At 38.3% G+C, this 72,089-nt stretch overlaps 1 protein-coding gene across 2 annotated transcripts; it reads right to left on the bottom strand.

Annotated features, from left to right (window-relative positions):
- Positions 1–13,798: 13,798 nt before the first annotated feature.
- Positions 13,799–59,087, bottom strand: Atl2 (atlastin GTPase 2). Of its 2 annotated transcripts, XM_042675421.1 has the most exons (14): positions 58,873–59,006; positions 35,944–36,188; positions 29,750–29,884; positions 29,380–29,484; positions 26,676–26,726; positions 26,339–26,395; positions 25,586–25,678; positions 23,060–23,198; positions 21,945–22,072; positions 20,331–20,387; positions 18,538–18,609; positions 17,450–17,881; positions 15,605–15,619; positions 15,035–15,509 (listed from the first exon to the last, which is right to left on the bottom strand). In XM_042675421.1, the coding sequence occupies exons 1-14, from the start codon at positions 58,988–58,990 to the stop codon at positions 15,402–15,404; spliced, it is 1,755 nt and encodes a 584-aa protein (XP_042531355.1). In that variant the 5' UTR covers positions 58,991–59,006; the 3' UTR covers positions 15,035–15,401. The 2 variants fall into 2 exon arrangements, with proteins under 2 accessions (XP_042531354.1, XP_042531355.1); XM_042675420.1 differs by lacking the exons at positions 15,035–15,509; positions 15,605–15,619 and adding an exon at positions 13,799–15,021 and having other exon boundaries at positions 58,873–59,087.
- Positions 59,088–72,089: the final 13,002 nt, after the last annotated feature.

Raw genomic sequence — 72,089 nt, 5'->3', positions numbered from 1 at the left:
CTACTCTGAACTCCTCCAACCCAAAGTAATCATGTGATTTAATTAAATTTTATTGGTTATGGGTTATAAATAAGGACTGACATTACAGCTTAAATCTTACATTGCAGAAACACAGTGTATATCTCCATCTCCATCACCATCTCATTCTTACCTATGTTACCTATGTTCCCCATACAATGTTGTACTCTCTTATAAGTTTTTTGTTCCTTTTTTTTTTCCTGAGTAGGGGGTCCTGAACTCGAGAACTGGAGAGCCTCTTATCTCAGCCTCTTGGACGCTGCAATCTTTTTTTTTTTTAATGCTGATCCTGGGGCTTGAAATCAGTGCCTGGGCAATATCCCCGAGCTTTTGTGCTAAAGGCTAGCAATCTACCACTTGAGCCACAGCTCCATTTCCAGAGTATCTCAGACTTTTCCTGCCAAGGCTGGCTTTGAACCATGATCCTCAGCTCTCAGTCTCCTAATTAGCTAGGATTATAGATGTGAGCCACTAGCACCCAGTTTGGATCATCCTTTTATATGTGTATTTTTTTTACCTCTCTTATAAGATCCATTAGTATTTTGTGAGTTTTGTTTCTATCAAAAACAGGATTCATTGTTATTCCTATTTTTTCTCTTATTTACAGAAAAGCTATTGGCTTTAATGTTTCTTATTTATAGCCACCTTACCAAATTCTCTTCATTACTTACTTAATACACTAAATTCTAAACATAACTAAGCTTTTTGCAAAAGAGCTCATTACTTCTCCAATATTTTTACACATTTTTCCTATTGGATTATTTAAAATTTTATCATCTATTACAGTTTTTTCTTTTAATCTGTTTTTAGTAAATATATCTGTTAATATAGTAAACTTTGCTAATCAACGTCCAGATTTTTAAATTATATTTACAACCCAAAGTAAACTTAATTTTTATCCTCCTTTCAGACTTTCCTATTGGATTTTTACTAACTTTTGTTTAGAATGTTGGCTTCTATATTTGTAAATAGGATTGTCTCATTTTCACCCCACTCCCATTTTTATCATATTTTAGTTATTATGCTTGCTTCATAAAATGAATGGGGAGCTGTTTCCACCTTATTCTACAGATGGAATAGTTGAAATAATCATCCAGTTTAGTTACATGGATACTGGACCGAAATCCTGGGCCAGAGACAAAAGAAGAAGAAAATTACTTCATTACAGCAACAGCAGTATTTTCACAACCGGTTCCCCCTTGGCTGGCTCCCACGGGACAATGTGAAGAAGGCCTGCTCACCTGCACACACAGAGGTGTGCTTTAAAGTGAAGGACATGCTTAGCAATCTGATCATTTTAAATGGACATGAGGCATACCTGCCCTTTGCACCTGAAGGAAACGTCTTCCAACGCTGTAAGCAAATCTTCCATTTAGTTGGAAAGGCAATACTATCTTCCAAGGTTGTCTTCTAACCAGTGTCTTTGTAAAGGTATACCAAAACAAGAACAGTGAGCAATTCACTTGTAGGTACACCAAAAGGTGAGAGGCACACTGAGAAGTATTTGCCATCAGGTCTCAAGTAAATAGGACAAAATATTTTAGAAGCTATTAATTCTTAGGCAGTAGACATATGAATGCCATTACACTGCTTTCTGCCTTTTTCTGTATTTTTAAAATATTTCTCCCACAGCCCTCCTAAAAACCAAGAAACAAAATACAAGGACTGACCCAGGTCTCACCAAAAATATAAGACATATACCAGAGACTTTTCTTTTCCTGTCCTTTCAAATATTGTTGATTCCATTCTGGTGGCCATAACAATATCCCCCCCCCCCTCACACATGCAAGCATACATCTATTCTCTCTGCATTTCTGAAAATTTCTTCTTATTTATTCTCAAACGCTGAGAAGAGGGACTACTGTTGCTCAAATAGGAATGACATTAGCTAATGAGAATGATTGCTTCTTTACCCACTCTCTCAGCAACAATGAAAATGTGGCTGAATACAATTTCAGATTTATAAAAAAAAAAGTCCATTTGGTAGTCTACTTTTTGAGAGGAATGAGAGAATTCCTTTATTTAGACAGTGCCTCCTCCAAGATTCTAGAAAAATATTTACTCTGAAAGATTAAATGAGCCTATATTTCCCCCAGATTTGATACCAAGTGTACCTAATGTTAAATAAGCCATGATCATGAGTGGAAAACCAGATTCTACTTTCTTCCAACTGAAGTCACAATTTTACAAATTGCTACGTGGGGAATGCTAAGCTACCAGAAATGATTTTTGTAAGGTGGACTTCATCTGCCCCCTGCTGTACTTTGGGTATATGACAGGACTTCCTACTTGAGCATCAGGCTATCAACTATTTGGCCTCCATGTCTCCATGGCAAGCAAATAAAGCCTATGGCAAAAGAACTGGGCATCTGGTTCATTATTGTGTCTCTGGCATATATATAGTATCTGGAATATAGCAGAAACTTACCAAATATGTTGCAGAATAAACACACAACTAAAGATGTGCTTACATGTATTATTATTTACCATCAAAAAATGTAAAATTGCATTTTGTTGAAAAGAACTTGATGCCAAGGGGAAAGCAATGTCATTTAGGCAGAATTTCAAACTTGGTCCCTCTAATAATTATTTAAATTAGAATATTAAAGATCGAAGTAAGTTATCTAATTATGACTGACAAAAACAATTCTTTGAGAGCCTAGAATTTAAAAGCCACAAGCTAAAATAAAACCATAAATTATCTCCAAGATGGCAGAAGTTGCCAGTGGCTGGTGGCTCACACCTATAATTCTAGCTACTCAGGAGACTGAGATAAGATGATCATGGTTCAAAACTGGCCTGAGCAGACAAATCTGAAAGACTCTTATCTCCAACTAACCAGTAAAAAAGTCAGAAGAAGAGATATGGCTCAAGTGGTAGAGTATTAGCCTTGAGCAAAAAAGCTAAGGGAGAATATGTAAGGCCCTGAGTTCAAGCCCCAGTAATAGTGCATCACACACACACTCCAGAGGGCAGAAGTTGTTGAGACTATACAAAGTTCTCTGTGTCATCTTCCATCCCTTTCTCCCTGCTGCTGCCAGCTTTTCAATGATTACCCATCTGTTTCATAAGGACTAATGAAGACAGCGATGAAATAAATCAATCTATCTATAGCTGAAATTTCAGCATTTCATATTCTTACAAACCTATACCACAAAAGCTGGGCTGAAGAGCGGACATGATACACTGTGCAGAACAATTCTTAAAAAAAAAAAAAGCAAATATATGCCTGGCTTCAACAACAGAGACGATGAACCTTGAGAACATAGATATGAATTGAATCAGTAGGGGGTGGGAGAGATAAGGTATTTCAGACCAGAGAAAGTGATTGTTTAGATATAGGCTGAGCATGTCCCTTTAAACACTCAAGAGCAGAAATTAACCTTGCTTATGGTATAATGAAGTTGATCCCATCTTTGTAAGAGCTAACTTTTTAAGCCAGGCCCCCATGGCTCACGCCTGTAATCCTAGCTACTCAGCAGGCTGAGATCTGAAGATCACAGTTCAAAGCCACCCCAGGCAGAAAAGTCCGTGAGACTCTTATTTCCAATTAACCACTAGAAAACCAGAAGTGGTGCTGTGGCTAAAGTGTTAGAGGGAGGGAGTTCAAGCCCCATGACTGGGGGGGGGGGGGAGGGGGGAGAGCTAACATTTTTTTTAAATGCCTATTTTTTTAAATTGGAAAAGTGTCTGATTTGCCTGTTATTTTTACAATAACATCCATTTACCCCATGAAGCCAACACCTCCATCAAAACTTGCAGGGAACACTTACATATGAAAACAACCCCAGATTTCAATTTTTACATATTTGTCTGAACAGTTTTCAGATACTGCAGATACTAGATCTGCATCACACTAGATTCAGCTAAAATTTTGACAGAAATTCCCTTAGCAGTGGTTCTAAATACAATTAAGTAAGCAAATTGGAAGTTCTAATTGTTGGCTCATTTGTATCCTGAAATCTGGACTCCTTGGTCTCAAGAAAACCATCTGGAGATGCCAGAAATTCCTCAGAAATTCCATGGCTGGAAGATCAACCTGTCCACACTAACAACTGACTCTGAGCCTCCAGTTTGGTGCAGAGACCCAAAAAGACCAGTTTATCATCTGAGTAGACAATTGCATCCATCATAGAAAATCATTGTTTTGTCTTCACTGGGACACATATTTCTTCTAGCTGTGAATTTGCTTTCCTTGTATGCCATCAGTTGGACATGCTAAACACTTCAATCATAGGCATATTTCACCCAAAGGGGCTTTTTCTGAAGGAAGCCAATTTGTAACAAAACAAAGAAGGCAATAAACTTGTGCTTATTGGGATTTATGGAAAGGGTAGGGAAAGTTTTCACTGTGATGCAGGTAATGTTACAAAATGGTGGTTTGGACTGATGAAATTTCCAGCACCAATGCTTTGTGGACCTGAGTATAGTCCTCCAAAACAGGATGCATGCTGTGTAAGGGAGAGTTGCACTGTGCTGAGCAGCGAACAGCATCAGCTCACTCCATGAACAGCCCTTGAATTTTTTCATTTCATTGTGCTGCAGCAGCCTCCTCTCTCCTCTCCTCCATATCCTATTTCATTTTTTTCTGTAGCACTTTTTACAATCTAACAAATGATATAATTTGCTTTATTACATTTTTATTGTCTGACTTTCTTGCAAAGGTTTTTTTCTCTTTTGCTCATTGATATTTCCCTCGTTTATTGGGTAATTAAAAATCCAATAAATGCACGTGGAATACAGTGATTAAATAACTAGTACTTCTATAATTGCTGTAATTCTCCTTATCTCCTAAACAACAACGTTCCTGCCCCTTCTGCACGGCACCATACATATGGGTACTATAATAATACATGATAGAATAACCAACCAGAAGCTGGGCACTGGTGGCTCATACCTGTAATCCCAGCTACTTGGGAGCCTGAGATCTGAGGATTGAGGTTCGAAGCCAGTCCAGGCAGGAAAGGCTGTGAGATTCATCTCCAGTTAACCACCAGATAAGCCAGAAGGGGAGCTGTGGCTCAAGAGCATTAGCCTTGAGTGAAAAAGCTCAGGGACAATGCCCAGGCCCTGAATTCAAGCCCCATGACCAAAACAATCATCAATGAATAAATAACCAAGTAGAGATAAAAACTTGACATTAACTCAATGTAACAGCTGTTTGTAGACACCTAGACTAGCCAACTTACCTTGGCATTTATTTTCTTCTCCAAAGGTCTTTACTTTACTCAGTTTTTTCCACTATTTACTCACAGTCATTAAAAGACTGGTGGAATTCACTTAATATATGGCTAGTACCTTTTAAGCACTGGAGTTATATGCCAAATACTTTTAGTAAAGTTGATATAAGACTTTTCTTTTCCAATATTAATTAAACTCACCTACTTACATCCCAAAGTCCTTTCAAGTTTGTAGCATAAAGACATTTACATGACCAATTGCTGTGCCATAGATACATGAAATTATTTTATTCGAAAGACCCTATAGTCTAAATCCATTTAAAAGCAGTGTTACAGTTCCAAAAACTCAAGTAGTTAATAATGACTGTATTAAGTTCATTGTGCCAGGAACTGTTTTAAGAGCTAAAAATATGACAGTGAATAAAGAGAACTCTGCCTGTTAGTAGACAGCATATAAATATAGGAAGACATATAATAATCTTACAAATGAGTAAGGTAATATTAAGCACTGATAAAATGTAAGGTGAGGGCTGATTTAACTAAATTGATTGTGAGTGGCTGATCTGAATTATGAGAAGAAAGAACATTCCCAGTTGAAAAAACATTGGCCATAGAAACTAATTTTGTCTGAGGTTGAAATCTGTTTTATATAATGTGAGTACAGCTACCCTGTTTTAGAGAGCTCTTTTCATCCTTTATCCAAAGCCAATGTTTGTCAGTGTTTTTCTCAAATACAACAAATGGTCAGGTCAAGCTTCTGAGTTCAGCCTTCCATTCTCTGTTTTGTTAGAAAACTGAAACAGTGGAAGATAGTTATTTCCTGACATTTTATTATTTTGTGGTATATGCTTCTCTTTTAATCATTTGTTCATCTATACCCTTACTTGCTAGTCTACTTGTATTTGCTGTATATCCCTGGTTACCTTCTGTTGCAGTGTTCCTTTAACACTAGGTTAGTGTACACTAACCTAGGCTGACAGTTACTTTCTTTCAGAGTTTGGAATATATCATTCTAGACTTTCCTTGCTTTTAGAATTTGGTTGGAAATTCTTCAGCTATTACGACAGGCTTCCCTTTACATGTGATTTCTTTCTCTCTTGCAGCTTTTAATATTCTTCCTTTGTTCTATATTGTTTTAACTATAATATGTCTAGGAGTATTTCTTTTCTGATTCTTATCAGTTTGTTCTAGATGGCCTTCTTTTCTCAAGATTGGCAGTTTTCTGCTAGCCTTTAGCCTGTATCTACACTCTATCTTCTATACCCATGATTCCTTGCTTTGGTCTTTTAATGATGTTCCAGAGTTCTTGCATGTTCTCCATTTGTATTTTCTTAGTATTTTTTCTTTTGTGATCCAATTCCTTACTTTCAATCTGTGGCACTCTATTTAAAACTTCTCATTACATTAGGAAGGCTTTCAAATGAATTAATTATGATTATTGAGTTGTTTTGTTTTGGTCGGTCATGGGGCTTGAACTTGAGCCTGGGCACTGTTGCTGAGCTCTTCAGCTCAAGGCGAGCGCTCTACCACTTCAGCCAAAATTTTCTGGTGGTTTATTGGAGATAAGTGTTTCATGGACTTTCCTGCCCAGGCTGGCCTTTGAACCCCGATCCTCAGATCTCAGCTTCCTGAGTAGTTAGGATTACAGGTGTGAGCCACCAGCGCCCGGCTTTATTGAGCTATTGCCAGTATTTTCTTTCAGTATTTCTATATGCTTATTGAATTTTCTTTCATATCCTGTATAACCTTATTTTAATTAGCTGTTTACTTGTACCCACTTTGATTTCATTAAGGTGATTATACATTCCATCTTTAATTGATCATTCTTATTCTTTTGAATTCATTATTTCAAATTTCATCAGTTTCACTATCATTCAGGTCTCGTGGGATTGACTCTTTGAGAAGACATGTTGCTGTTTTGTTTTGTTTTCCATTTTCTTGTGTTTCTATGTTGGGAGTTGGACACCTGAGGCCAAGTCATTGCTTGAGAATCACCTATATTCAGCTGAAAGTCTTACTGTTCAGGTAGGTATAGGGGTTGGGTTGAGATGTTAATTTCTAACTAATGGACTAGGGGATAGGACTCAGTGACCAAGCCTTCATTCAGTGCTCAAGGCACCAGGTCTAATCCCCAGCACTGAAACAAACTAGCTGGAACCTCTTGGCTGTGCACTTCCAGATTTCCCAGCTTTATATATTGGGAGCCACTGTTGCCAACAGAGTGTTTTGCAGCTCCTGGTAGAGGAAGCCTGAGACTTGCTCTAAACACCCCCAGGTTTGTTTTCCCAGAGACAGTAACCTTCCAAGCCTTAGGATGACCTCTTCAACAGAGTGGAAGGAAGTGAACAGTGCTGAAGGCTTGGAGAGGACTGAAAGCCTTCACTCTTCCTGCTCATCTCAAAGTTTACAGACCCTGCCCAGCAATTCACTTCTCCTTGCAGAGAAGACAGCTCTGATCCAGCAGTCAACGTATACTGCCAGAAAGGCAAGCCCTGGAGACAGAGTCTTAGCTAGTATCTTTACATCTTGCTGTCCCCCTTTCCTTATGCCGGTCAGTCACTCCTGGTCAGGGAGGATAGTGGGAAGGGCTTTTAATTCTGAGATAAATTGTTAAATTATTCAGAATCCTGTTTTCCAATGTGGGAGTTGTTCTGTGGCTTGTTGGTGCTGAGGTTGGAACTCTGCACATCAGAGTAGCTACACAATGTTCAACCATTTGGGCCGCCACCCCAGCCCTTTGGGCTTCAGTTGTTCAGATTCTCGTTTTGTCCTGGGCCCACATCAGACCACAATATAATCTCTGCCTCCTGAGTGGCTAGGATTACAAACAAGCCACTATGTCTGGCCACTATACTTGGCTTTTTAGACATAGAATCTAACATTTTTGCCTATTTTGGCCTTGAACCATGATCCTACTTGCCTAGAATAGTTCTAGGATTTTACGCGTGTAAAGGGATTTGAGACCAAATATCTGAGGCTTGCTAATATAAATGTCTGACTTTGCTACTATTAAAGGCTCAGATTACTCTGTGTACTTGTTTCAAACAAGTCTGGTGGACTATTGGCCTCCTCTTCCTTTAATTCATTAATCCTGCTCTATTGGATTCCTCATTGAGGAGTTGAATATTTGATAGATGTTCATTATATATTTATAAGATAAACATTTTAACCTTAATGATTACACCTTCATAGGAGGCTTAATTTCTACTGATTTATAAAATTTACCCAAGGTTCTTTTCTCTGCACTCAAAAGCTGATGAAAGAATACAAAACATTATGAAGTCTCATACCATTCCTAAAAGACTGCAAACACCAGTTTGCCTATTAGTTTGTTCCTTAAGAAAAGTATTTGAAAGGTGAGAACTAGACCAAAGCTTGTGAATAATTATAAAAGAAAGTTTAAGGTTAAGAATGGATCTGAACTATGGAATATGGATCAGTATTGTGGGATATAATATTCACTTTAATACAGAAGGAAATATTTTCAACCTATTGATTACACCTGTCCTCCCCAATACAAACTCCACCTCTCTCCAGGAGAAGCAATATAATTTCAGCTCCACACAGAAAGCTTCTATAGTCAGCAGAATATAAAAATAGCAGGAAAAAATCCATAATTCTGCTATTAGAAAACACTCCTACCCAGTCAGGGCAGGAAAATCCCTGAGACTCTTATTCCAATAAACTACCAAAAAAACCTTAAGTGGAGCTATAGCTCAAGTATTAAACATTAGCCTTGAGCAAAAGGAGCTCAAAGACAAAGAAGCTCAGAGCCAGTACCCAAACCCTGAGTTCAAAACCTGGAATCAGCCGGGCGCTGGTGGTTCACGCTTGTAATCCTAGCTACTCAGGAGGCTGAGATCTGAGGATCGCGGTTCAAAGCCAGCCCGGGCAGGAGAGACCGTGAGACTATCTCCAATAACCACCAGAAAACCGGAAGTGGCACTGTAGCTCAAGTGGTAGAGCGCTTGCCGTGAGCTGAGGAGCTGAGGGACAGCGCCCAGGCCCAGAGTTCAAGCCCCACGACCGAAAAAAAAAAAAAAAAAAAAAAAAAACCTGGAATCAGCAAGACAGATAGATAGATAGATAGATAGATAGATAGATAGATAGATAGATAGATAGATAGATATAGATACATATATATGTATATATGTACTCTCGGAATTTACCATGTATACAAATATTTAATATACAAAAGACTAAAAAATGCTTAAAGTGTACCTTAATGAAAAATACTAATATTTGCTTTCTTCTGGGACAAAATAGTCATGACCATCACCCTCCAAAACTCATTATGTTTCTCTTTAGAAAGGAGTATATACTGTTAAAAATAGGTATATAACTTAGTAGCTACAATTTTAAGAGAATCAACCCTATACAAAAGTCTTAAGGGAATATATTCCAGAATTTTTACACTTTCTTATATCCTCTTAAGATCTCAGGAAGGTATTATTCTCTTTGTAAAGCCAAAGACCCTGAGGTTCAACTTTCACAGTACTGGTTGTTTTAATGTACTCCACCTTTTCCTAGAACTGAAGTTTAAGTATTCTTCCAGCTCTAAATTAGACAACTTTTAAGTAGTCTTCATGTTTTAAAATTAGGATGTCTAGATTATGCCTTTTTTTTTGGTCGTGGGGGCTGAACTCTGGGCCTGGGCACTGTCCCTCAGCCCTTCAGCTCAAGGCTAGCGCCCTGCCTCTTGAGCCACAGCGTCACTTCCGGATTTTTCTGCTTATGTGATGCTGAGGAATCAAACCGAGGGCCTCATACATGTGAGCAAGCGCTCTACCACTGAGACACCGTCCCAGCCCACTATGCCATTTGCTGCCAGTGGCTAGACTTGTTACCTTTAGACTGACTCTGGTTTAATAATTACCATATAAACTTGTCAGGGTTTTTTGTTTTTGTTTTTACAATTTTTTTTTTTTGGTCATGGGGCCTGAACACTGGGTTTGGAAACTGTCCCTCAGCTCTACAGCTCAAGGCTAACACTCTACCGCTTGAGCCACTGCACCACTTCTGGCTTTTTCGGCTTATGTGGTGCTAAAGAATTGAACCCAGGGGCTCATGCATACAAAGCAAGCACTCTACCACTGAGCTACCTTCCCGCCCCAATTTTTACAATTCTTAAAAGTGCTGGGAATGTAGTTCAGTGGGAGAGTGCCTGCCTAGCATGCACAGGGCACTGGGTTTGATCCCCAACACCACACCCTTAATAAATGACAGAAAAAAGAAAAAACTTGTGAATAAGCTTCAGGAAGTAATTGGGAGTCAGCAGATCAAGTAGATGCAGGCTTACCACAAGCAAAACTGGCACACAATTTTCTCTTCTTGTACCTGATTACTAAAAGCACCTTTCACATTTTACTTGATTCTCTCACCAATCCTGTGGTCAGAGGAAAATAGTCATAAAAAGCAAACTGTCAATGATCCAAAGTCTGTTTTTCCCTCCTCAAACTCCAACCACCAATCAGGTGTGGCAGGTGTGGCAGGTATGGTGGTATGCATTTGTAGTCCTAGCTACTTATGAGGCTGAGGTAGGAGGACCACTGTTACTACCCTGAGCAACACAGTGGCATTCCACCTCAAAGTTTAGGAAACTCATCTTCCATTGAAAGAATAATTTGATTATTAAATACTTAATTACCTAGGAAAGCATTCATGTTGTATGCAAAGTATAGGACAATTCTTTCATGCAAAATAAAAAATAAGAGCATATTTTTGCATATATAATTTCTACAAGCACAGAAAAAGTTTCAATTAAGCACATACTGAACTAAATATTTACCTCTGAAGCACGCAATCAAATGACAAGGCTTTTGACTTCTTGATTAAATGTTTTGGTTGTTTTTTGGGTTTTTTTCTGAGACAGGGTCTTACTACACAGCCCAGGAATGCTCCAGCTTCCGCCTTTATAATACTGGGACTACAAGCATGTGCCATGATGCCCCACTGACTCCTATTTTTTGAAGTGGTAATATTATGGGTAATTTTTGCTTTGCTTCAGTATTAGCAAAATCTGTTCGTTTTAATGTTTTTCAGAATGCCAAACTGTCTGCATCTTGATGTACAGATGGTCTGTCTGCAGCTTCGTATTTACGCAAGCTTCCAGAGGTGTGTACTTGAGCCCTACATTTGCAGTCTGAGATATCTAGACTTTTTTCTTAATGTTTCATACAACCCATGCTGGCCTCAAACTTAAGATCACAGGTATAAACCACTTTTTTATGTCCAGCTGAGATTCTTATTTTGATTTCTTCTTGTATAAGACTGTCTTTAGTATGAAAAGTAGAAATAAATATGTAGAATTATTTGAGCTAGAGACTGCAGTACTTCCATTCCCTAAGCTTTCTTATATCTTTAGGTACTTTTGACCTGGTCCACTGCGATCACTGGCTGTAAAGAGACAAACTACGAAAACAAACTATGCAACTATGAACTCTTGCGACTAAGAAAACTGAACAAGAAAACCCGTTTAAAATTTGTTCAAGGCAAGGGAGGAAGGAGGGAAAAGAGGAAGGTAGAGTGATACAAAAGGATGAGACTGATTTTAACATATTGGAAACGTGTAAATTGAACAATGAAATCCCCACCTTAACAATTTGAGCTAACAGTAACAAATGCAAAGGGCAAATAAACAAACAGATAACGTCCAACTTCATAAAGCTAAAAGCACATACAAGTTGTACTTCGGTGCAGTAATGGTGAGCACTTCTCAGGCGTACACTCCAGCAAAAGGCTAAGCTGAAAGAGAAGTTCCTAAGATTCAGTAGAATAAATACAGAAGCTGACAACTCTGTGCTTTGAGAGGCATAATTTGGTTTTGTGTGGCCAGCAGCCAACAAACTAAAAAACTCTCCAGTGTCAAGTTTTCTCTATGGCAGGAGCTCTAGATAGAAACCAGGCAAGACAGTCATTTGATTTGTAAACTCTGGGCAAAAAAGATGGCTGCCGGAACATAGCCGCCAGCTCTCCAATATGATTTCATCACCCCCACCAACTAAACAAGAATGAATGTATCTGTCCAGATACTTAGGTGTGCACACTAATTCTGGTCCAGTTAGCTGAGAGATTCAGGCCAGGAGTTTTCAGGCTGAAGGCTAAACATGTACAACACATATGCAAACTATACACTAATAATGGTTATTATCTAGCTACAGGACTAAAACAACTACTTCTTGAAGTCTCTACACAGCTCAATTCTTTAAGTAAAACAAAACTCAACACAGTTTGAAAACACAGCGTTCAAAGGTGAAACATTGACACTGAGTATGTGGCTCAAGTGGCAGATCACCTACTTAGCAAGCACAAGTTCAACCCTAGTACAGAAAAAAAAATGAAATTTTGTTAATTTTACAACTAGAGTATTTTCACTGAAGCCAACAATGAGTAGCAATCTACCTTAGTGAGCAATGAAAAATATTTTGTATACTCAACAGCAGGATCACATAATAATTGCCCCTTGCACTGAAAAGTACATTATTTGTGTCTTAATTAAGTAGGAGCATTTTCACTGCAAAAATCTTGTTTAAAAAAAAAAAAAAACTTTGTATGAGATTTTAAAATATACCACAGAAAATATATTAACATCAAAGTTGTTTCTTCAGTCAAGTTCTGTCTTTAATCCCTTTTACTGCTTCTTGTTTAACAATGTTTCAAATTTATCTAAAACTAATGTGCTTTCTTAGGAAAAACACTAATTTAACCAGAAATGCTAAGGACCCAACAGACTATTATTTCATAATTTCTTAAAAGGTAAGCTGTGAAATTCTTTAATTTCAGAACAATTGCTATTATACAACAAACTTTTTATTTTATTCACTCATTAAAAACAGTCCACAGCATTCATAAAACAGGGTGGTAGAAGAAATAAAGAGACATTTCAAGTGGATTCTTTTAGGTTTAAGAACAAATGATTAGGCAGCAATTTAATACAGATGGAAACAAATACAATCCATATAAAAACAGGATTCAAATGGGGTGAGAAAGAAGAAATATCAACCAAAACACATTTAGACTTTTCATGCACGTAACTCAACATCTGAATTTTCACTTAAAATCAAACTAGGTGCTTTAATAGGTGTTTGCAAAGAATACTATAAATATATTAAAGAAATTTTAGCTTCACATTTAACACATACAACAGGAGGGAAATAGGATGGGGAAAAGAGAGTTAAGGGAGAGTAGGGAAGGAGAAAAGAGAAGGAAAGAGACAATTGGAGGGCGAAGGGGAGAAGGTGGGAGGGAAGGAAAGAGAGAAGGGGGGAGGAGAGGGAGAGACAGAAAGAGAGAGAGAGAGAGAGAGAGAGAGAGAGAGAGAGAGAGAGAGAGAGAGAGAGGGAGGGAGGGAGGGAGGGAGGGTGGGAAGGAGAGAGGGAGGATGAATTAATGAGAATTAACAAACCCCAAGCTGCACCAGGCTTCTCACAAGACGACACAGAAAAATAAGCTTAGTTTTACAAGTTTAGTTTTGAGATACAATACCTTAGAGCTCTCAACTTGAGTGTTTCCTGCTCATGCTCTTTTCAGTATAAACAAATATGGTTTATGTAGTGGAATACATATTTGAAGAATTCCTTAAAAAAGAATCACAAGTTTCATTTTATATATACAACAAATTTTTAATTATGTACTGAAAATAAATTACAGGAAATAACTTTAAAATGCAACAGAGGACAAGTCACAATAAACATTCCCATTGAATTCCCTTGGGGGTGGGGGGTGTGAGATTGCAGTGCTCAAAGAAGATAAATATCACAAATATATCAAAACTTTAAATTGTCTATGCATTCACACACTGACATGAGCCACAAACATTCCTTTCACAGGGACTGTACTTATTAGCCTACCACAGAACCAGATTTTGCCATAAACTACAAAACTTTTAATACAAAATTGTATTTATATATTTATAATTCATATACATGCCCTATCTGTGATTTTAGAAAATAAAAGCTACACGCTGTACAGTACAGACACTCTTAACTCATAGCTGTAGGCAACATTTTTGGATGGAATCTTTTCCCCCAATAAAATTAATGGCATATTTTATGTACATGAAGGCTAAACTGCAAAAAGACAGTTCAGTTTCCCAGATATGCATTTTTTAGGGCTGGTTTACAAATTTAAAAAGGCAAGACAAATGTACACCTCAAAATTACTTTCTTAGCTACAAGAGTTGTCATGTAATTTTCGTGACGTTTCTGGTACATGCATTTATGTAATACTGGTATTGAAGGCAGTAAAGCAATATATACTTTTAATGTAGTGGCTCAATAAAGGCTTCATTGTCATTCCAATCTGATTCTTGATACAATGATTCATAGATTCTCTAAAAATTAAAATTTCAATGGGTCATTATGTTAGAGACTCTAAATAGATTTCTTAAAATAGTTCCCTGAAATATCCTTTTACATAAGACAAATTTCACTAACATTAGATTGACTAAAAAGAAAAAGAATTCAACATGGCACAATGTGCATGATAAACTAATGCTCCTTATCCAATTTCCAGGTGTAAGGAGCCATTAAAAGAATGCTCAAAACCAACAAACAATTTTCACACTCTGTGGCAGCCATCTGTGAAGCCAGTTATACTAAACTACTTCTACAGTTGATTGTAAACTTTGGTTTATTTTTATTTGAGTTCTCATTGTACAGCAAGCATGAAAAAGGGAGAGTGGAGTCCATGAGGAGATGAACTGTCAGTCTGTCTTTAATCGGGCATGATGAGACACTTGGTCAGTCAGGCCTGCCTTGATAGAGTTTGTTACAGACTGCCTTATGTTTTCCTCCATCAAATTATCACCCAGGGGCTTCAATACCTGTGGTATGAGAAATGTGCAAAACAAACAAAAACATGAGGTAAAAAAAGAGTTACATATAAAAATAGATATAAAAATTCAATTCAAAGCAATGATAAAAATAACCAGGAATGTGAGAAATAAAAAGATGCTTCTCCCAAAAAAAAAGTTACAATGCTACAAATAATGTAGATAGACATTTTATAATGCAACAAAATTACTTTCCTCTCATTCAAACCATTCAAATCCTATGAGATGGATGTGCAATTCCATACCCTATATGCAGCATCAAATCTGGTATGTATACAGCATTTAGGCAGACCGGCCCAGACGGTCCTGCTTATTGTCCTACATGTATAAGTGTGAACACTTCAGATAGAGAAAAAAGTTAAAAATACTGTCTAATTTTTCTTCTTGTTATTGTTGGATGACAGTCTCTGACGCTGTGCTGATGAAAGAGCACGATGAGCCATTCGACGTCTAGTAACTTCAAACAGTTTGGAAAAGACCTAAAACATGGAGTGATTTGTTAGGAGAATGACTCAGAGTGCCTTGAAGCTAGAGTTTAAGACTATAAAAATTTGAGACTTGGTAGGTTTCTCACCTTCCTGGGACTCCTCTGAAGCAAAAGAAAAGAGAAATGCAAAGAAATTTAGACAAAGTTTGATGACACAGCACATATCTTCCCTGGGTAATGATCACCTTACCCTCACTGTGCTGTATGAAAATAATTTTACACACCTGAAATGGTTCCATATAACTGTTTTATAAATCTTAAAATCAATGCTGAACAGATGAGTTTTAGAAGAAAACACTACAATTACTGAAGTTCTTATTGAAGAAAAGTCAGTAATCATTCAAAATTTCAAAGTAGATCATGTTTTTTTTAAAAAAGGTAAAGTGGTGACAGAGTTTAATCTATCTTCTACTGAAGATAGCAAAAAAGATTGTGAAATAGTGATGTTTATAAAAGATAGAAATTTAAACTTAATGAATATCCAAATACAAATTTCCAAATTAGAATCTTAATAAATAACAGCACATCTCCAAAGAGGAAAAAAAAGAAAATCCAAATTAACATAGTGGGTAACTTTACAATGTCTTAATGTAAGCATTATTACAAGAAAGGTCAGCATCCTATCAATTTTCTTTAAAACATGTTCTACCTCTTCAGCCTTTGAATTTTAAGCAGAAGCAAACATGAACCCAAGTATCCTAAATACTTCACTTCAATACCTCACTGGCCCAGAAATAGGATCTGAAAATGTCTATAATATTACATTGTTCATCAGTAATTACTTCAGCATTCATTATGGTCCTTGAGATGATGTTCAGATACTTTCATTATGATGGTTTTAATAATATTCATACCTGTATACTAGCAATTCTAATACAGACTTTATACTTTCAGGACAAGAGTTCACAGCCTGACTTTGAATTCTGCTTACGGTAAAGAATTATGATTGAGGGGCTGGGAAGGTGGCTCAGTGGTAGAGTGCTTGCCTTGCATGAGGCCCTGGGTTCGATTCCTCAGCACCACATAAAGCAAAAAGCTGGAAGTGGCACTGTGACCCAAGTGGTAGGGCGCTAGCCTTGAGCTGAAGAGCTGAGGGACAGTGCCCAGGCCCAGAGTTCAGGCCCATGACCGAACCCCCCACCCCCACCAAAAAAAAAAAAGAATTATGATTGAAGTTGGTTTCTTTGCTCATGGCTCATGATGTTTTGTTTTGTTTATTAGTATTTCCAAGGCACAGATGTCAAAATTTCTTTAGAAAGAAATCTATGTGGGAGCCACCTTGAAGCATATCAGCAACTTAGTACTACCTTCATAAGAAGGCAATCTGCCAATATTGTTAACAACTTACACTGACTGTGCTTCTAAACGTCTTTTCTTTACCTTTAAAACTGCTATGGAAGCTGGGCACTGGTGGCTCATGCCAGTAATCATAGCTACTCAGGCGGCTGAGATCTGAGGATTGCAGTTCAAAGCCAGCCTAGGCAAGAAAGTCTGTGAGACTTTCATCTCCAATTAACCACCAGAAAACCAACATGGCTCAAAGTGATAGAGCACTAGCTTTGAGCTGAAGAGCTCAAGGACAGCACCCAGGCCCAGAGTCCAAGCCCCATGAACAACCAAAAACAAAAACAAAAACAAAAAACAAAAAAAAAAAACCTGCTTATGGATATTTTCTTTTCTCAAATAAACAAACAAAAAAATCAGAGACGTTGGCCCTGCCCCTACTGTCTTGATGATATAGCCAGGCCTATAAATAATTACAAATTTAAAGAAAAATAAATCTTCAGTTAATAGAGATTCTACATCCAAACAAAGCATTGTTTGGTCATTTTTTAATAAAGGAAAAAAATAGGTGTGCAAACACTGGAGAGGTTAGTAGGTAAGAGGGGAAAATAAGATTAGTCACTGAAAAACCAAAACAGAGATACCAACCTGTTCCCATAGTGTTTCAGCAATCTGATCAATCATTGTTCCAATTTCTCTGAACTCCCCAGAGTATTTAACATATGCCCAAGTACAAAGGGATGTCAGTGCTAATCCCATGACAAGGTTACATAAGACGGCTATAGAGTTTAGGCCAATGAAGCCAGTCAGTCCTGAGATTATGTACATAGCAAACATGACTGCAAACAGCGTGGCAGGAGTACGAGCAGCATAGAAGATATTTTTGCCATCGTTGTGCTTTATAAAATTTGCATAGGTTTCTTCAATTTCAGCTTCAAGCTGGTCCTGATAACGACGGCAGAACTCATCTCCACCCATTTTTTTCACAGAACGAAACTGTTTAAGGGCCACTTCCTTGAAATCAAGATGTTTTCGCTCCAGATCTGAAGGTGCAATGTAAGGCTTGTCCCCACCGCATACCTATAAGGGCAGAATTGTAGGAAGAGATTATTACATGCTAGAAATAACATTTAAAAGAAGCTCCCTGCTCATAGATATTAATCTCTGAAAATCAAATCACTTACATGGTTTAGTTTTGAAGTTATTTATAATACTTCACAAAACATTAAAACCTGCTATTTCTTCCATGTCTGACTCAATAGACTAAGACTATTATGACTAAGACAACTAAAACTGGAAACAAAAAATAAAATACACTACCATCAACCTAACTTCATTTGGCCCCACCAACACACCATAATAGTACAAAATAAATGCTATGAAGAGAATGCAGAAGTAATAGTACCACAGAGATCAATACTTCACTAGTTTAACAAGCTTAATGCAGAAACTACTATTGCCTAATATTGTTTCCATCACAGATTACGAATAACAGCACTCTGAATTACAAGTCAGAAAACACTTCAGTTGAATTTATGTAGTCACTTGTCACCTGAATTCTGCATTCAAACCACACCAATTATTTTCTTATAGTTTATTTCTAGCAGAGACCATAAAGGGGAATTATATAATGATACAGTATGACAATATATAAAGACCACAAATTAGCTCAATTACTTTAAACATAAAAATCTCCTATCTTTCTCTAGCATCAAGTTTAAATTTTAGTTACAAACCTGTTCCATATTTTTACAATAAATATCTCTTGCTCCTGCTACTGCAGCAAGATTATTCGCCTCAGCTGTTGCCTAAAACATAAAATTATATGTGCCATTAATGTATGCAAAAAAAGCTCTATGACTAGAAATTCCAAACACAGTAAACTATAAATAATGAAGAATTCAGAAAATATCAACATCTAGTTCCTTTCTTGTGGGAAGATATATAAAAGATATGATACAGACTTCTAATAGAACTTCCTACCCAATTGTGTATTGCTTAGGTTTATGTTTAAATGGACTTGTAGAATATACTAGTTACTCATGTAGACAGAACCCTACAATGTGTCAGGCCTCTATGTGTAAGGAATCAAGAATTCCTAGTTCACAGTTGTTAACATCATAAGATCAAATACAGTTCTCATTTCTGTGAATCTGAGTCATTCTCAAGTACATAAAGCCAGTTGTCACACTGAGTTTTATCAGAAAATACTGTTTAACCCAGCATGAAACTGAGAAATTGCCCCAAATAGTCAATTTTCACAAGTAAAAATTAATTACAAAAACAGTGTCCCAAAAGAACATTATTTAAAAAAAAAAAAGAATTATAAAGCATGGAGCTGGAGGTGTAGATTTAGCAGTAGAGCACCTATCTGGAAAGCAAGATCTTCTCCAGTACTGGAAGTTCAAACTTCAGTATTGGGGCAAAAAAAAAAAAAAAAAAACAGAAGCCAGGCACTGTAATCCTAGCTACTCCAGAGACTAAAATCAGGAGGATCATGGTTTGAGTCCAGCCTACTTAAAAAGTACACAAAATCCCATCTCAGTAAATTGCTAGATACAGTGGTATGTGCTATAATCCTGGCTATATAGCTATATGGGAAGCTGAAACTGGGGCTCATGGTTCTAGGACAACCCAGGCAAAAAAGTTCATGCAATCTCATCTCAAAAGAAAGTGTTGAGCATGGTGATTCAGACCTGTGATCCCAGCTTTGCACAGCAGGAAGCATAAATAGGAAGATGACTGCCAGGCTGGCTCAGGAACAAAGCAAGACCTATCTCAAAAATAACTGGGGCAGGAAGGGTTGGCACAAAGCTGAGTTCAAGCTCTAGTACTGCAAAAAAATGAAATTAAAAAGAAGTCTATATTTATTCACTACCAACAGAACAAATTGTTAATATCCAATTTTTTTTTAAAAAAAAGCATTAGTTTACTTTTTTTTTTTTTTTTTTGGTGCCAGCGCTGGGGCTTGAACTCATGGCATGGGCATTATCCTTCAGCAGTTTTGCTCAAGGCTAGTGCTCTACCACTTGAACCACAGCTCCACTTTCAGCTTTTTGGTAGTTAATTGGAGATAAAGTCTCACAGCCTCTCCTGCCTGGACTGATTTCAAACCACCCTTGTCTCCTGAACAGCTAGGATTGTAGGCATGAACCACTGGTGCAGGCTATAAGCCTTATATTTTGAACAACATTTATTGTCAAAGACTCAGAGAACAGAAGCAGCTTAATTCAAAGCCCACATTAAGCCATCTTAGATAATAAAAATTTCCTTATACTTTGAGCATCTAAAGAGGAAGTACCAAGGACTCTCGATTTCTAGCAGCCTGTACATACTCAAGATCTACACTCTGAAGTTACAAAATAAATCATATACAATTTTCAGAATTCATACAAAGATTGCCTTAAATAGATAAAATGTATTTGTATGCAAAAAAAGTACATATCCCCTTTTTACCGATGTTTCTAATTAAAGCAAAAAATTTTGTTTGCCCACTTAAGTGTATTCACATCTCTTCTTGTCCTCATACCTGAAGCATGGACTTTGGATGTGGAAGTTCCTCACCTTGATATATTTTAATGTAAGCCTAAAAGGACAGAAGATTCATTTTAGTGGGATATACAATTTAAAAGGAAATTCTAGGTTTTAAACATATGTGCTCTGTCTATAAGGTTAATCCTATCCTCAATACTATCAAATAGGTAAATTGTAGGAAGAAAAGGATAGGTTTTAGAAGTCAACATAGGCATCTTTTGTCTCCACTTTGTGTAACTCAAGATTAATTTATAACTAAGCAAATATCATAATTCATAACTAACCATTAATTCATAACCAAGCAAAAAAGCAAAGTGATCAAAGCAGAAGTAACATTTTTAATTAACTAATTTCCTTTTCATCTATATACTATACTATATATATATAAAATCTATATATAGGTATATATATTCTATATTGTATATATTATATACTATACCTCAGCCAGATGCTGGTGGCTCACACCTGTAATCTCAACTAATTAAGAGGCTGAGACCTAAGGATCAAGGTTCAAAGCCAGCATGGACAAGCCAAATCTGAGAGCCTCTTATCTCCAATTACCCACACCACCAAAATGGAAGTGTGGCTCGAGTGGTAGAGCACTAGCTTTGATCTAATCAAGAGTGTGAGGCCCTCAGTTCAAGCCCCAGTAGTGGCACACACAAAAGAATACAACCCTCTACAATCTGTTCTAGTGAAGTAAGGAGACTGGGTCTATGCTTCCCCTAGATTATTGGCCCTTGATTTCCCCTGATTGTTTCCCTAGATGATTTGCTTTTCTATTAGGTTTAAACCTCATCTGGTTTGCTTTGCTCATATATAACGCTTTTGTTGGGTTTGATTCCACACGCCGCCTTGTGTGGTTTGGGCCTATCTAAGCTTTGTGCTGACTGCATTCGGGGCTGCTGGTCTTTGAGACCAGAGTCCACCAGCAGTTCTCCAGCTCTCCAATAAACACTCTTCATTTGGCCTTTTACGTGGTGGCTTCTCTGTTCCTCACAACTGAATTTCCTTACAACCCTAGCAGGTCAACTATAAAGGCTAAGTAAGAAGGCATGTGGGTCCATGAATAATTTACTTGAAATACAAAACCAGTATAGATACTTTCAGCTATTCTTATCAAGTTCTCAGAACTAAGGGAAGGCTTTTGTGAGAACTTAGCATGCTGAGTTATGTTTCTAGTTTCTATTTGCACTCACAAATGAGAGTGAATGGCTCTCCTCTCTACATCAGAGAGAGAAAGACCAAGGTGGGAAGTTCTGTGAACATATGTCACTATTGTTTTTGTCTGTATGCTTGAACTCAGGGCCTCCCACTCTTGCTGTGCTCTGCCACTTGAGGCAGGCTTCCACTTTCATCTTTTTGTTCTTTAATTGGATATTTAAGAATCTCCAGGATTTGTCCATGCTGCTTGTGACTAAGATACTCAGATCTCAGGCTGCTAAGCAGTCATGCTATAGGTGTAAGTCACTGCTCCTTGGCTACTACAATATTTTAAGTATCTCTAAATGTTGATTCATCTAATTTAAGACAGAAAATTTTGGTTTTAAAATAAAGATAAGAAACTGCATTTATATCTCAAAATCATTTTCTTTAAGAGTTTACCTACCTTAAAATATTCTACAAGATCTCTACAAGTGACTTTAGATCCACTTATCTCTTTTTCTACTAAGTTTTCAGGAGCAAGGAGCAATGGAACCAGGTTTCGAAGCTCTCTTTTAAAGTCTTCATCAATATCTGGTGGATATGAAATTGGTTGAACACATTAGTTCAAAAAATAAGAGTGAAAAACATCTTAATGATAACATTCATAAAGTTCTATTCTATGAAATAAGAGTACATCAATTATTTAAATAAAGCCATTTTAAGTATACTTAAGTAAGGTATATCTCCTAGGAAAAAAATCTAATTCCCACTACTAAGTTACCCTAGTTTCCCATCCTTCCATAATTCTTCTGCCTCAAACTGCAAACTACCAAAACAACCCCCATAATAACTATTAACTTACAAAAGACATGCATTATTTAATTTTATACAGATTTTTTTCTAGCCATCTGTAAAAGTTTTGTCAAACTCAAATCTTTTGTGACCACACTCAAAATAATCCTAAAATAAACACAACTTAAATCTGATTCCATCAATACAATAAATGGTAGGCTTTTTGCAGACAGCAACCAGATTGTTAAAAAGAAACATTCTTAGTCTTCACAATATTCAGGATATCAGTCCTGAGCAGCTCACATGATAAAATGGACTAAGTGGTACAAACTTGTAATCCCAGTTATTTGGAAGGAGGAAATAAGAAAACTGATTCAAAGTAAGACTTCATCTCAACCAATAAAGTGGGAGTGATAAGGCAAGACTATAATCTCAGCTACATAAGAAACATACATAGGAGGTTCACAGTCCAAGGCTAGAACCCAGGCAAAAATACAAAAACCTATCCTAAAACTAAAGCAAGTGACAGAGGCCTGTTTAGCAAACCCTGAATTTAAGTACCAGAATGCCAAAATAAACAAAACAAAATGGTAAAATGGTGTAAGCAATATGCAAAACTGTAGCAAAGAAACCAATGAAAAGTTAGAGATAACACAGAGCATTATAATCCACTTTATTATCAAGGTCCTCCCACCATAAGACAGGAAGTTTAAGAAATCATATTTTTTAAAAATTTCATCCTCTAAAAAAGCAAGTTCTGAGTTTATCAAGAATGGGAATTCCCACCTTTCAATCTCCCATCAAAACTAGGATTAGTTGCAACTTTAAGACCAGGATGTGGCAAAAGGAAGCAACCCAGATTTGAGAAACAATTGTGAATGTGCTTCCTTACATTCTGTAGCTCTTCATGTTGATTTTGTTTTACCTGAAGACAGAAAGAAATAGAATAGTAAATGGAAGAAAAAAAATTAACTTTGAAAAGGGAGTTACACAGCATACTTACACACATGTACTCTCAACTCAGATGCTACACCAGAGAAGAGTTCATTGGCAAAACAAATTACTAAATGTCTAAGACCTGGTGCAGTGGCTCAGGCCTATAATCTCTGCTACTCAAGAAGTGGATACAGCTGGGCACCAGTGGCTCACACCTGTAATCCTAGCTACTCAGGAGGCTGAGATCTGAGGATCACAGTTCAAAGCCAGCCCAGGCAGAAAAGTCCATGAGACTCTTATCTTCAATAAACCACTACAAAACCAGAAGTGGTGCCGTGACTCAAGCGGCAGAGTGCTCACCTTGAGCTAAAGAGCCCAGGGATAGTGCTCAAGCTTAGAGTTCAAGCCTCACGTCCGACAAAAAAAACGAAACAAACAAGCAAACAAAAAAAAAACAGTGGATACACAAAGATCACAGTTCAAGGCCAAAAGTCAGAAAGACCCTGATCTCAATTAGTCTTGGTGGAACATTCCTATAGTCCCACTTATGCAAAGAGCTATAGGGAAGAGGATCAAAGGCTAACAATAGCCCAGAGCAAAAGTTCAAGACCCTGCCTGAAAAATAACTAAACAAAAATGAGGTGAGGATGTGGTTCAAGTGACATAACACTGTCTAGACCAGCAAAGCCCAGAGTTCAAATCCAATACACTATAAATAGCAATAACTTAAACAGCTATTTATTTTGTGTGTGTCAGACTAGAGCCTGAACTCAGGGCCTGTGCTCTGACTTGACATTTTCACTAACACTGGTGATCCACCCCTTGAGTTATACTCCAGGTTTCCTATTTCTGAACACTCTGGTAAAATAAAAAAGGTATTTCTTTTTCTAAGCTGCCTGACATATCAAAAAATACAAATAATAATTATAGTATCTAATGTCTAAATAATAGATTCTGGTTATGACTTATAAACCAGTAAAGAACTTGTTTTTGAATATTTAAATGTCAAAATAAACAAAAAGACACTTAAAATCTAAATACTAATTTACCGACAAATAAAAAGACAAGCCCCTGAAAAAATAAGAACTAAGTTTCAAAAAGCTTTGGTAGAGTTTAGATAATCTTAGAAATTAGGAATCCAGGGCTCTCTGCAAAATTATCAGTGTTTTCTCTGGAAAAAAAGCTTAACCTCAGAAACACTGTGAGTAATTACTAGTTTATCTAGATATATTTCACACATTCTACATTCCAAAGATTCTTCTCAAAAGCCATTCTAACAAAACATGTGCTATTCATAATTAAAGCCTTAAAATGACCTAAATATCCAGGGTAGAATGGGAGGGTGGAAAATCTCCATCACAGAATGGAAAAAGTCATCCATTCAGTGAAATACTGTGTAATAGTAAGAATAAATGAACAATAAACTATGTGCAACAATGTGGTTTAATCTCAGAAAAAATACTAGACAAAAAAGACTAGGCATAAAAGAATAATTCTATAAGCAATTCTGAATATTCATATGAGTACAAAAACAAAGCCTATATGGCCATGGACAAGAAAATCACATTGTTACCCAAAGTCTTTGAATGTGACTGAAAAACCAATCTCTGTAGCCTACTACATGAGGAAAGGGATCTCCTATCTTTTTTTGTTATGAATAATAGTCTGTAAGTATCTGAATGGCAAGTTTTCCAAGTATTCCCATTAGGGGTAAAGGATCATAATCTTGGTGAGATTATTTTCTAGGAATGTCTGAGTGGCATATTGCACAGGAGGATATTGGAGTCCTGGTCTCAATTACCAATAAGAGACCAAAGTTAGTTAAGAGATCAAAGAGAACTCAGTTTTCGGTGTCCTAGTTTCATATAAAAATAAAAAGGACAAACTAAATAATATTCAAGATCATTTTTTTAGCTCTATGTACTGTCACTGTTCCAGAAATAACTATCCTTTGACAGAGGGCCTCATTTCATATGTGTTCTATGTCTGCATATTAATCAGTCTGTCCAAAATATTCACAAGTTCAACAGCCAGAGAACTGGACGCAATCAAGTAGAGATGAAAGAATTTAATCTTCTTCAAGAGTATTTTTTAATACTTTAGTGTTTCTTCAAAAGCATTTTTGTAAATAAAAGTATCTTTTTAATACTTATTACTGAGGGAGTTTTGAAATACTTACTCCTAAATTTTGAGAGCATTATCTTCTTTAGCAGTTGCATAACCAATTTCCTTTTCATCAGTTATGTAGTACCTAGGCTAATCTAGAATACTTAATTGATTTGAATGATAGTAACTGGTAATATAAGCACAATCCAGGCAGCCAAGCCCTTTGCCTGGCTTGATGTGTATACTCAAATCTCTAGAAAATGGGTTTACCTGCAATCTCTTTTCAAGGAATTGTTTTCCACCTTCTAAGCCATATGAATGTTCATAAGGATAACTCCAATCTCGAATCAAAAACATTAACGTCTGCACACAGAAAAAATATAAATCATTTTCATATTAAAATCTTAAGACAAATCATTACTTTATGGTACACTATCCCCCAAAACCAAACAATCCTTATCAAAAGTTACAGAAATTGTGCTGGGTACAGCCATAAACCACTCACCTATTTGATAAACGTGATCATTTGGACCAGAACATCCACACAAGAGGCAGAATCAATGGAAATCCACTAACGCTAGCAACTAACAATGCTGTCATACAGAGAGAACTTTACTGATGAGCAAACATCTGTACCCATGGCAACTTGCAGATTATATACACTTCAAAACTAAACTACCTGGAACTTTCTCATCTGAAACCAAAATAAGTAACAGACCTCTTTTTGTAATAGGTAGAAAAAAGAAACCTGTAACGTTCTGTAGTAACTGTCATAAATTCTTTACAATCTTACATTTTGGAATTAAATAAAATCTCACTACCCCTAATCAATCTGGATTCATTTGTTTTAGTTCTGATTTTGCTGAACTTCTACTTGTAGTAAACTGGTGATGACAGTAACAAATGGTTAGTTTGAACTCCATGAAACTGGTGCTAAAAATGAGTTAACATTTTGCACCTCCAAACCTACAAGCTGGATAGCTTAAGAGTTCTCGTAACATTTTTAAATGATAAAACACATACCTGAAAGGGTTTCTGGTAGATTTCTTCCATTGCAAGTCTTCCATACTCTGTAAATAACTATTAAATCAAGTTATTTAAAATAATGCCCCCAGAGAAACAAAGAAGACATCTGTATAGCTGCTCTATATTATAGCACCAGATGTCATTCTTTAATGCTATTTGAAAACCATACCATTCATTTTCCAATACTTCAATTATGTAACAAAATTTCCTCAGGTTAAGAAATTACGTATTAATTTAAAACCATATAACATTCAATAATCTGCTGAGTATGAATTTACAATGAAACCATAATTAAATTTTAATACTTTTACATATATTTTTGTGACAAACATACTTGCAAGTGTTGAAGATCATCTTCTTGAATATTCTGAGACAAATTATATACCTGTTGAAACACAATTCATTTTGTTTTCATCAGATTAGATTTTGAATACACAGCTTAAATATAATTTCCTTTGTGAAAATAAAAGGTATTTTACACCTTAGCACAAATTAGTCATCTAGCCACTATCTTAACCAGTGGTACATAGGAAGCATTTTCTCTTTTTGCTAAGTCAATGTAAAACATTAAGAATTAAGAATATATCTATATCCATGGCCTAAAAGTTGTAGCCATACACAAAAAAGTATAATAAAAGCATATTATTTAATGTTTCTTTTTCTCCTTCTAAAGTGTTTTCAATGCTATGTCATAATCATTTAAGAAAACAAAAATGAGTTGTTTCCACAAACATCTTCTAAATTAGTAAATAAGAACAAAATGTCTACAATAATAAATTTCTCACTAATACAATTTACAGTCATTCAGAACTGTAACTATCATTTACTATAATGTAGTTGTCTTTTTTATTTTGTTGATGCTTGAGAGACAGGGTCTCACTATTATAACCCAGACTGACCTCCTCAGTGATGGAATTACAGATGTGCCACCACATCCAACTTCTGTTACTTGTTTTGCAGTAATGGATTTTGAACTCAGGACTCACACTTTTCAATAAGCAGGCATTCTGCCACAGAACCATGCCTAGTCCTTTTTACGAGCATGTGAAAACTAATAACAGTAGGTGGCACTATTGTCCTCCAATTTTTTTGGAGGCTTTTCCAAAGCATACAGATAAACTGATAATAGAGGTTAAGTATACAAAAGAGAAATTAGATTTTAGATTAAGTCCTTCTGAAATTCTTAGAAGAGAATCTAGGCTGCTTAAGAATAAAAGTGGATACATACAATAATTGCCTATATAACTTATTTCTAGGTAAATAGTGTTATTTCAAAGAGAGAGCAATTTGTTCTAAAAAAAGTAACTGATAATATATAGATGAGCCTGGAGGTTAAGAATAGTAAAATGCTCTGTTTGGTCACTGATGACTTCCAAACAGGGTATCTATCTAAAAGGTAATTAATGAATGCTGAGGTTAAACTTAAGATTTAAATTTAAAACTACATCATGAACCTATTTTTACCCATGTGGGCCTAAGCTTTCAGAAAACAGATCTAGAAGCTAGGAGCACTTGTATATAAGTATGAAGCCTGGATTCAATTCTCAGTACTAGGGGATGAAGAGGGGGAGGAGTCCAAATCCCCTCAAGGCTAAGATGCAAAAATACAAACATTAGTACTCAGCAGGCTGCCTTATACTTTAATAAGTGCTAAAAATTGTTGAAAAAAAATAAGTGACACAACGTTATCAACAATCATTCATATATATCAATATAGATATATAGAGATAGGTAAGTAGGTAGGTAGAGAGACAGACAGAGACAGAGAGATAGACAGACAGACAGATTATAGTGACAGGGTTTGACCATAGCTCTCACAATTAAGAGTTCAGGCTGGCTCCAATCTTACAATCCTGTTTTAGTCTCCCAAGTGCTTGGATTACAAGTATGTAATACCACCAGCTGGGAAGCTCCATCTTAAATAAAGAAAACTAACCTCAAAGGTTCAGAAGAAAGCGATATCTTAATCTCCTCACTTAGCTCTCACCTCTAACTGCACACAACCACCACATATGAAAAAGGAAAGATAAGGAAAATCTCATTTTATAGATAAGAAAATGGCCCTAAAAGTTGCTGTCCATACAAGATATCCTACTATTCTTTAATAATTTCAGCCAGATATATTAACCACAGATGATCGCAAAAAAATAATAAAGCAATGCAAAAGGATAGGTGTCAAATGAATACAATCAGTCTGATTCATAAGAAGAGTTAGCCTAACATGAAGAAAACTGGATAGAATTCAGAGTATAAGTGAAAAACAAAGTATTTTACCCCTTTTTAAACCAAAACAGGTGTTATATATCTTCAGTTTAAGTATCACTTAAGTTTCCTAAATGCTAATTAATTCTACTTCCTTTAGATCAAATAACAAAGAACTATTATCATTGATATCCAATAGAAAAGCTGGGCTTCTTCACTCAATTACTTGCTTTTCTCGTTGGGTTTAGCCAAAAACAAAAATTATACTTTGAATTTAGTGTATCTGGCAGCCATATGTCTGATTTTAATTACAGTCATATGGGACAAATATTGTTTGTTTTTCTTTTTCCAGTCCTGGGGCTTGAACTCATCCTGGGCACTGTCTCTGAGCTTCTTGCTCAAGGTTAGTGCTCTAACCACTTGAGCTACAGTGACACTTCTGTTTTTTCCTGAGTAGTTTCTTGGACATAGGAGTCTTATGGACTTTTCTGCCCGGGCTGGCTTTGAAACATAATGCACAGATCTTAACCTCCTGGGTAGCTAGGATTACAGGTGTAAGCCATGGGCACCCAGCTCAAATACTGTTTCTTTTAAGGAAAAAAAAAGTACTGGATCGACAGTGTAAAACTAAAGGGACTATTGGTTTACTTCTTCCTTTGTATCTAAGACACAAATTTTCTAATTATGAACCAGAACAGAAAGCATGAAAATATAAAGAAAAAAAACAGAAATAAATAGCTCTCTTTTCATGTTAATTTTTATCTTTCTTCAATCAAAAGATATTTTTAGAAAAGGTATTATGACTATGTTGAACTGATCACATGATTTAATCTCACCTGGACAGAGCTAGTCATAGTGCTCAGAGCAAACACGGTTGCACAGTCTTTAATAGTTGACTGGCTATCAAAGGCACCCTGGGTATCCATTAGCAGCACTGCCACCTAGAAATTTAGAAGTTTGAAATACTTAGTAAAATAATCATCAGAAATGACCAAGAAAGTGTACATTGAAAGCACACATTAAGTGATAAACTTCAGAAGCAATCATTAAGTCAAGAAAAGTACTCATATCCTTTATATTTTTACACACTAATCTATGTTAAAGTTATTAGACATTAATAGTTCCATGCTGTTTTGATTTTTAATGCCACAGACAGCTCAAGAAAGAATACAAGATAAAAATAGAAAAGTTTAAATAGAATTTTACTTTTGTTCCATTAGGTCTGTCAATCACAAATACTTCATTCCAAACTTGTATGCCTGTTGTTTCTCTTTCACAACCACCTCTCCATGTAAAGCCAGTCAATGGTTCATTGGTTCCACCAATCCAACTTTGAGAATCCTGTTAAAATCCAGGATACACGTAAAATAAAACACACAAAAGGAACTTTAAAACAAAATCACCAAACTATGAAAAACCCACCCACGCCATAGTTTTCAGATGAGGAAGCAAAGTCCAGAGAACATCATCCAAGTGGTTGATTAAGCACTCCAAATCCTATGTGGGATTCTACAGAGATGTGATCTCGCTCAAAACTAAAAAGCAGTTCAAACTCCCATTGACTATAGGCTTCTTCATGAGTGCAGTCACATCCACTTTCACATTAAAACCAATGACATTCACCTGTAATCTCAGCACTCAGGAGGGTAAAGTAGGATTATTGAGACCCTGTCTCAAAAAAAAAGCAAACAGCAGTAAAAACAAAAACTGCACAAAATATAAACATCATTTTGCTTTAATATAATCTTATACAAAAAAGTAAAACTACATTACAGAGAGAATGACTGGCAAAACAGTATCACTCTCAGAATAGTTTCATCTAAAACATCTTCACATTATTTATTTATTTAGTCAGTCGTGGGGCTTGAACTCTGGGCCTGGGCACTGTCCCTCAGCTCTTCAGCTCAAGGTATGTGCTCTACCACTTGAGCCATAGCACTACTTCCCATTTTCTGAGTGGTTTATTGGAGATGAGTCTCACGGACTTTCCTGCCCAAGCTGGCTTTGAACTGTGATCCTCAGATCTCAGCCTCCTGAGTAGCTAGGATTACAGGCACGAGCCACCAGTGCCTGGCTGCTTTGTTATTTTATTTTTATTTTTTTTATTTTTTGGTCCGGTCGTGGGGCCTGAACTCTGGGTTTGGACATGTCCCTCAGCTCTTCAGCTCAAGGCTAGCGCTCTACCACTTGAGCCACAGCACCACTTCCGGCTTTTTTCTTTTTGATTATGTGGTGCTAAGGAATTGAACCTAGGGCTCATGCATGCAAGGCAAGCGCTCTACCACTGAGCCACCTTCCCAGCCCCTGCTTTGTTATTTTAAAAAATACTCAACCTTGGGCTGGGAAGAGAACTAAGACTGCAGGATGCTCACACCTGTAATCTTAGCTACTCAGAAGGCAGAGATCTGAGGATCATGGTTCAAAGCCAGACCAGGCAGAAAAGTCCATGAGACTCTGATCTCTAATAAAAACCACTAGAAAACCAGAAGTGGCACCGTGGCTCAAGAGGTAGAGCACTGGCCTTGAGCTGAGGAGTACAGGGACAGTGCACAGGCCCAGAGTTCAAGCCCCACGACTGACTGACTAAATAAATAAATAAATAAGAACCTGATTCAAATAATCACACTATTAAAAGGCCTCAAAAAAAGCCAAGGAATCTGAACCTAGACTGCATACTTTATCAGATACTGCTAAATTTGTATATATGATTGTTTGATATGATAGTGCAGTTGTGTTAAAAAAAAAATTAAGTCTTATCTAAATATGTCAAGTATCTGATGAAAGAATATACCCAGAAAAAAAAACAAATAAAACAAGATGCTGATAACAGAGATATACTGGGGTTCATAATACTAATTTTTATTTGGAGATACGTTTAAATTTTCCAAAATAAAGTTTAACTAGCACTCTGTATAATCCATGACTACAGAAACATTTTATAAGGGCAGGGTATAGGTCAGTGAGAAAGCACTGACCCATCAAAAGGCCCTGGCCTGGGTTTGATCCCCAGCACCTCAAATCAGCAAATACTATATCATAAGGTAATTTATTTACAAAATTAAATTAATGAGTGTTTCTGATAGATATAAAAATGCTTATACTTCGGTATAAAGTCCACATACTCTTTGTCCAATGTATCCCAAAGGAAAAATTACTTCGTTTCCAAAATACTTCTAAAAAGTTTGAATGGCTAATCTAAAACATACTACAAAGTCCAAATTAGAGAGATGATTAATACAGAATCAAAGAAGGATGAAGCAATATATGAAAAATAGACATAAGATGGCAAAAAAAAAAGCCCATCACTCAATCACTCATATCAGATCATCTAATTGGAGGCCTAGAAGAATCTATAATCATTATTTTATAAAACTTCCATCTCCAGGAGGCTATAATCCTGTAAATTACACAATTCTGTTGTACGAATGTCTTTCTTTTTCCCAAGTATTCAGTACCTTCAAAGTCAGGGCCCTCATCTTTGTTGGTTACAAGGCTGATGGGTGGCATAACCCCATTCACAGTATGTACAATGGACTTCTGTTGCACAAACCATAGAATTCAGACAACTTACTGATACCCAGAGACAAGTATAACTGATGGTCCTGCCCCTGGTCTACATTTTATGTCCCAAATTGGTCTCCTTGTGCCTCCTTGCTCTAACCTCTAACACACCCAGATAGTTAATTTTTACAAGAAACAGTCATTCCACTATTCTTTTAAAAATCCAATCTGTGGCTTCCTCACTACCTGTAAAACCATCTGGAGGTCTGTTGTCTAACTATAGTTATTTGTTTTTTTTTCTAGTTTTGTTCTTAATATTGTACATATACACCAACACACACATGCACACTTTCTACCACATTAAAAAAAAAAAAACACTATTTCCCACATACATATTATTTTGCTAACCTATACCCTCTCAGTCTGTCTCTTGTTTGATATTGGGAGAATGAGATGCCATACCTACTCATTACTCTGTAATGTCAAAGAAATATGGAATTAAATGAATTAATGAAGCTTAAAAGAGCCAAGTTCAGGAGAGTGGTATGGGCTCCACTAAAGGTGGTAGAAAGGGAGAGAGGAAAATTAAAGAAGCTGGACATGATGGAAGCAAGTAGTCTGCAGATATGAAAATACAACAATGAAACCTGTTGAAAATGTTTTAAGGGAAGTGGGCCTGTGGTTCAAGTGGTAGAGTGCTAGACTTGAGCTGAAGAGCTGAGGACACAGGCCCAGAGTTCAAGCCCCATGACTGACCCCTCCCCCAAAAGAAATAAGGAAGGAAAGAAGGAAGGAAGGAAGGAAGGAAGGAAGGAAGGAAGGAAGGAAGGAAGGAAGGAAGGAAGGAAGGAAGGAAGGCAGGCAGGCAGGCAGGCAGGCACAAAAGAGAAAGAAAGAAAAAGAAAAGAAAAGAAAAAAGAGAAAGAAAGAAAGAGAGAGAGAAAAAAAAGAAAATGTTTTGAGAAGAAGGAAGGATAGGGACAGGATAAAGGGAGTATAGTTGACACATTGTAAGTGTAGAAAAGTTACTATGCCTTACACTACTAGTGTAAATTAGTAAAAAACCCCCTTTGGGGGAAAAAAATTGGCAGTCCTAGTATAACTAATAAAACATTTCACCCTATGACCCAACATTCTTACTACTGCAACAGAACTAAATGTTTATATCAAGAATGTTCACAGAAATTTTACTCACTAAAGACAAAAACTGGAAACAATCCATGTCTAGGACAGAGGGATGGGTAAACTGTGATATATTCATTTAACAAAACACTATATAGTAATAAAAAAACAACCAATTTTTCATACAGGTAACAATATGAATAAGCCTCTTACATCTCAGGTTGAGTGAATGAAACCAGACACAAAATATACATACCTTATGATTAAATTTAGGTGAAGTTTCAAACTAGGCAAAACTAATCTATAGTAATAGAAGTCAGACCAGCAGTCCTTGAGAACTGGAGATACTAATGACTTAGAAAGGAAATGAGTGAGTCTTCTATAATGCAGGAAATGTTGTCTTGATCTAAGAGGTAATGATTACAAAAGTATACTTATGTAAAAATTATTAGTGCAGGTGCTCAGGTGTGATGTAAGGTTGAACACCTGTAAATCCTACCACTCTGGAACTGAGTCAGGAAGATCAATTTCAAGGCAAGCTTAGACTACTTAACAAGACTGTCTCTAAAAACTTCACTTGACTCTAGTAAAGTTTATGCATTTCTTGTAAATTATACCACAATAAAAATAATCTTAGGAAGAAACCTTTACAATATCATTTTTACTCCAAACATTTTTTTCTTGAAAAAGACCATATCAGAAACCAATAACTATTCCACTGTTATTTCTTCTTATTTCATGGGAAAAGTATGACCTACCATTAAACCAGTAATGTTATTCCCCAAATTTAACTATTTAATGCAAGCTTTGCTTAATAGAATAAGGTGAGTTTTAATAGGAATTCTGTGAAAAAAAACCTACAAATTAAAGTTAATAATGGTATTTTATCTCTGCTATCACTCCAGCTAATCACTTCTCAAATGTTTTCTTCTTTAGAGCTATACTGGTAGCATTGTTTAATTTTGTTAACTGGTAACATTGTTTAATTTTGTTAACGAGCCCGTTCTACCCTTTTTCTAACTTGCATACATGTAATAGCAGTGTACAAATATTGTCACAATATAATGCAAGAAATGTTAACTTACAAGTCACTAAGTACTATTAACCTTACTCAGGCTATCATAACCTCTTTGTGGAATCAGTACCTTCTCCAGCAAAGAGGGAGTTCATTAGTTCATTAGTTCTGGGAATGTGAAATATATAACAAATGTGGGTTGCTACTCCCTCTTTGAACAGTAAAAATGATTAACCAAAGATAGAATCAGAAAAGGCACTTGAGGTGAAACTTACTGTAATCCCTTGACAAGTCATCTAAGCTTCTACCATTCTTACTATCTGTGGCCTACTTGTAATTAAATATATTTGCAGTGAGCTGCTCAGAACTAGAAAGATAAAACACTCAAGTTAAGGAGTTGGATGGCCTCAAAATGAAGAAAACCTTTATCATCTTTAAAGATTCAGGTTAAGAAAAAAAAGAGTATGTCATTCTATTTTTTCTATTTGATATAAAACTGAAAAAGATCAAATCTAAATGGAAAAACTTCAAAATAATGTTTCTTTCTTAATTTCCTAAATCAGCAAAATATTATATTCACTAATATGAACTACATTCTTGATATCCACTCATTCTTGAGAATTCCTATGACAAGAATTCCCTGAAAAGCTTCCTGGAAAACCAACTAAAACCTTATCTCAAGATTAATACAGACCCAGATTTATACATTAACTTATAAAGGAGAGTACTCAAGATAAGTTTTTAGGTAATTACATCATTCTATTTAATTTTTATTTCTAATGTTCTTATATGGCTTCTGAATGTCAACTATCCCTTAAAAAAAAAATCCCTCTAAGTGCTACAAATCTTCCAATTTCTTCTGCTTGGTCCCTGTCAAATCCCCATTCCCTCAGTCCAACTTTGAACTGTTCTGGCACTCTGATTCAAGTAGAGGTTTTTTTCCCCCTTCAGAAAAGACAGTCAATGTCAAGAAGAAGACAGAAAACAATTGTCTGTACCTCCGACAAATACCTCCAGCAAAACAAACAATACATGCCTACTAAGGAGGCCCTGGTGATGTATTGATCAAGCTAAAGCCCAGTCCTAAGAGAAAGTAAACTAGCCAGAAAATAATAACGTATTATCAATAAAATATATGACTTGTGCCATGAGACTTGGGAAGAGGATAAGAACTTTACAAGTTGGAAAGGTCTTCTAGTCAATGCAGCAATGTTTGAGTTATAACATGACAGACTCTACAAACAACAAAATCTATATAGCATACTTGATAGACAAAGAGCAAGCATTAGGCACATTAGATATCAGGAAGGCCTTGGAAGTCACTCTAAGGATCTGGACTTTTATCTCACAACTAATATTATAAGTGCCTTGAGGAACAGAAGCGTATTTCCACTAAGGTCTCCATCAGCCTACTTCACTCATTCTAAAAGTAACCAAGAAAGGGGAAATGTGGAAGAAAAAATAAAACCAGAGAGAAGATAAATAATAATTAGAGACTTTCAAGGTATACTCGGATGTTTGGGTTAAGGCATAAGGCAAGAAACATACAGGCTCGGGTCATACTCATCAATATGTATTTCCAAAAGCAATTATAGAAATATAGAGAAATCGAGAGCTCAAAATTCATGTCTTAATTGACAAGTTCTATTTTTTAAACTATATTTCTGTAAAATTAAATATACAAATTTGGCTTTTGTCTATTTTTTGAAGAGCTAGTATGTTTTGTTTTGTTTTACCAGGTTCAATTTAAAACACTATTCACCTTGTTATACATATATCTAAGCATGAAGTCCAGTAGAAATGATTTCCCTTTACGAAAAGCTCCTGCCACGGACACCACAACTATGTTAAGATCTCGTATGTGCTCCTGCAGTAATATCTGCTCCAAAGCCTCTTCATCAAGCTCAAAATTATGGTCATCTTCATGGGCAAGAACAATCTGTACTGGACATGGTTTCTTCATAACCTCATCAGAGTTTACTAGATCATCATCTTCATAATCCTCACCTAGAATTTAAAAAGGGAAAAACAGATTAATCATTGTATTACATTTTCTTTAAAATTACATCTAAAATGCAAATTAACTTCCATATATTACTTGAAAATAATTATAAAAAGATTTCCAATTTTATAGTATTTAGTATTGTTGAATACTAATGGCCTCTATCTCAAGTCCTAAGAGCAAAATGTGAGCAGCTTCATCATTCTATAAATAGCTTTTGCTACTGTATGTAAATTATAAATATTGCTTTTAAATCTGAATTTTAAAGGTAAAGTTTTAAAAAGAGATATAGCCAGGAACAAAACAAGTAAAATTTTAAGAAGTTTCCAAAAATAACATACTAAAAATAACAAGCCCCTAATTTTATAAGGGTAACGAAGTAGTACAGCATCCTTTTATCAAAGCAAGGCACAGATTAATGTTTTAGTGGAGAATAGTCTATGAGATGCTAACAACACCTTTCACTGGGATTTTCTCACCAAACGACAACTTCCACATCAAAATTATGGAAATCACAAAAACAACCATATAAACTCATCCTTTGTTTCCTATCAACACACCAAAAGAAAGTAACCTTTATCGAAGAACTTCACTGAAAAACACTGAATAAATAAATAAACATAAGCAGGAAAGAAAAATGGCCAAAGTTTACATTTCTGTTCTAAAAAATAATAATAAAATAAAATACTTAATAGCTTCAGAAAACATATACTTTGGGTTTCTTGATCCTACATAATAATGAGTTACTCCTGGGGATCTTTTCTCCCACATCAAAATTTGTAAGAGACCTTCCCCTTGAATCTGCTAAATGTCAGTTTCCATTATAAGAAGACCTATGATATCCACTATATTTAATAGTATTTTATTGGCTCTATTAAGAAGACCCAATCAGGGGCTGGGAAGGTGGCTCAGTGGTAGAGTGCTTGCCTTGCATGCATGAGGCCCTGGGTTTGATTCCTCAGCACCACATAAGCAAAAAGAAAAAAGCCGGAAGTGGCGCTGTGGCTCCAGTGGTAGAGCGCTAGCCTTGAGCTGAAGAGCTGAGGGACAGCGCCCAGGCCCAGAGTTCAGGCCCCACAACCGGACCCAAAAAAAAAAAAGAGCCAATCAACTAAAGAATGATAGATCATTCCCCACAATACATTATCCACATGACCATGATGCAAAATGTATATGAGAGAGAGAGCAAAATGTATATGCCTACATTACTAGGTTTTTAAGAATTCTTACAGAAACATCTAGCCTATCTGATTTGCAAAGACTTGTTAAAGGCTTTTCCTCCACATCATAAGACATCTTTAACTGTATAGCGCAAAATCAAAAACGTTATTTCAAAATGTGCTAGAGACACTGACAATAGAGAGCCAGCAGTTTCAAAAGAGAATTTCTAGAAGTAAAAGCAATCTGTATTTTTTTTTTTTTGCTTGTCATGGGACCTGAACTCTGGGCTTGGGCACTGTCCCTCAGCTCTTCAGCTCAAGGCTAGCACTCTACCAGTTGAGCCATAGTGCCACTTCCGGCTTTTTCTGCTTATGTGGTGCTGAGGAATCAAACCCAGGGCCTCATGCATGCAAGGCAAGTGCTCTACCACTGAGCTACCTTCCCACCCCTAGCAATCTGTATTTAAAGAGGATATTATCACTGCCTGTTTCAATGGCATACAGGTGTAGCCAGATAGGTTATTTGAATACACAAAAAATAAAACTTTCCAAAAAGGGAACAGCACAGTTAAATTCCAAGGTAACATATCACTAGGAAAATCCACATTAAAAAAAAAAAAAAAAAAAACAGTAAGCAAACTATGTAAAAGCTTCCAAGCTTAGGAAATGGTTAAGGCCATACGGCAGAAGGTAAAATTGTCCATGCATATGTAAGAAGTTGTCTGTGCCTGTTCTCTCATCTGCACAATGGAGATCATAGTACATAAGTCCATAAAACTGTCATTTAGAATCAAATGTACTGAGTATGTATTGGTACATATCAAGCACTACGGATGTACGTTATTAAGGTAACAGTTGTTTTAAAATAATCTAACAGGGGCTGGGAAGGTGGCTCAGTGGTAGAGCGCTTGCCTTGCATGCTTGAGGCCCTGGGTTTGATTCCTCAGCACCACATAAGCAAAAAGAAAAAAGCCGGAAGTGGTGCTGTGACTCAAGTGGTAGAGCGCTAGCCTTGAGCTGAAGAGCTGAGGGACTGCGCCCAGGCCCAGAGTTCAGGCCCCATGACTGGACCCAAAAAAATAAATAAATAAAATAATCTAAAAGGAGTTTTATTTATACCTTAAAATGCCAAAATACTAAAGGAAGGAGGTCAGGTCTGGCAGGCGCCATATTGGCCACATGGTGAGTGTGGTAAGGTCTGGCATCTTGTTTTCATGCTGGGGGAAGGAAAAGCCCCTGCCCATGATAGGCATGCCCAGATCCCTGGAGACAGGAGTAGCACTTGGCTAATAGGTTATTGAGTCTGTCAGTCCAGTGCCCGGAACTGGGAATTTCCTATAGACCTGCCCCCTTACTCATACTCTAGGCACAGGCCAGCCCAACCACAATTATGCCTTGCCATTCAGCTCTCCATGGGAGCTAAATTGGCTTGTTCGTAGTGTTTTTGTTCTTCCTTTCTCTCTAGCCTGAATCCTAACTCTTAATTGTATTTGGAGCTGCAGGCCTTCATAACAACTGAATGCCTGCAGCCTGCTAACTGTTTAATGAAGACTACAATATTCCATCTTTCAAAATGTGGCTTCTGGAATAATTCACCTTATAACAACACTAGAGTGGTTTTCAGTTATCCTTATCAAATTTTTACTTTTCTTACCCCTATATCAAATAATAAAAATCTTAAATCTGTCTTCATCTCAGAATTTCTGCTGCTATCACCCCTATTCTTTTTACCACCATTTTTTTCTATCAACAGATAGGAATTATCAGCTCAGATGTTAGTATCGCAATGGTTTTCCCTGACCACTCAATTCATTCTAAATCACAGACCCCACTCATATCACTTTTAAACTTCTTTTTCTTTTTTTCTTTTCTTTTTCTCTTTCTTCTTTTTCTTTTTTTTTTTTTTGTCCATCATGGGCCTGGGTGATATCCCTGAGCTCTTCAGCTCAAGGCTGGTGCTCTACTAGTTGAGCCACAGTGCTACTTCTGGTTTTTTGGTGGATCCAGATAAGAGCCTCACCAACATTCTTGCCAGGGCTGGCTTTAAAACTTTTAAATATTTTTACAATCATTTTCAGTATTTAAAATAATCCTTTTTCATTTATTTACATGTGTACTTCCAAGCTTCTCCCTCTAAAGAATGTGTGTGTCACTAGTCATCCTTCAGTTCTATCTCCCAGCACCTAGAACAGTGTTTAGCACCTTGACTAGTAGGTGCTATTATTATTAATATGTGCTATTTATATATTAATACATCATTAATATATTCTTGAATGAATAATAGTTAACCATTCTACTTAGAACCTAACTTTACTTATAAGCAAATTTGATCATTGATTAGCCTGGAAAAAATACCTCTACTAAATCAAGAGAAGTAAGAATATTTACCACTAAATTACAATAAAAAATTGTCATTCCTCCAAGGACAATAGTCTAACTTTTTTTTTAAGCTTCAAAATTAAGACAGGCACTGGTGGCTCACATCTGTAATCCTAGCCATTTAAAAGGCTGAGATGTGATGATTGTGATTCAGTCAGCCCAGGCAGGAAAGTCCTTGAGACTCTTATCTCCAATAAACTAGTCAGAAAAGCCAGAAGTAAGTATGTTCACAAATAAAATAAATTAAAAAAAGAAAAAAAAAAAAAAAGAAAAGCCAGAAGTAGTACAGTGGTTCAAGTGGTAGAGCACTTCTGCTGGGCAAGATTTCAGCCATCCAGTATTATCTTGATTTCATACTTCGAAGTCAGTTCTCCCTACTGCAGCCCTCAAATGGGTCTTTCAAGATCAAAGCTGAAAAATAGATCACAGATATCACCTATTTCTCAAATGTCTTTTCCATACTTAACACTGATTATACCTAATGATCAGCACACCTACAAAAAAAAAAAAAAAGGCCCATGATGCCAAGAATCAGGGCAAGAGAAGGAGAACACAGCTGAATGAGGTAGAATAGAGGAATAGGGGCTGGGAAGGTAGCTCAGTGGTAGAGTGCTTGCCTTGCATGCATGAGACCCTGGGTTCGATTCCTCAGCACCACATAAGCAAAAAAGAAAAAAAGCCGGAAGTAGCACTGTGGCTCAAGTGGTAGGGCGCTAGCCTTGAGCTAAAGAGCTGAGGGACAGTGCCCAGGCCCAGAGTTCAGGCCCCACGACCAGACCCAAAAAAAAAAACTATTCTCTGATACTACAAAGGAGAATAGTGTTATTACACATTTGCCATGGACTCTATGATCATAATGTATCAGGAAAGGTTAATCAGTTTTAAAAAATGAGCTATTATGATGGAGGATGTGGAGGAAGGAGAAGGCATATGAAAACGGTACTTCCTATTCAATTTTACTATGAACTTATTTAAAATTTGTCTAAAAAACCAAATCCTTTCAAAAATATATTTGTCTTTTTGCTGCTTAATCATAGTTTATTTTAAATCTGCCAAATTCATATATTCAGCATGAATACCAACAGAAAAATTTACACTTCAATGCTAGATCTGTCTAAAGTTCAAGCTTAATTGTAAGTTAAAGGTGCTACAAATCTGCACTATGTTACCAATGTTGGGTAGATTACATCAACCCAAAACTAAATTTACAGAAAGGGAATAAAGAATGGCTCACTTTTCAGAAGCAAGACAAACTCAGATTATTATTTCCATTTCAGATCCAAATTAAAAACAAACATTTATGGAGAATAACTTTGATTCGATCTCCTCAGTCCATTTATAAAAAAAATTAGTTATCAGTTCAAAGCAAATGTTTTATAGTCTGAAACTGAATTCTGATCTCAGAATTGAACCTCGACATTTTTTCTATATTCAAGTGAAGATATTACCTAAGAATTCAAAAGTATTTTCTAGCATCTGTTTTCAGAAGCTTTAAGAGTTACACCATGAAACAGACTTTTCTTTGAAAAGCCGAAGAGCACATATCTCATACTTGGGATGCATGCTGTGAATCTCTCCTGAATATACTCTTAACTCACCTGCAGAACACAAATGCAGCCAAATGTTGGTTAAATGATGTAATGGTGTTCCAATAAAACTTTATTGGGTCTCAAAAAAAAAAAAAGTTACACCATGGTACGCCTACTTCTAGGAACTTACTATATAGAAGGGACTAAGCAAAGATGCTAACAAAGATGTACATGTTTGTTTACCAGTTATTTCTGGTAGTAAAAATTAAAATTAAGTGTCTCAAAACTGGGAAGCTACCCAACTTTCAACCATATACTGACATTACACAGTTTAAAAATGCATACACATCTTTAAGAATAGTTTTTAAGTAAGTATAAAATTAAGGGGGGAAAGGCAGATTTCAAAGTACTAAAAACCATTCTCAATTCTGTTTTGCTTTGTTTTTTTAAGAAAACAAAGGTAAATTCTGGCATCAGTAGCTGATACCTATAATCCTACTCAGGAGGAGATCCAGAGGTGAGGCTCCATCTCTAAAATAACCAGCAAAAATCAAGGCTGAAGGCATGGCTTAAGGGTACAACACCAGCCAAGCAAGGAAGCTGAGCAAATAAGTGGGATGCTCTTACATTCAAATCCCAAACTGGAGGGGGAAAAAATGTGTGAGTGTGCTTGCGTGCAGTGCTGTTTATATTGTTTTAAGGAGTGGAATGAAGTTGGTAGGGATACACTGTAGGGACAGATATGTGAAAATGTCAAAATGAAACATGCTCCCCCTACAACTAATAACACAACAAATACATACTAATACTTTTTAAAAAACTACACACAAACACACACATATTGGGGGGAGATTGGAGCCCTCTAGTTACTAAGAATAACTGATATCAGACTCATACTCTATCATAAACAGTGATAAAATTAGGTAAAACATATGAGACATATGCTTTTTCAAACCACTAAACACGCATCACAAGCCAGTGATCTCCAAAACAAAAATTCACAAAATAAGCAACATCATCACCTCCAGTTCTCTGGATAGGAACAATTGCCTAACTACAGCACAAAGAACTAAAGCAAAACCAAATCAAGATCTGAGTTAATACTAAAGCAATTGCAATTCATGAGGCAGGACATCAGAGAAAAAGGAGCTGTACAGAGATGGTAACCAAAAGTCCTTGAGCAAGGGCAACAAATGTCACAGGTGCATGGGAACCTAACACTATGCAAAGGCTTTCACCAGAGGTCACTGATTACAGGGTTGGAAGACAAGTAGTTCTGAGAGACTCTGAAGTTTGCCCAGCCAGCCAAAGCAGAGAGATCTTCCACATCATGCATCAAGATGAGATACTATATAAGCCACATCTCAGAATTAAGCATGTCCCAGATAAGGTTTGTTTTAGGTCCATCCAAACAAACCCTAAGCTCAAGACTAGAAAAATATAATCTATAGAGTACACACTTTAGAAAATTAGAACATTTTGAGGAAGGAGAGTTCTAAGTGATGCTGTGGCTCAAAGTGGTAGGGCACTAGCCTTAAGAAATTCAGGGGCAGTGCCCAGCCCCTGGGTTCAATCCCCAAACCAACAACAACAAAAACAAAAAGTCTTTGCTCCAAGTAAATTTCCTTAAGTAATAAGTAACCATTTAGAGTAAAAATAACAGGAATGTAACTCAATGGGAGAACACTTGTCTAGCATTCACAGGTGCTGAGTTGGATCCCCAGCACCATACACACAAGTAAGCCAGAACTTGAGTATAAATTTTTAAAAATATTATATAGGGTTTATAATAGATGTAGAAGTGAAAAATAAAAAGCAATTAAGAGCTAGGAATGTGGCTTAATGGTAGAGTGCTTGCCTCGCATGCATGAAGCCCTCAGTTTGATTCCTCGGTACCACATAAACAGAAAAAGCTGGAAGTGGTGCTGTGGTAGAATGCTAGCCATGGGCAAAAGAAGTTCAGGGACTGTACCCAGGCCCTGAGTTCAAGCCCCAGGACTAGCAAAAAAAAAAACTTTTTTAAGCAATTAAGACAGCCACATACTAGTGGTTCATACCTACAAAACTAGCAACTCAAGAGACTGAGATATGAGGATCACAGTTCAAAGCCAGCCCCAGCTGGAAAGTCCGTGAGACTCTTATCTCCAATTAACTACCCAAAAGCCAGAAGAGCAGCTGTGGTTCAAGTGGTAGAGCATCAGCCTTGAGCTAAAAAATTTAAGCTCTGAGCATACAAAATAATACTTATCAATGTGAATTCCAGGAAATGGAGAAGAGGGTTTTGTCTTTTTTCTTTTTCGTTGTTTGTTTTCTTTCTTTTCATCCTGTTTGTTTATATGTCTCTGGGAGTTGACGGTACGGAAAGGCTCAGAAATGGAGGAACAAAGAGTAAATAAATGCAGCAAGGGTACTCACTGAACACTACGTTGAACTTTGGGAGAGGATAGGAGGATAAAACTGGGAGAGTGAGGGAAGGGGTGACATTATCTAAAAAGAAATATACTTTTTACCTAACTTATATAACCATAATCCCTCTGTACATCACCTTCATAATTAAAAAAAAAAAAAGCTCAGCAACAAACAGTGACCAGGGCCCTGAGTTCAAGATCCAGGACTGACAGGGAAGAAAAAAAAGGTGGGTGGGGAAGAAGGGGAGAAAGAAAGGAAGGAAAGAACAAGAGTTGATGGGAAGTAATTGGCCCTGACATGTATTTCTCTTTAAAAGTATAAAATGATACAGTCAACTTTAAAACCCTTTTTAGCAATTCTTTAAAGTTAAAACATTTGCCATGCAAACAACAATTATATCCCTAGGCACTTAGATATATTAGAACACCAAATGATCCGAACACAAATGTTCATAGCAGATTTAGTCATAAAAGCCAAAAAAGTGCAAATCACTCAAAATACCTTGTTCGTTTACTAGAAAACAAATTATATTCAACCCATTTAAAAAAAAAAAAAAAGACAGGGGCTGGGAAGGTGCCTCAGTGGTAGAGTGCTTGCCTTGCATGAATGAGGCCCTGGGTTCGATTCCTCAGCACCACATAAGCAAAGAGAAAAAAGCCAGAAGTGGCACTGTGGCTCAAGTGGTAGAGTGCTAGCCTTGAGCTGAAGAACTGAGGGACAGCACCCAGGCCCAGAGTTCAGGCCCCATGACTGGACCCCCCCAAAAAAAAAAGACAACTGACTGGACCCAAAAAAAAGACAACTGCTTGGTAATGTAAAGAAATGAAATACAGATATTTATGTAAACCTAAGCAGCACTCTGTTAAGTGAAAGAACACACGAAGGGAAAGAATACTGCACTATATGATTCTGTGTATATGAAATTCTGGGGAAAAACAAAACAATAGTAAGACAAATCAGATAAGTATTTGCCTGGAGCAGAGAGTAAAGGAAGAGAACTAACTACAAAAAGTCATCGGAAACTGTTTGAGGTCCTGAAAATATTTTGTATCATGATTGCGAGAGTTCATATCCCCCACATACTTGTCAAATTTCATCAATTAATCCCCAAGTTCATCAAACTACAATCCCCAATCAGTGAATTTTATGTAATTTTACATTCTCATAGCACATTTTTAAGTAATCAGGCCCAGTATATTCCTCTCAGAATACTCACTTCTTAAACAAAAGATTCAATATAACCAATCTGTTATTCACGCCCCCAAACAAAAACTTTGAAATTTTCCACTTGTAAGATAAGCCCATGACTCCTTAAAGCTGAGGTAAATGTGAAACCAACACCAGTGTTTCTCAAAGCATATGCAGGAACAAGGGTCATGATATTTTAATTCTGTTAGTATATAAATATCATTCATTTAATTCTATTTCATATAGACTTGAATAATATTAAGGCCAAGTTATCTAGAAAGGAAAGAAAAGTTTTGTTTTTTGTGTATGTTATTACGGGAACTTGTACTCAGGGCATAAACACTCTTGTCATGGCTCAGGGCTCATAGCTGGTTATCTACCCCTTCAGCCACACCTCCAGTCCAGCATTTACTTTTTAATTGAAGAGTCTCATGGACTCCTTTGACCAGGCTGGATTCAAACTGAGTTCTTCAGATCTCAGCCTCCTGAGTAACTAGGAGTATAAGCATGAGCCACCAGGGCTTGGCTGAAAAAAAAATTTTTCAGGCTAAACTGTAATGCTCCATCCTTCCTGGAGACTTATACTCTAATAAAATTTACACTTCGGTGTAGTAATTAAAGATTCTATAAAAGGCACAAAAGAGAGAGGGGGTACATAAAATAATCACTACTTTTAGCAGTGGCACATCAGGCCTGTAATCCTAGCTACTTAGGAGGCTTAGAACTGAAGCCAGATGAGGCAAAAAAGTCTGCAAGACTTTGTGTCCAATAAGCCAGCAAAACGCCAGGCCGTAGGTGTGGCTCGTGAGCACCAGCGATAAGCAAGGAAGCTAGCGAATGCCAGGCCCTGGGTTCATGGTGTACACTAACACACACACAACTCTCACAGGATTTTTTTTTTTTTTTGGCGGGGAGTCCCGTTATGGGGCCTGAACTCTGGGCCTGGGCGCTGTCCCTCAGCTCTTTAGCTCAAGGCTAGCACTCTACCACTTGAGCCACAGCACCACTTCTGGCTTTCTTTTCCTGCTTATGTGGTGCTGAGGAATCGAACCCAGGGTCTCATGCATGCAAGGCAAGCGCTCTACCACTGAGCCACCTTCCCAGTCCCTCTCACAGGATTTTTAAAAGTAAATATTAACATGATAGTTAACTAAGGCTGAAAACTATTGGGTCTGGAGTAAGCTGCAGACTGGGATAGGGACACTGACAAAGACAAAAAAAACTTGGACTTCAATAAAATATTTATTTAAAGGAAAGACACAGCTAGCTATTGGCCAATTAAGACACTAAAAATTATTTTAACTCATGATTTGTTCCAATAAAATAAAGTTAGTACCAGGCATCAGTGGCTCATACTTATAATCCTAGCTATTCAGGAGATCTGAGGATTGCAGTTTGAAGCTAGCCCAGGGCAGGAAAGTCAGTGAGACTCTTATCTCAATTAACCAGCAAAAGCTGGGACTAGAGTGGTAGCTCAAGTGTTAAGAACACTAGCGTTGAGCAAAAGAGCTCAAGGACATCACCCAGGCCCTGAGTTCAAAGTGTGTAAGCTCAAATTTCTCTTAGGAACTATAATTAATATAAATTACAAAACAAACAAAAAACCTCTAAAGACGCCTCCATAGAAGGGCAACATTAGTTATCAAATAGTTCCCCCTACAGCTCTGCCCCTTTGGCCAACAGCAGAGCACTCTACAATAAATATTCATGCTTTAAGAAGAAAAACCAGGGCTGGGAAGGTGGCTCAGTGGTAGAGCACTTGCCTTGCATGCCTGAGGCCCTGGGTTCAATTCCTCAGCACCACATAAGAAAAAAGAAAAAAGCCAGAAGTGACACTGTGGCTCAAGTGGTAGAGTGCTAGCCTTGAACTGAAGAGCTGAGGGACAGCGCCCAGGCCCAGAGTTCAAGCCCCACGAATGGACCCAAAAAAAAAAGGAAGAAAAACCAACTCCTTCCATTTCCTTACAAATGGGGCACGTCAGCCAGGCGCTGGTGGCTCACGCCTGTAATCCTAGCTACTCAGGAGGCTGAGATCTGAGGATCGCGGTTCAAAGCCAGCCCGGGCAGGAGAGACCGTGAGACTCGTATCTCCAATAAACCACCAGAAAACCGGAAGTGGCGCTGTAGCTCAAGTGGTAGAGTGCTCGCCTTGAGCTGAAGAGCTGAGGGACAGCGCCCAGGCCCAGAGTTCAAGCCCCACGGCCGACAAAAAAAAAAAACAAATGGGGCATGTCATTCTTTCTAATGGAAGCATAGAATTTCATATGTGTGTGTATACATATATGTATACACACATATATGTATATATAGATGAAGAAAATGTAGTATATATGTGTATACAGATATATATACATACACACATACATATATACATATACATTTTCTTCATTGAAGAATATACACACACATATATATATGTGTGTGTGTGTATATATATATATATATATATATATATGTATGTATGTATGTATGTATGTATACACCACATTTTCTTCATCCATTCATCTACTGAGGGGCATCTGGGTTGGTTCCGTATCTTAGCTATGGTAAATAATGCTGCAATAAACACAGTTATGCTGGTAGCTTTAGTGTGGCCTTGTTTTTGGTCATTTGGGTAAATGCCCAAAAGTGGGATGATCTATGTGTACTCTTTTGAGGAACCTCCATACTGTTTTCCAGAGTGGTTGAACAAGTTTACACTCCCACCAACAGTGTATTAGGGTTCCCTTCTGGCCACATCCCCTCCAGCATCTGTTATTAGATTTCTTGATTATAGCCATTCTAACTGGGATGAGGTAAAATCTCATATTAAGTAAGCCAGACCCAAAGAAACATAGGTCCCATCATTTCCCTTATTTGTAATAATTACTATACATCTAGGATAATCTTAGCAGATAAGCAGAGTAACTCAATAATTTATGTACATATGACTAAATATGATGCTAAGTGGAATGAATTCCAAGACATGGACACAAGAGGTTTTTCTTTGTTGTTGTTCTCAATATACAACATGGTTTTTTTTTCTTTTTCCCCCTATAGGGTATATCCTGTTGTCACTGTATTGGATTTTGATAGCTTGGGTATTGTATATACATTTATATAAACTACAGAAGGAAAGGGGAACAACAAAATGGTGAGACAAAGGACAAAGGGGGAACCTATGCAACAGCATAATCACAAGACAGTATGTTGAAATTATCTGTACAACTTGGGGGACATGGGTAGGAAGAAGAAAAATGAAGGAGGGGGTAACAAGTTAGACAAGAAATGTAATCCCTACCTTACTTATGTAATTGTAAGGAGGGGTGGGGGGAGGAGGAAGAGGAGGAGGAGGCGGCAGCAGCAGCACTACCACCACCACCACCATCACCACCACCACCACCACCACCACCACCAAGCTTTAGCTGGTCACCAGTGTCTCACATCTGTAATCTTAGGAAACTGAGCTCTGAGGATTGAGGTTTAAAGCCAGCCAGGGCAGACAAATCTGAGAGTCTCATCTCCAATAACTATCAAAAAGCCAAAAGTAGAGCTGTGGCTCAAGTGGTAGAACACTAGCCTTGAGTGGAAAAGCTAAGGGGCAATGCCCATGCCCTGAGTTCAAGCCCCAGTACCAGAACACAAAATAAAAAGCCTTTTTAAGAGCATATTAAACAACTTGTCTCCTTTCTTCATTAAACTAATCAGGAAATAAAGAGTTGTTTTTCCTATAAGATTCACATCTTATTTTCCGCTTGAAACCTTCCCTGTTTCCATAGTAACCAGCATTGATGTCACATAATTTTCCCTGCTCCCACTTTTAAGTGGGAACACTACATATAAAAATGCTTGTACATATTTATTGAAATAGATAAAGCAAAATGTAAAGCATATTATATATATATGAACTCAAATTTTTGCCAGAGCTTGCCCTCAAATATTAATCTATTCTTTATAGCATACCTGAATGTAAGTGTATTTTAAGATTTAAAAAAATAGAAGTTAACTGTAAGTATCTTGAACAAAATTTCAGTTTATGAAATCAACTTTACTGGCTAGTTAAGAGATCCCAGAATAAATAATTGTTAAAGTGCCTTTAAGGAACAAAGAAAAAACTCAAAACAAATCTTGTTTTATTGAAAGTCATCATGCTAAGGTTCTTCATTTTCTTCTAAAGAAGTCACAATTTATCCTCAAGTCAGGACTTGAAAAGGTCCTGTATCTGTTCTTTATTATTTGGGCAGTAGTAAAAATGCATTTCCCCTCCCTGTGGTCCGAATGTATACAGACTATACAAAAATGAAGCCATTTTTATTTTAATATTTTAGGTGAGTTGTTCTTATCATACAGGAGTTACAGCATGTGTCAGGAAGACAAATGCTTCCTTTTTTACTGAAACAAAAAGTAAAATAACTTTATTGGAGGATAGAAAATAAAATAAATTATGGGGTCCATTCAAAATGCCTCTTTTAGAGAAAAATAAAAAGTAAAACCACCTAATACTATGGATAGACCAATTAATAAATAAAATTCTCAGCCAGGGATGGTAGAACACATTTATAATCCGAGATACTCGAAAGGTATAAATTGGGAGGACTGCAGTTGGAAGCCAGCCCAGGTGAAAAGTTAGCAAGACCCTATCTCCATAACTAAGATTGACACTGTACACTGTGCTACCTGCATGTATCCCAGCTACACAGGCAGTATAGGTAGGAGGATTGCAGTAGGAAGATTGTAGGCTCTGGTCAAAAACTCAAAAGACACTATCCAAAGCAAAGAAAGAGCTCTGGTCTGGTACCAGTGGCTCATGACTAATCCTAGCTACTCAGGAGGCTAAGATCTGAGGATTGCAGTTCAAAGCCAGCCCAGGCAGGAAAGTCCAAGGGACTCTTATCTCCAATTAACCACCAAAAAAAAAAAGGAAGTGGCGCTGTGGCTCAAGTGGTAGAGCGTTAGCCTTGAGCTGAAGAGCTCAGGGACCACACCCAGCCTAGAGTTCAAGCCCCCCATGACTGACCCCCCCCCCCAAAAAAATAAAAAATAGAACTCTGAGCCAGGGCAAGTGGTTGAGCATCTGCCTAGCAGTACTCAGGAAACCCTGAGATCAAACATCAATACCACCAAAATGGAGGGAGAGGAGGGGGAAGAGGGAGAGGGAGAAAAGGGAGAAGGGTGGGAAAGAGGAAGGAGGGAAGGAGGAAACAAAACAATAGAAATACACAGTACTGTTAACATAGTACTTTTAACAACGGAAGAAGGGGAAAAGAGAAAGCTACTGGGAAAACTTTTGAACTGGTAGAGAAACAATTATTTCTCTTTTTAAGAGGATTCAAAATTAGCCAGGGAGAAGAGGAAGGCACTAGGAACATCTTTCAACTAGTACAGTAATAATTTAGTTCTCGTTTTAAAAAGATTCAAAACAGCCAGGCACTGGTTGTAATCCTGGCTTGTAATCACAGTTCAAAGCCAACCCAGGCAGGAAAGTCAGGCAAGAAAGTCAGTGAGACTCTTATCTCCAGTTAACCACCAGAAAATCAGAAGTGGCATGGTGGCTCAAAGTGGTAGAGTGCTAGCTTGAGCAAAAAAGCTCAGAGACAGCACTCAGGCCCTGAGTTCAAGCCCCCACCACCAACCAAACAAACAAAAAAAGAATTCAAAACCAATATGGCAAAAATATGTACTAAGTCAACATAATAATTTTTCCATATACTTTTTTCCTGTCACTTTTACAATTCTGAAATATATTAAAATTTCATTTTTGGCAGTACTGGGTTTGAATTATACACTGATTCTAAAAAAACATTTTAAGTTGCCTCAGAATTTACCTCACAGGGAAGAGAACTTACATTCCTGCAATGACTCTAGGCCAAGCACTGTGAAATCCACTCAACAACCCTGTTACTGACCAATCATATCCACATTTCAGAGGAAGAAAATGTGGACATTCAAAAAAAGTTTCCAGGGTGGCTCAGTGGTACAGTGCTTACCTTGCATGCATGAGGCCCTGGGTTCGATTCCTCAGCATCACATAAGAAAAAAAAAGAAAAAAAAGCCGGAAGTGGCGCTGTGGCTCAAGTGGTAGAGCACTAGCCTTGAGCTGAAGAGCTGAGGGACAGAGCCCAGGCCCAGAGTTCAGGCCCCACGACCGACAAAAAAAAAAATTTCTAAAACTTCAAGCTTCCACAAGTATAAAGTGCAGTACATGCATCAAAGTTTCTATCTTTATTTTAAAGTCACACTATTTCTTGAACTGTGATCCTCTAGACCTCTCCCTTCCAATTAGCTGTGATTATATGAGCCACTGTTACTCAACCAATATAAGCGCAACTAAAGGGTTTGATTTTGTTTGAGAAAGATGGATCAACTAACGTCTGGTATTTGAGATTTCTAGTTCACTAACATTCCAAATGAAACTGGATTTTTGACAAAAACTAAAGTAGCCAAAGCAATTAAATGGACAGATATACATAAGCCTTCGTGAGGGGAGTAGAGACACAACAAACTGTTTGCTCCTAAATGGCCACCCCATCTGTAATTTAATTATAGTGGGTCTACAACTACACTACAACCTCTTAGTAAAAACATTGAGTCTTGTAGGCACTACAGTTTATGAACAAGGCTTGCTCAGAAGACAGATACTTGTACTCCACCTCCAGAGTTTAATTCAGCTTAGAGGATGGTGCCCATCTACACTTTAATAAGCAACCTACCAACAACCACCAAAGTAACTCTGTTGCACAGGGTGAAAGAATTGGAATTGGATCTTCATAAACCTTTATTCCTTCTACAAACAGTAAGTTAACATCTTCAACATAGTCTAGGAACTGGTTATTCAAAATAGTGAACAAAACCAAGTTTTAAATGCCCTTATATGCATACACACTGAAGTCTGAGAAACAGAAAACATATATGTGTATTACATGTACTAGTGTTAGGTGCTACAAACTATTATCATCTGATTAAGAAAAATGGAACCAAGGATTACCATTGTATTGAAGAACAATCAGGGAAACCTTCTCCAATAAGCAAATATTTAAGCAGAAAAAAATGAAACAAGGGGTATGTGGGAGAAGAGAAGGAACACTATTAGTAACGTTGTCTTCAAAACAGCTTCCACACAAAATAACTTTTAAGTGTTACACTTTTTACTACAGAAAAGAGGAAAACACTCATGTAGAGTGCCTGCTCTGTGCTAATACCTTGTACTCTCTTTACTCATCAAAATCACTTTGTGGGATAGTTATGAATTTCCTTGTGCACTAAAACCCATATTAAGCAATTGCAAGGACACACATTTTGTAAAAAACCAAGTAAGGGTGTGAAGCTGGTCTTAGGGACTATCAAATTTATCAACTCCCAACTATGCTAAATTTCATCTTTATTACCAAAAGAGAACACTTGTTGAGTTAACTCAGATCTCAATTCCTCTGTGCTCAGGATTTCTAAGTACCTGGAAAGAGTTACCAAAAATTTGTCTACATAAAAAGGGAGATTTTTTTTCATCAAATTTTAACAAATGTTCCCATACAGCTATTTTTTCAAGACATATTTTCCTTGTGAAGTTTAATCATGTTCATACAGACAGAATCATTTTATTCTTTACAAACTTTCTGGAAAGGTAAGTTTTAAATTTCTGACTCTTAAAATGTAAGATAGAGTAAAAGCGTATTTGCTTCTGGCTGGTACTGGTGGCTCATGCCTGTAATCCCACTTTCTCAGGAGGCTGAGATCTGCTCACAGTCCAGAGCCAGAATGGACAGCAAAATCCATGAGACTCTCACCTCCAACTAAACACCAAAAAGCTAGAAGTGAAGTTGTGATAGAGTGCTAGCCTTCTGCAAAAAAGCTCAGGGACAGCACCCAGGCCTGTAATTCAAGCCCTAGGACTGGAACCAATAACCAAACAAAAAACAAGCTGGAAGTAGAGACTTGAACAAAGATGATCTGGGACAACGCATAGTCCAACCTTTAACCCCAAAATTGGCACGCACACACACAAGCATATTTGTCCATATTTGGACAGATCTGAATATTCATTTCCAGCTTGTTTCATATTCATTAATTTCAACAATGCTAAGTATACCTACCTAAGTATCACTCTGTTCTTCCTACTTGGTTTTTCTGGCTGGGTCAAATTTACTCTAGCAATACCTCAAGCTAATAATTAGAAAATACAGCACCATACTATAGTACTAGATCCTAGAAGTACAATTCATTAGTAACAGTCTTACTCTCAAGATCCTAACAGAGTGACAAAGTCCCGCAGATCTGTGTCTTGCTTCAACAGCGTTTGGACAGACTCTTTTTTCCATCACCTACTGCTTTCGAATCTCCTCCTCTCCACTCACCACCCACCTCTGGACCTTATCCTCTCACCCTTCTCCTGCTTCCAGAGCTAATCCACGTCGTTTTTTGTAGTTCTATTTCGACGACGAGCCATGATGTCCCAGATTCACCCTCAACTGCCTGGTCAATCTGCACCTGCGGGCTCCTACACCTGCCTCTCTGTCCATGTGGCCCTGAACAGCATGGACCACTTCTTCCCTGAGGTGGCCGAGAAGCAAGAGGGCGCCTACCGACTCCTGAGGACGTACAGCCAGCATGGCGCCACGGCAGAGCGCTGTGGCAAAAAGCTTTCTCAAGATGAGCCGAGTAAAGGCTGGGAAGGTGGCTCAGTGGTAGAGCGCTTGCCTCGCATGCATGAGGCCCTGGGTTCAATTCCTCAGCACCACATAAGCAGAAAAAGCCGGAAGTGGGGCTGTGGCTCAAGTGGTAGAGAGCTGAAGAGCTGAGGACAGCGCCCAGGCCCAGAGTTCAGGCCCCATGACCAGCAAAAAAAAAAAAAAAGATGAGCCGGATAAAGCCGCAGAAGCCTGAAAGCCACCCTGGCCCTGGAGAAGAACCTGAACCAAACCATTTTGGATCTTCATGCCTTGTGCTCTGCTCGCACGAACCCCATCTCTGTGACTTACTAGACGAAGAGATGAAGTTCATCAAGAAGATGGGAGACCACCTAACCAACCTCTACAGGCTGGCAGCCCCTCAGGCCGGGGAAGTATCTCTTCGAAGGTCTCACCTTCAAACACAGCTAGAAGACCCAAGGGTCCAGCAGCCTTTGAAGGCCATCTCTGCACAGGCTGAAATCAGAGTTTCTGCATGAGCCTCTCTCTCCAGCCACTGGGTAGCTTCCTAACTAACAACCTCTGAGCCATTCCCAAGCCTTGGACCAAATGAAAATAAAGCTTTTTAAAAGAAAAAAAATCCTAACCCAAACATGTATAAAAGAATAGTGTACTAGATATTCCTTACAATGCTTCGTAATCCTAGCTACTCAGGAGGCTAAGATATGAGGACTAGGGTTCAAGGCTGGGGTAAGAAAGTCCACGAGACTCTTAAAAGACCACCATCAAACCTCAAGTGGATCTGTGGCTGCAAGTGGTAGAGTGCTAGCCTTGAGCAAAAAAGCTTAGACAGTGTCCAGCCCCTAAGTTCAAGCTCCAGGACCACCAAAAAAAAAAAAAGTTACTCACATGCTGCTACCTTCAAACAAGAGTATCCTATACTTTGCTCCCAAGACCCACTCAACCTTCAGAGCCTGACAAAATCCATCCTACTTAATAATATTCGTCCAATAGTAATTCTGCATCTGAACTTGACCGAATAAACTTAATTCACAAATACAGTCTCTTTGAGCTCTGTGAAAGTGTAGAATATGAATTAGGAATATTTACACTTTTCTATATAGGTATTTATTACAAATAACTGGAAAAACCTGGTTTATAAGATGAACATTACAATGTCAAATGATAACATCATTCTTCCTCAATTACACTATGTTCACTCTCTATAATTAAAAAAAACACTGAAGCTATAATCAAGTATTTTTCACAAAAAAAGGGATGAAATATACTCAAGATCCTAGATATCCATAATTCTCCAACTATATATCAATTTAAAGTCAGAGTTACTAGTAATTCTAGTGTCCATCACAGAAATTCAAGTTGGATAGTTTTTATTAAGTTGGTAGGTTAGAAAGGGAGTCCCTCCCCTAGATTCTGCTTATATTTGGCTAGAAGACAAAATTCAAGTCAGTCAAAAGTGCATATGTCAGTCAGGTGTCAGTGGCTCACACCTGTAATCCAAGCTACTTGGGGAGGCTGAGATCTGAGGACAAAGGTTCTAAGCCAGCCCAGGGAGAAAAGTCTATGAGACTCTTTTTTTTGTTTTTTATTTGTTTTTGTTTTTTTGTCGGTCATGGGGCCTGAACTCTAGGCCTGGGTGTTGTCCCTCAGCTCTTCAGCTTAAGGCTAGAGCTCTACCATTTGAGCCACAGCTCCACTTCCAGCTTTTTCTACTTATGTGATGCTGAGAATCAAACCCAGGGCCTTATGCATGCGAGGCAAGCACTCTACCACTGAGCCATCTTCTCAGCCCCTCTATGAGACTCTCCAATTAACCACCCAAAAAGGAGCTGTGGCTCAAGTAATACAACACTAGTCTTCCGCACTGAAACTCAAAGACAGCACCAGGCCCCAAGTTCAAGCTTCAAGATAAGCACCCCCCCCAAAAAAATGCATTTATTGTCATTTAACAAATAGAGGATTATAAATAAATGTTTCATGTCTGAAATATTGTTTCTAGAGCTATCAGTTGCCCTTAATATCAATTATTGTATAGCCTTTTTTCCGAGTGAAGGGGGCTACTTAAGTATACATATTTTAAAAAATTCTATCCACAATGTTTGTAACAATCAAACACGCAGAAGTATATTTACCAATAACTTGAAATGGATATACTATCTCTTCCTCTTCCTACTTTAAAATTTCCCAGTCCAAATGAGGGTTTAGATCAGTGGTAGAGTTCCTACTTAGCAATGCATTGTAAGGCCCTGGATTCCATTCCTACACCAAAAAGTAAAAATAACAAGTTCCAGTCCCCTTTCTCTTTCCTGTCTTTACCTTCCCTCATTAGTATGATTTCAAACTTCACTTATTCAACCAAGCCTTATCTAGTCTTCTCTAATTATATGTGATTAAGTCCAATGAAGGAGGGCTGCTACCACCTACTTCAAGTCTGGGGAGAATAGTTAGAATGCCTCAGTAGTTTCTGTGACTGAGAGAAACAACCTTCATACTCTGACACAATTTCCTTACAGTAAGTAAGGCTTTAAGAAATAAAATGAAGACAAGATGTTGAAAATGCTTTATTAATTGCCAAATACTATCCTATTGTCATTATATAGTCAAGAAAGTGAGTGAGATTCTTGTCTCCAATTAACTAACAAAAAGCAACAAGTGAAGCTGTGGCTCAAATGGTAGTGCCAGCCCTGAGGGGAAAAAGCTAAGAGAGAGCTCCCAGGCCATCCATTCAAGCCCCAAGACCAGCACCCCCCCCCCTAAAAAAAGGTAATTTCTACTCCTATCCCTATTAATTCTGGCTTTTAACTCTGGAAGCCTGCCAAGCAACTTTGCTCACAAACCTGTGTCAAACAGATCCCAAATGACCATAACCATTTTTCAAACTAAATGTTACAATTTGAAAAATGTATTTTGAACTTCAGTATCATCAAACTAGTTGACAGTCTTCCAAGTAAATTAGTAGCTGCCTACTACCAAATGTGGAAAAAGTACAATTTTGAAAAAAAGTGTAACAATTTTAAGGAAGTTATTTTTATAGTGAATATTCAACTTTATCCTAAAGTTACAAGAGAACCACATGCACGTACAAAAAAAAAAAATCTAATGTACTCCTACATGTATTCTACTTAAGGCTATAATCTCATTTTCATTCATGGTTTATTTTCTCTGTACTAAATATCTCTCTGCTATACTATAGCTCCTTCTCCCCAAGAAGTTCATAAAATTTCAAAAGCTCCTTACTAAATATCTACAAAGTCATATCTACAAAATGCCATCAACCTAGAAAGTTTATAAGACTTAATGAATGCTCACTTGCTTTGTAAAGATGCCACATGCCTTAAGAGTAAGCATTTCTCTTAAGAAAAGCAAAGCCCCTTCCTAAAACTTAACTATAATGTCGCTTGACCCATCCCAACTCAGCTCTTCAACTTATTTCTCCAGTAGGTATAGGGGAAGATGAAGAGTTTTCTACAGTCAAAAACAGATGAGTCCAGAATCATTCACAGCCTGCTTGTTCTTACCTTGGACACAAATCCTACTACACCTCTATCTGGTTTTTAATACAGTAAATTGTAAGCAGAACAAATTAACAAGGCAAGACCTGTTTTAGGAAGTCGTTTGATAGTAATGGCTATCGAGTGAACTTTTCCATTTACCACCACTTAAAAACAAAGGAGTGGGGGAGGCAAAATCTGTAAGAACAGACAAGAACATTTAATAAACGGTGGGTTCTTTATCAACAGTCTCAAGAGCATGTCCACTCAATGTACTACCACACAAAAGTGATAACCACACTGTATCGAAATGTATGCTTTTCCTAATATGCACATAAAATCCTTCTGAAATTACATCTAACATGGTAAACACACAAATACACACCCTCCCCTAGGACCTAAAAGAACTCAATTAGTCCACACATATTCCAAAGCAACTAATTACTTGAGAAATTCAACGAGCATAGATCTAAGCATAGCATTGCCTCTCCTGTTAGGACTTTTTTCCTATCGAATGCCACCACTGTAAACAAGTCTGTCAATTGCAGGAGCTGGCAGGCAATAATACCATAAGCTTTATTCCCAATTCTTTTTCCCCTTAGGAAAAAACCCAGTTTGTTGTTGTTGTTGTTGTTTGTCGCCTCTGACACCATAAATGGTGAAGTATATTCTAATTAAATTGTTCTGCCACATAGTTACCTTGTGGTAACTATTTAATCACAATGTCTTCATCCACAGGAAGAAAAAAAAAGAGAGAGAGGGGAAAAAAAAAAAAAAAGCTTCGTCCACTGGAAAATAGAAATCTAACACCGCAAACTCCTATTTAAGTATACTTAGTCTGCCCTTACCCTGGCTGCACCTACCGACCTAACCCGTAGGCTTTGACTATTTATAAGCTTTTCAAAAACTTCGCCTTTAAGTAGCATCGAAATTCCCACTCAGGATCTCATGCGTTTAATGAAACGACAAGATCAAATGTTAGACGCCTAAAAATAGGGGTGCTGTGAGTGAGAGAAACACACACACACACCCCACCGGGCTGCCAACGCAACCGCGTCCCCCTCCGGGGGTGGCGGGGCGCCCCGCACGCGTACAGTAAGGAGCCTCGCGGGCAGCGACACCGGGGCGCGGGCATCAGGTGACTCCACGCCGCTGGCACTTTCGCTGTGACCCGAGTGGACTCGTCGTCACCCTGGGCTCCGAACCCCCCCCACACACACCCCACCCCACCCCCAGGCCCTGGCAACTCCAGCCCCCCGCAACGGGAGCGGAGGGAGGGGCTCGGGGATCCGCGGAGCTCGGGAGCGCGAGCCCGGGGCACGGCCCCGGCCTGCGGACTGCGGCTCCCTCCGAGGGCCTTGTGGGCCCGCTCTCCGACCCGGCAGCGCGGCGTCCGCACTTCCCGCGTCCGCCTCGGCGGCGGGGCCCGTCACCCCGCCCCGGCGGCCCCTCCTTCGCCGTCCGCGCCAAGCCCCGAACGCGGCGGACTGACCGCCGGGTGGCCGGCCGCGCCCGAGCTCGCCGGGACGGAGCGGCGCCCCCGGCGACCTCCGCGCGTCCCGGCCGGCCCGCGGCCCCGGCTCACGGCCGCCCCCCTGGGGCCGGGGCGGCCACGGCGGCGGCCACGCGGCGGCCAGCGGGCAGGGGGCCGGGCCCGGCCGGGTTCGCCCGGCAGCGGCGGGAGCCGCGGCCCCGGAGCCGCCGGCTCGGGCCGCGCCAGGTGGAGCCCGGGGCGCGGTTGGGGCTAGGCCCGGCGGGAGGACGCGGCGACGGGAGGAGAACCGAGCCCGCCGCGGGTTGGACCCCGCTGCCCGCGGCCAGTGCCCGCAAGCCCGCAGCCCGAGCGGCGGCGGCGGCGGCGGCGGCCTCCACCCCGCCCGGGCCCCGCGGCCGCTGCCCGGCCGGCCCGTACCTAGGGAGGTCGTGGACGAGACGTGGTTAACCCCGTCGCTCGAGTCGCTGGTCCGCCGCCGGTGCCTCAGCCCCTGGTGCGGCTGCTGCTTTCGCGCTGCCTCGTCCCCCTCCGCCATCTTGTACCGATTTAAAATTAACTCCCCACTGACGTCAAACGCCGCCGCCGCTTTATCAACCTCCCGGGAGCCCGCAGCGCGGCCGGCGGGTCCTAGCGCTGCCCGGCGCGCCCCGCCCCGCCCACCGGGGCCGGGCCACGCCCCCGAGCCACGCCCCCCGCGCTCCGCCTCCGCCTCGGCGGCGGGCTGGCGAGGGTTTCCCGGGCCTCGCCCTCGAGGGAGGGGATCAGGCCGGCTCCCCCTCACCGGGTCCCCCACACTTCCCTGGGCTCGGTACCACACCCCTTTTCGGCCCGACTGGTTTGTATAAATGAAGAAAGCGTCTCCGGAGGACGAAATCCCGCCTTCCTAACGCAGTTGCCCAGTTCCCCGCTGGCGCCCTCGCCCCGCACCTTTTTCCTTCTCTCGGTTTACCCCGCGTCCTCCTCCCGCAGCCGCGCCCCCTTCGCCCCCCGCGCTCCCTTCGCCCCCCGCACCCCGCCAGCTGTGCTCGTGCCCGGCTTCTCCTCCTGATCTTGTCTCTCCGTGCACAAATGCCGAAAGTCCCCCTCCCACCACCATCCTAGGAATGTTTGCCTAGCTCCGGATCTGTTTAGGAGACCCCCATCGCTGCTTCTGAACCGTGGACATCATACCCTCGTCCTGCGCCGGGGCAGAAAGCACGGAGATCAGAAAATGAATTGTAACCGGTCCTCTGTGCTGAACCCAGTGACACCCTGTAGGAAGTTCAAGTCAAAATTAACAATCAATGTCGCCCTGTAGAGGCATCTGTGAAACGTGGTCCCCATTCTCTGGCATTTGTACCACACCCTGAGCTGCATTTGAAAGGTCCCTTTTCCTGGTAAAGAAAGGTGTCCACGTATCCAAATGGCTGTCTTGTCCAGGTGGTCTTGTAAATCTGAAGTTCACAGGGCCTTTCATCCTCTAGAAAGGCATTGGCATGAAGCTTATGTCGTCCAAGAGGGGCTTTGGTTGAACTGTTTGGGGCATTGTTTAGTCCCCTGCCTTCAGGGAAAAGGAGTTTGGAAGTTTCTTGGAGACAACTCCCCGCTCACGCTAATCAGCTACTCGCTTAATAATAGTGCTCCTTTCATAACGTTGCAGTTGACATCTATTTAACATTGGCCAGCTCACTTTATACAAAGTATCATTTTGGGCACAAAAGATGCAAAACTGAGTATGTTTGCCTTCAGAGACAGCTTTTGTTTAGAAGCGACAGTTAATGTAGCACTAACCATGCTTCTCAAGGGGCCCCAGGAGAATTGAGGTCATTCCCAAGGCTCCAATGCTGACCAGTGGTTTCTTTTTATTATTGTTGTCGTTGTAAAGGTGCTCTACAGACGAGTTACGACCGCAGAAGTTAGGTAATGTGCACATTTTTGAACGTCTCACCCCTTCCCTCACTTTATCCCAGTTTTTCCCTCCCATCCCCACCAACAAGTTGTATAGTTCACAACTAGTTTTGTAACCAGTGTCTTCTCTATTATCAGACATTGGTATAGCATAGGCTATTTTTATAGTGCCCCAGACAGATACACAGTTCCTGACTATAAAGTATAGGGAAAATAAATGGAAGCAGTCAATGGTAATCACTGAGTCTCAAACCAAGCTATCAAACTTTACTCCATTTCCCACTCTAACCATCTCTCTTCCATCTCTTATCATGGTGAAATCTCAGCTTTATTCTAGACTTTCTCTCTCATCTCTCCTGCCCTCAACATCCCGAAAGTCCCATATGAAGCTGATTCTGACATCTCAGTCTCTCTCCAGCATCTAGACCAGTGCCTGGAACATGGCAGAACTTTAGTAAATACCTGCGGAACAAACAAATGAGTAAATAAACCAGTAAGTAGGTTGCAATCCTAATTCTACCACTGATCCATTCAATACTTCTAAACTTCCAGATTCTTGTTTTGTACAACTAACAGTATTCTTTTTTTCTTTCTTTTTTTTCTTTTGCCTGTCACGGGGCTTGAACTCAAGGCCTGGGAACTGTTTCTGTGCTTCTTTTGCTCAAAAATAGTACTCTACCACTTGAGTCACAGCACCATTTCAGGCTTCTTTCTGTTTATGTGATACTGAGGAATTGAACCCAGGCCTTCATGCATGCTAGGCAAGCACTGTATCACTTAGCCACATTCCCAACCCAACTAACAGTATTCTCAAGAAATCAAAGTTTGAGAAGAGTTCCTAAACAGTTAATATTCAGTGGATGCTTACTGTTGTAGGCACTAGTCTACATAAATACATTAAGTCATTTAATCCTCGTAACAATCCTAGGCATAGTGCCGTTATTCGTTCTTTCCTACGGATAGACTTTACAGAGGCACCACAGGTAAAATAACCTGCTTAAATGGCCGGTGTGGTGTTGTAAGGTAGGTATTGTGGGAGCAGAGCTTGTATTCTCACTCACTGTAATGGTGTGCAGGTTACAAATATATGGAGCCCAGATCCATAGCTTACCCGCAATTGGGACTCTTGAGGTCTGCCTTCAATGAATGTAAATTATACCAAAAGTTATTTCTTCCAAATAAGCAACTTATTTTTTTAATCTGATGAAAAAGTGAGCAAAAGATGTCCACAGATAATTCTGTATAAGAAGTTATAAAACTGAACCCTCACCAGATAAAGGCACTCGATTTTACTTATAAGGTGAGAAAGGTGGATCAAAATGGCAGTAAGAAACCACTTCTTACCCATCCATTTAGCAAAAAGTCAAAAGTTTGTGATTATACTGTGTTGGCTGAGATGTGGAGGAATGTTATGATTAAGCTACTTATTGCTAGTGAGAATGAATGCTTTTACATGTTTAACCCCTATGGATAGGAGCTTGCAACATAGCCATCAAACCTACTTTGCTTTTACTTCAGCCTACATTTACTCCAAAGATACAACTAACTAAATAAATAAATAACAATGTTTTGTCAAAAAATGTGGTGTGTATATGCACAAGGAAATTCATTGCAATATTACTTGCAAAATATTAGAAGCTATCTAAATGACCAAATACTGGTGATTGGTTGAACTTTCATAAATACTCATGGATGGAGCACATTGCAATTGTTATTAAAGAAAAAAGGTTGATTTCAATGGATTTATATATTCTGAAGTGAAAAAAGTGAAATGCAAAAGATCGTATTTAAATTTTTTTGAAAGATCATATTTATCAGGCTACCTTTGATATGAAAGAGGAAATGGTAATAATGAATTTCAGAAGTTTAAATAGAAAACAATTGAGTTCCAAGGGCAGAAGGAATATAGTATGGAGTCACACTTCTCTGAGTGTCCCTTTGTGGGATAACATTAACTCCTGCAAATATTTTCTCTGTGATCAAAATAAAGTGAAACCAAATTAAATGAGTGATCTCAACAGTATTTAAAAATAACATAACCATTCTGAAAAGGAAAAAAGCCAACTAAATCAAGTAATTTAGAAATATTATATTGGACAAATAAGTATTTCTCAATATTGTTCACAGTCAGAGAAGAACAGCAAAAATAAGCTAGTTTAAATTCTTTATGGTACACTTGTTAGTGTAGAACTATGTGCAAAGCAATTCTGAACTTATTTTAGAAGAATCATAGGATAGAGCAAATGAGTGAATGTCTTGATATTATGGAGAGCCAGCATTCTCATTGGGGAAGAAAGGCTGTTCGATTATAAAGATAGATGGCAAGATGAACCCCTCTGGGTGGACTAAACTGGGGATATTGACATGGTTTCAAGATTGCTAATATATATATATATATATATATATATATATATATATATATACATATATATATATATATATATATATGCATGCATATGAAACTATCATCACATAGACTGGAAACATGGTCTGCCTAGTAAGCCTGAGAATTCAAACTCAGGACTACTTTGGTTTGGGAAGGAGGGTAGAAGGATAAGGAAGAGAGAGGAGATAAATCTGATCAAAGTGCATTGTATGTAAATATGGACAGGTCAAAATGAAATGCCCTTGGTACATCCAATTGGTATTAATTATTAAAAGTGTGGAAGGAAAAAGGAAGTCTAAACATGCATATAAAATGCATATAAATGTGTGTGTGTATGTTGGTCATAATATCATTTCCTAAAAGGAAGCAGGAGTCCTTAAAGAGATGGCTGAGTTGGATTGAGGTAGGTCCAAGGCAGCTTATGAGTACTGTTTCTAGGCAGCATTTAAGAACACACCCAAAAAAATTAAGAAAATATCAACAAGGCCTCCAAGTCAACCTAAAGGGGTTCCCAATAGCCTAATCTAGGATGATCTGAAATAAATGGCTATAATGTATACTCAAATGGTCAGAAAAAAATGTATATAGAGAAAGAAAGAAGGTGGTATGGAGAAAGAGAAGAGCACAAGCTTAATACTTCATGGATCTGGAGAATTATTAGGCAAGAGTTTTAGATCTTATTCTTGAAATTTCTGTAAGTTTGAAATTTTTAATTGAAGAATTACTTATAAAAATTGTATAACTTTCTTTTGCAGAGCAAACATCTCTTTGATGGATCAATTTGGACAAACTTATACTCCATGTATTATTATTATACAAGTATTAAAATCACTATCATTAACAATTTAACATTAGAAAAATTGCTTGTAATGTTAAGTAGGAAAAACATGTCAATCACATGTTTGTGGAAAAAGCCAGAAAGAAATACCTTAAAGGTAAAAGAAGATAATAAAGTTATATGGGATATATCCATGTCTTTGCAATATTTTGTGGGCAACTAATAGTTCAGTTCTTGTCTCTGAACCACTACCATAATCCAAAGAATAATCACTTCCCTCTCCTTTAAAGCAATAGCAAGCTCTCCATCAACTTGTGAAGTAGCATTCATTGTTCTTATGCTCTCGTTACAGTTTGGAGAGCTCACTTTGTCAGAACATTTTCTGTTTTATTATCAGTCCCAAGAACATAGTGCTTCAAAGAACGAGGAGGAGGAGAAGAAAAAAACTTTAAAATGATCATTTAGCTAAGATCTATGCACTGTTCATTTATTGACTTAAAAAATGCTGAGACTTATAGAAAAACCGTTTATAAACAGGGTTGAACTCTAGGTCTAGGCACTGTCCCTCAGCTCTTCGGCTCAAGACTAGTGCTCTACCACTTGAGACACAGTGACACTTCTGGCTTTTTCTGTCTATATGGTGCTAAGGAATCGAACCCAGGGCTTCATGCATGTGAGGCAAGCACTCTACCACTGAGCCACCTTCCCAGCCCAGGGCTGTAATTTTTTTATTTTTTAAAAAGTTATTCCCATGTCAAAATTAAAACATAAGCCATTTGCTAAATTAAAGTTGTTACAATCAATGGCAATAAAAAGCTACCTAAATGCATTCCAAAGTGTAATGCATACCTAAGTCAGCTCACTTTCTTGTTGTTCAGCATAAACATTATCCTAGATGTTGAAGAGATCTAAGTGTAATAAGAGCCTTTATCCCCCTTCTCTCCTTGACTTTAAGCAATCCAGTTCTATTTAGTAATAAGTCAACTACTCCTTCTGTCTTTCTTTTCTCTTTTTACTTTTCTTTAGTTTCCTTTCCCTCTTCTCATTTTGGTATTCTGCCCACTTCAGTTCCCCAAATCCATTCCCTTTCCAATCTGTGCCATATCTGAGCCAAACTCTTTATTTTTCAACAAAAGGGATGAAGGTATTGTTCAAGTAGTAGGGCACCTGGGTAGCAAGTCTAAGGCCCTAAGTTCAAACCTCTATACTGCCAAGTACAATAACCATTTGGAGGCTGGAGGTGTGGCTCACTCTTGAGTGAAGTAGCTGCCTAGCAAGCCTGAGGTCCTGAGTTCAAACACACACACAATAGTTGCCCCCCCCACAAAGTACAATGATTACTGAAGAAACTCTTCCACTGCCACTTCTCAGAGTGACATTCCTTCCTAGAAGTCTTCTTTGAGAGGAGAGTCCAAGGCAAGAAGAAAACAAAAACTAATCAGAATTCATCCTGCCATCTTGTTCATCTTCACTAAGATAGTGTTAGATATAATGTTCTTCCTCATAACATTGAAAAAAAGCCAGAAAAGATTTAGATATCCTTTAATAAAAATTATTTCCTTGATTTGGAGGGCTTCAGCTAGAAGAAGAAAGGTTGAACTGGGAGAAACAGACAGGAAGACAAATGTGAAGCAGTGTGACTTCCAATAGAAATTGCTTTCTCAGAAAATGAAAGTCTACAAATGCCGTGGCAAATTACATTGTCTGAGGATCTGATTATTTTTTCAATGATGTGTTTTGAGATTTTTTTTAAAAAGTGTTGTTTCTATTCCACCATTCTTGAAAGCTGTGACCCCTAAAGCTACGGGCAAGAATGTGCAAGAAAATCTCTCCGAAAATGAGCGAGCCTTTTCCCTGGACTACATATGAACAGAGTTTCTTTAAGACCTAGAAGACTAAAAAGCAGGGAAGAGCTGCTATGGACTAGCCTCAGAGCTTGACCCAATCACTGATTTCTATGATGACCTCTACAGGTGTTTTTCCTTGACCTCATGGGGTAGTAGTGGACATTGCCTGACCGCCATGGTTGTGCAATGACTGGCAAGCTGAGTTGTTGCATCAAGGCTTCCTTTGAGGATAAACATTTTGGGAGAGGAAAAAAATTTTTGTAGAATAGAGACAGTAGAAAAATCAAGACTTCCTGCTGCCCTAGAGGCAACTGGATTAGTGTGTTAGAAAGCTTTGTGTTGCTATAACCAATACTTTAGATGATGTTTAAGAAGAAAAGATTTATTTTGGCTCAAAGCTTTGGAGACACCGGTCCATGCTGGTGTAAACCCATTGATTTTAGGACTCTTGTAAGGGTGTCAGATAGCAATGGCTTCTTATGGGGGTGCCATGGCAACAATCTCTTCTAGGGGTGCCAGATGGCAATGGCAGGGAGCATATGGCAGAGAAAAATGGGTCACTTCATTATAAGCCAAGGAGCAATGACAGGGAGGGAAGAGTCAGGGTCCCATCACCCCTCTTAAGGACCTGCCCCTAACAACCTAAAGACCTCTCACCAGATCCCATATCTGAAAGGCTCCACTACTTCTCAATAAGGCTACCCTAAGGAACAAGACTTTTAACACGTGGAACTCATGGGGACATAAGATCCAACTATCGCAGTTATTCATTGGCAGAAGACTAGATTTATATCCAAACTGATAAGCCAGAGTCATTACTCAATACTCTCTAAGGACAACTGAAAATATCAAGGGTTCTTGAGGCTAATGTAGTTATAGGAGCATAAGTACGGGTGCATAACTTCCTGTCACCTTATTTGTCTCAGAATGAGAATGGTGGGCATCATGAAAAGCAGTTTCACCATAGAAACTGCTGTTGACAGGTTTCTATATGGGCTTAATGTGTAATGTCAGGGGTTCATTTTTTTCCTCCAGAGCAAAGGACTGCTGTCTGTCGTGAATGCAATAGGAAAATTACAGTCCTTCCAATCTCTATTTATCCTCAGGTGCAATGATATGTAAGCTTTCCTTTGGTGAAAAGAACACCAGCTTTGAAGTTCACACATCGCTCTACCATTTGATTTTATGACCTTTGTGGAAGTTACTCACCCTCTCACCTTCAGTTTACTCTGCTAAGAAGCAAATGTCTTTGCCCAGCCCTGTTCATTATGATCATAGATAGTGTAAATAAAATACTCAGCTTGGTGGCTAGTACTTGTCAACAAATGATAGCAACATGATTACTGTTCTAATGAAGTAGATGTTTCAAGTCTATATCTATTCCTAATTTCATGTAGCCTACAAAGATAACTCCACAAGGCAAGGATTATTTGCATAATACTCATTATTAGCCTTTTACAAATGAAAAACTCAGGATTAAAACATAGCATAATTTATTCAAGGGCATGTGACTAGTTAATTGGGGATCTGAGATTCAACCTAGTTCTGTCTGCTTGAATTGCCCATGTTCTTAAGCATGTATTATTTTAAACATTATCATCTCTGGATAACACACTGTCCTGCAGCTAAACACTGAAAATTCTATAAGAATCATTTTTTGACTAGGCACTGGTGGCACACACCAATAATCTTAGCTACTAAGAAGGTTCATATCATATCTCTGGATCAAGGTTCAGAGCTAGCTCAGTCAGGCGCATCTGAGTAACTCAACACACACACACACACACACACACACACACACACACACACACACCACTCAGCATTCAGGCCACTGAGTAGCTAGCATAGCTTCTAGATGTCTATAAAACTGTTGTGGACAGCTGTTATGGAGGAAAAAAGGGCCAGGATGAGGATGTCTATGGGCATCATGGATACAATAGTATCATCTGCTTGGACAAGTGACTTCTACAGAGTTCATAAGTGCCTTATAGTCAACTACAGTAGTTAAGTAGAGGGAGAAACAAAAATGCAAATCCATCAACTGAACTTGTTTGAGTATGCTTTGAAAAGTAGCTAGAGCCTCAATAAGTTATGATCACCATACCAAAAGAAATGCTGATTGAAACTCTCTAGGAGCTATGTCATATTCAATAGCGTTTAAAAAATAGTTATGAAGGAGTGAAAATAGCCATCATGACACATAAAAATGTGCTTGTGGCTTAAAGCAAACATTACTGTGTGCTTCAGATCCTCTGAGAACAGGGTAGTGAATGGAATCCACCTCAAATAGCCTATGGGGACAATACCTAAATGTTTCCCACAAGTCCTACTCTCAAGAATGCCTTTGAAGTCAGTGGGAAACCAGACTTCACAGAGGAACTGTATATTTTGGCTGCTTTTAAGATTAAGACAACATCTATATTGACATTATTAGGATCAATGTAATTTATTTGCAAAAGCAGAACAGTCTAGTCTTTCTTTTTCCATCTCACATACAAACTTAATTACAAACTTCTAAAAAATGGACCTCCTGGCAGGAAGAAATGCCCCACCATGACAAATGTTCTTAAAATACATTGTCTTTGTTGTAACCTATTTACTCTAGGATTTATGGTCAATGGAGTAGCTCCATCAGTTCTACTTTGGTGATTAAATCTCCCCTCATCTCCAATACTCTGCATCAATCTTACGCCATGTCTCTCCTTTCCCTACATTCTTAAGATCTGTCTCCAACTATAATTACTCAGAATGAGAATCCCTTCTTCCTGTTTTCCATAATAGTTCTTTGTTCAAGCTAAGATAGCAGAAGGTAATGTCACTGCCACCTGATCTGTTGGGCAAATATTTATCTTTCAAGCTTGTTCTGATCACAATCCAACGTGAGATATAACACCATAAAATGATTGTTGCTTTAAGACTCTATATTTTGGTTTAAATTTTCATACAGCAATAGATAACCACAGGGCATAATACCAATGTATACATAGATGTGAAGTAATGCATAGCAATAATACTGAGTTCAGGCTGTTTAAAGCGGTGTTCTTAATGCTTGTTTTGTTTTGATCAATGCAAGGGAGATATACCATTCTCCTACAGAATTATAGGCCATGTAACTCGATCAGGAACCAATTCAAAATTTATAAGTCTAAAGTATTTACAAATTGGGGAAATTCTTCAAGAAAAAAATTAAGTTAAATGTGTAGAATCACAAACTGTATAAAGCTAATACATAAAACAAACAAAAAAAACACTCAAGAAAAGTAATATTTTTACTAATTAACTTCATTAAAAACCTATACCTTCCTAAAATATTTTTGTTTTACTTTTGGGCTGCAGAATCTTTGGCTGTTTATATTATATTAATTTGAGAAGACTGTTTTAAAAGAGAATGTGGAAAGATAATTTATTTTACCCTTTTACCCTGTAGCATAATCAGTAAATGTTTTATTTATTGATCACCTGGAAAAATCTTCCTCAAACTCATAACATTTCATTGTTAATGTCACATAAATTCTTAGAACTGCCAAAGTTGGGGAAACTTCAGTGAGATCCCTTTCATGTAAGAGCTTCACATTTCAAGGCGTATCAAATTTTCTTTTCAATGACAATTTCAAATACTCTCTGGGCTTGAAAATCTATGGAACATTTATAATTGTACTTTTCAGTATATTACTGATAAGAAAGAAATTGTGTTTTTGATCATTGATGATGACCAAAAAAAATCCTCTTTTTAGGTTTTTACTCAACTAGTGATTAGAAGAATTTTCCATAGACTAGGGTCAAATTTCATACATCTCAGATACTATTTTCTACTCCCTACATCCCTAATGTTGCTGCTAGACACTGTAGAACACCTTTTAACCTCTGTTTCTATCTCCTTTGAGCCCATGAACATAAGAGGAAACAAATGGTTCCCCTTTTGAGCTTATTATATGGGAAGGTGATAGATCAAGGAGAAAAGAGAATGAAGAAGGGGTTCGCGCTCTTCTTTTCTATGTGGAACTCATGGGGAAAAATCATGTTGCATGGGATGGTCTTTACTACATTTTTAAAAAAAAGAAAAGAAAAACACAGTGCACTAAGCTGAGCACCGGTTGCTCTCAACCTTAATCTTAGCTATTCTGGAGGCTGAGATCTGAAGATTGCAATTTAAAACCAGCCTGGGCAAGAAAGCCTTGAGACTCTTTCCTCCAATTAATCACCAAAAAGCCAGAAGTGGAACTGTGGCATAAGTGGTAGAGCCTTAGCCTTGAGCACAAAAGCTCAAGAACAGTGCCCAGGCCCTGAGTTCAAGCCCCAGGACTGGCACCCTTCCCCAACCCCTGGAAAAAATCCACTGTATTTACCTTTTATCTATTCATTTCTTCAAGACTGAAGGAAGGAAGCATACTATTACCATGTATAGTCTGGCTGGCTCATATTAGTATTGTTTACTCTATATAGAAATGTTTAAGATTATTTGTCAAAGTTGGAAACTTTTTTTTGGGGGGGGGGGGGTCCGGTTGTGGGGCCTGAACTCTGGGCCTGGGCACTGTCCCTCAGCTCTTCAGCTCAAGGCTAGCACTCTACCACTTGAGCCACAGTGCCACTTCCAGCTTTTTTCTTTTTGCTTATGTGGTGCTGAGGAATCAAACCCAGGGCCTCATGCATGCAAGGCAAGCACTCTACCACTGAGCCACCTTCCCAGCCCCAAAGTTGGAAACTTCTATCATGTCTCTTTCCATAGAAGCTTCAGATTTTGTTATTTTTCCTGAACAAGTGTTGATGTTTAATGTACATCTCTGTGTAATCTTCTCCCATCAGCGTTTGTGTATGTCAAAGCCTCTGTAGACAGAGCCATATCCTTACTATTGCTGATGGTGCTCAGGGAGAAAGGGTCCGTGCCAAATGTGCAGAGTGCTGATGCTTCCAGAGTCTTTGGTCCACTGAGTACCAAAGCTAAGAAGAATTCTATGCAGAGCAACACTTTGTTCCTAAGCCGTCTGTTTGTGCCTATAGATTTCCATCCTGGGGATTGTTTTCAGCTCCTTACCTTCATCCTCTGGTTGGAACTGTGAGAGTGTCTTAGGAAACCAACTTGTTAGTTTCTAGCCTTACCAGTCTAACCAGGGGTCTCCTACCCCACCCAGGAAGGAATGTAGGGCATGGATACTTAGTCCTGCTCTCAACTAAGCCTCACAGTCCTCCCCCAAGGGCATTGGGTTTCATTAATAACAACAATGGGCACAAATGTATGCTAAGAAGAAACAGGAACCAAAACAGACTACAAAGATAAGTATTATTCTTACTAGTTATATTTTGGCCCCCGGTTGGTAGTTCAAAATGGTCTTACAGGAGGTGTTTAGACAACCTTGTCTTAGAATCATCATACTGGGAGAAAGAAATCAGTTGTGAGAAACGTGGAAGAAGGACTTAGAGGATGTTTGACTTGAGAAGACAGGAAAAGACTGACCAAAGCAAAGAAATGCCCATCATAAATCAAGAGGAAAGAAGGAGAAATTAGACAACAAAATCTGGCGATCTGAATTTGAGGATTCTTTTTTTCTTTAAGAGAAAAAGATAGAATGTATTAAAGTTTCATATGATTCTGGCAAATCTGAATCCACTTCCTAAAAAATAGTGTTTCTAAACCTGTCAAGCAAGAAAATAAGCAATAAGAAGACCTTGATTTCTGATCTATTCTGACCACATGCACTAAAGCAACAAACCTTGTAGGATGGAGAGGGAAGAAGCATGCAGACAACAAAGGAAGAAACATGAGCAACAGTAGCAGCTATTTTAATATAGAACAGATGTAGCTGGGAAACACAGAGACAAGAGCAGCGTTTACAGCTGACCAGGGATCAGGTAGACTGAGCCTGAGAGGATTACACTGGGCTAGTCAATAGTGATCATAGCCAAAATGTTACCTCGTAGATCATAGATCCTTTGGCCATCGAGATCATCTTTGATTGAATAAATGTGTGATTTATTTTTAGCTCTCTTGAGGACCAAACCCAAGACCTTCTGCATGCTAAGTGAATGTTCTACTACTGAGCTAGATCCCAAGTTCTGAATATGGGTGGTTTAAGTCTATGACTCTGCCTGATTCCTCAGACAATATACCTAAGGTTATGAATTGGGCACAGGCTCTAATCCACCATAGATACACAGATTCTCCTCTCCTGCTGCTGAGACCTATGCTCACACCTGCAAGCCTTCAGCTGGTTCCTCCACTGACTGACAGTTGTAACCTACTAAGGCTTCTGTTTAATGTTCATAGGCTACTTCTACTAAGGTCATTATGAACATGCTCTAATTTTGAGAAAGAAACTAGGTTATTTCAACATTTTAAGTGGAATAATAAGTAATAATACATGTTTTAGTTAGATGACTTTATGGTAAGAGTAACAAGAGACCCAAATCAAAAATTTCATCAATTAAAAAGAACATAATAGCTCATATAAGAGTAAATTCAAAGGTAGGAAGTCTGAATTGTTAACTTACTGCTCAATAATATAATAAAAGAATCTAGGTAGTTCTTGCCCAATTTCTGGTGTGTGTGTGTGTGTGTGTGTGTGTGTGTGTGTGTGTGTGTGTGTGTGTATGTGCTTGCACGCGCGCATGCCAGTACTGAACTTAGGGCCAGGGTGCTCTCCTTTAGCTTTTTTGCTCAAGGCTGGATCTCTACCACTTAAGAAGTTAAGCCACAGCTTCGCTTCCAGATTTTTTTTTTTTTTTTTGCTGGTTTTTTAGA

The sequence above is a fragment of the Dipodomys spectabilis genome, unplaced genomic scaffold (assembly GCF_019054845.1).
Source record: "Dipodomys spectabilis isolate Male_0828 unplaced genomic scaffold, ASM1905484v1 ptg000026l, whole genome shotgun sequence".
Classification (NCBI taxonomy): domain Eukaryota; kingdom Metazoa; phylum Chordata; class Mammalia; order Rodentia; family Heteromyidae; genus Dipodomys; species Dipodomys spectabilis.
The sequence above is the reverse complement of the archived record's forward strand: the minus strand, read 5'-3'. Positions and strand labels throughout refer to the sequence as shown.

Coding starts and splice junctions, on each gene's coding strand:
- Atl2 (XM_042675421.1), bottom strand. CDS start 58,990: ATGGCGGAGGGGGACGAGGCAGCGCGAAAGCAGCAGCCGCACCAGGGG. Junction 29,885..35,943: donor TTAGATATATGTATAACAAG/GTGAATAGTGTT, acceptor GGATTTTAACAG/GATTCTCAAAGTTGGATTGG. Junction 25,679..26,338: donor TCTACCAGAAACCCTTTCAG/GTATGTGTTTTA, acceptor TTCTGTGTGCAG/ACGTTAATGTTTTTGATTCG.